This window comes from Cyprinus carpio, chromosome A18 (genome assembly GCF_018340385.1).
Source record: "Cyprinus carpio isolate SPL01 chromosome A18, ASM1834038v1, whole genome shotgun sequence".
NCBI lineage: Eukaryota > Metazoa > Chordata > Actinopteri > Cypriniformes > Cyprinidae > Cyprinus > Cyprinus carpio.
In genome coordinates, this window is record NC_056589.1 from 24,515,406 (window position 1) to 24,587,494 (window position 72,089).

Consider the following 72,089-nt stretch of genomic DNA (forward strand, 5'->3'; position numbering starts at 1 on the left):
TTGTCATCTCAAGGTTTGAGTCTTTACAACACAATTCTGTTTGTCTGTAATTGTTTTCAAAAGAATAAAGGGATGTGACGCAGGAAAGTGATTGGATCGGCTCCAATTGGCTGTCTGAAGCCAAACACAACTGATGTCCTGTCTACAAAGATGATTTGTTTTCATTCTTCATGTTTTATGACATTCCACAAACCTAAAAAATAAAATAGCAACTGGAGAAATAGATAAAAGTGAATGAATTCATAAATGTTCATTGTTTTCAACTTATGAATCGATTCATAGTGGCAAATAAACATAATAGGCATTAAATATTTGTTTGGTAGTCTCTAAAGTGCACTTTGTTTTAGATCCGTTATGGTGCCTTGGAAGCCTGTCTGAAACCAGTGTCCTTAAGAGATACTGTACGTCCAAAACGCTCTCTGTGAAGCAGTTGTATTAATGAATGAAAACTAAATCTAAAATCACTGTCATTGTCATTAACTACACTGTCACTCAAAACTAACTAAATTTATTTATCTTTTTTTTTTTTAAATAACTGTTGTGCATTAACTTTGGCAGCCCCAAAATAAAAATAAAAAACACATTTAAAATAAAACTTAAACTTAACTTAAATTAGAAAATTCTAACAACCTTAAAGCAAATAAATAAATAAATTAATTAATTAATTAATTAAACTGAAAATTCTAATAGAAAAATAAAAAAATAATATAATATTTGAAACTATAATAATTTGGCTGTGAAGTCACTTACTGAATCATAAGACAAAATGTAAAACTAAAAAGCAAAAATTAAGCTAAAAATATAAATAATTGAGTTTTTAAATTAATGTTGTTTGGAAGAATTAAGCTTAAAAAATTAATCTAATGATTTAGAAAGGGCAGTATACCATCACATATAGTGCACAGCATTGGAGATTTTCGTTTGTGTGTGTGTGTGTGTGAGTGTGTGTGTGTGTGTGTGTGTGTGTGTGTGTGTGTGTGTGTGTGTGTGTGAGATTGCTAAGTACATTAGCGTTAAGTGTGTGTAGGTGTTGTGTTCTTGCGAGTGAATGATGTGATAGAATGTCTCCTAGAGCTGCAGTAGTCAATTATCTCGAGCTATCAGCACGTGTTTGTGTGTGCTTAAAAGCAAAGTCCTGTATCCCATCTGCACCTCTTATATAAAGTGGTTGATGGCGTCTTTCAATGACCAGACATGACATGCGATAGACAAACAACCCTGCTGTGTGTTTGTGTGTGTAAGAGAGAGCCAGAGAGTGAGAGGGGTTGATTAATGGACAGGCTCAGGCTCAGATGTCACTCAGGATGCAGGTGTGAGTCTGATAAGTTGACCGCATCCACTGCAAAGCCGTCTCATTATCCTCTTAAAAGAGTGAGATGGAAGATGTGGAGGCAGCTACTTCAATTGAACTGGAAAATATTTATGCCAGTTTCTTAACAATACAGAAATTCAGTTTGGAAAGGAACAGTTCAGCCAAAAATGTTGTCCTCATTTATTCACCATTATGTTGCTCCAAACTGTCTAAAGAGATCTGTCCTCCACTGTACAAAAGAGAATGTTTGAAAAATTGCACTAGTTGCTCTTTTGCATAATTGTAACGAACTGAGACTGAAGCTTCGAAAAGGATGAATAAAAGAATCATAAAATTGTTCATACAGGATTTTCAGTCAAAGTATAGGGAAACTCCAACCAAAAATAAACATTCTGTTATCATTTACTCCTAACCCCTGTTACTCGAAACCTGAATTAATTTCCTTCTTCTGTGAAACATAAAAGAAGATATTTTCAAGAACGATGGGAACCAAACAAAAATTAAAGCCCATTGACTTCTATTGTATGGACAAAAGACATTCCTCTCAAATACATTTCTCCAAATATCATCTTGTATGTTTCACAGAACAAAGCAAGTCATGGGATTTCAATATGACTTCAGTATGAACATATGAGCCACTTTTATTATACTTTCATGCTTTTGTGTCTATTTTGAAGCTTGAAAGGTTTCGGTCCCCAATTACAGTTCATTTTAATAGCATGGAAAAGAGCAACCAGTACAGTATTCAGCATCCTAGAACCACAATGATTTCAAGTTTATAGAGGCAACGAAGATATCATACAGAAGCCATACAATATTCATTTTAGTGATTTTGGTATAAGTTATACTGTATCACTGAAATAAGTCAGAAAAACAGCACTAATGAAAGCTTCATAAATTAAATATACATAGAGTGACAAATAGCCTCAAATTATTTGCATTTATTTTATTTTATTTTATTTTATTTTACAAGTGCTTAATAGAAAAACAAAGATTTAAAAAAAGTTTTGCTCAACAAGAACAAACATTTGTGGGTGAAAGCCAAATCACAAAACAGATCTCTTTAAAAAACAACAATATAATCTCCAACATTTATATTCAAGTCCAAATGATCTAAGCTAGGCCATCCACATTTGTTTTCTTAATGCATGCCAACAACTGAGACAAAGGAGCAACCTCTGAAGGATAAAGTTTTCTTCTGATGAACACTAATTTTAAATTACTCTAAGTTTAGCAGAACAATGGGGTAGAACTTCTTGTTTTTCTCCATTTCGGTCTCACTGTCCTTCAAAACTCACAACATCAGCTTTAACAATAAAAAGACAATTCACTTTTGAGCTTGTCACAATGACCATTTCCTGCCAAGTACATCCTATTGTCTGCTCAGCCAATGAAACGAGACATTAGAAGTCACATTTCAAGGATCAAGCTCCACTGAACCACACAAGTTACATTTCTATGTGATATTCTCAGAACGCTTGACATATGACATCAAGTGAAAGAAAAAAGTGATGACGATTGTGCCGACTAATCGTTTTTTGCATCTTAGCGTAACCATGAAGGGCAGACAAACTGTTTAACACCGTTCATCTGTGAGGTATTTGGCACAGACGTGGACTGGAAAGTCTCTGCCATGCCCGTGATTGTATCCTTCATGCTTTCTAGAGTATGAAATGACACTTTAGCCTCTGTCAGATTAAAGCAAAAGCAGAAGATGGGTTTGATAACCTTTAACTATAATGAAAACTTTGCTCACATTTAATGTTTTTTGCCCTTCTGAATGTCCATTTCCCAATTTATGCAGCAAATGGCCTTTAAATATCCTTTGGATCTGCAATGCTCGACTGGAAGGGCTGCGTTTGGCTTCAGTCCCAGAATGCATAGCGCTCTGCACAGACTGTGCCAAACAGGATGTGTTTGTTTTAAACATCCTAATATCGGAGGTCAACTCTAGACACAAATTTACCATACTCTAAGACTAAAAGAAGTTTTTAATGGAGATGTTCCAGGAAAATGCAGGTTAATGCAGGACTAAAATAACATAGGTCTGGACAAGCTTTCCTGTTATGCTAATATGGCTCTTTTAGTTAGAATAGTGACTTCTGATTATATTAAACACAACCTGTTGGTTATACAGCACGTTAGATCTTTAATCACGGCTGACACACTGGACGGGTTTCTCGACCTGATTAGCGCTCGCAGTTTTGACTCATCCTTCAGAATAAGTAATTTTGGTCATTTTGCACGATAGTAATTTAGCTCTTCTGGCAGGTTAGGCCTCTGTGTGGCGTCTGGATCCCTCACAGCTCAGGTGCTGAAGAGCAGAGCGATGATGACCATCTGCAGGGACTTCAAACAAACTGCCATCTGCTTCAGATTACCACAAATAAAGCGGCCCACCAATAAACCAGCCAGAGAGAGAAAGAGAGAAAGGTGGCATGCGTACAGCTCTCATCAATCACTTTCACTTCTTCTCACAATCTAAACAGATTCCCAAAACTCTCTCCCACCTGTGTTGTGGCCGCAGTTGCTAATTTAATTCTACTTTACTTGTTGGCGCTCAGAGTGGAATAAATGCCCTTAGCTGATTATGCAATTGTTTAAAAGTATGGAAACCACTAAAAGTAATATACTGTACAGTATCTATCAGTCTGTCCCAGTGAAGGTTCTCTGAACACTTACTCAGCAAATCGTTGTTATGGTGCCATTTCAGGTGCGTTAATGCAAATGAAAACATCTGTTCGCTCTCAGACATTCATTAGCGGTGATAAATCAGTGGTTAGAGAGCTCCTCAGAGAAGAGATGTCTCATTCTACCATCTCCACAGTCATCAGAGTCATTGCTTACTGACTATGACACCGGAGCATAATGAGGCCACCAAGTTCATCAAAATTACCCAGTGTGAGGAATGAAACAAGCCCCAAATCACACAAATAACCTCTTCTCTTGCTTCAGTACACTATATTTGCCAGAGATACAAAGTCATAGTATGTCTAAAAAAGATTAAATTAAATTCACCTACTTCTCATTATTTGTTTTACAGCATTATGCATACAGACACATATACAAACATGACATTGAAGAGCTATATTTAAGTCTCATGTCCATGCCTTTCTATAGCTTCGATATTTAAAACTGATACTGCAGTCTACATTAACTGTGACGTTTTGATTAAAATGCAGCTAACAGCACTGACATGTGTGGAGGTGTTTTATATAGAGTGGGCTGGTTTCCTGGACTCAGAAGTGCAAGTTTAAGAGTCTGGGGTTTGGAACTTAAAATAATTGCAGAGATAAGACGTCTGGACAAAAAGTCTTGACCCTTATCAGCTGACTAACTATACATCCAGCGATCAGCCTGCCTTGTGCTGTTTGATTTCATTACACTGACAAAATATGAATGCAACTATTCATGCCTGCCTCATGCACAAATCTGCTGGATTATATCAGCAAACATAATCAGAGTAAATCAGAGCCTCAGAGTAAAAAAAAAAAAAAAATCATGAGATAAAGCTTAAAATAAGATATAATGTTTTTTAAACAAATTGTGAGAAATAAATTGCAATTGTTGGATATAAGATTAAGCTGTGAGATAAAAAGAGATGAAATCGATATTTTTTGTAACTCTGGGATGGAAACAGACTTCCAAAAAATAACCCAAAATCTTGGAATAAAATATTTTTCCAGAGGACAGCCACACTAAGAAGCAATAACAATATTTGAATTATTATACACACATTATATCAAAGTCCTGCATATCAATAACACCACCTAAAATCCCAAATCCACAAAAAATGAATATGGTCCAGACAAACCAGCCACACTAATAAACAATATTTGCATCTTTAATCATATGAGGCCTGTATATCAACCAAAACATAATTCCTTAAAGGAAGAGATTTACCTTCATTTAATGTCACATCAGCTCATTGTCCCATAATGCTTTGGTGTCAGATCCTCTCTAATTCCATTTCAGATCACCAATGTTATGCCATATTCAAATTAAAAGTCATCACCCCATTCCCAAGTCAAGTCAAGTTTTAGGGTTATAAGCAATAAAGGGCTATGAATAAAAGTAAATTAAATGACTGCCACAGTCTCTTGATAGTAACACCCAGGATTAAGGGAAAAATATTGACTTGATCAGTACTTCTGAATCTGTTTTTTAGGTTGGATTTATTGTCAGCTACACCCACCATTGTCCGAGCATAGATAGAGATGGTGAAAGGAAGAAGACTGCATGAAGAGAAGAAGTAATGGATATTGTAAAAGACAATCTGACACCAGTTTTGCGGTGTTCTTCAGAAACTTGCTACCAGTCAATGTGCTTTTAATTCCTGCGCAGGGTGAATCTGATCTCTGTCTTGGCTCTGGCCTCGGCCAACAGTGAGTGAGTGAGAGTGTGGAGAGTGTATCAGTGATCAATAGAGCACACACACTATCACACATGATATTGTGATTGTATTAAATAATCAGCATAGGAAACTGAATGGTTACAATAACTTTTGAATGAAATTATCTCTGACATGCACTGAAAGGTTCGTTGTGGTTTCCAGATCGCGGCTCTGTGAACTCACCAAAATCCTGTCAAACTGCACTTGTCTTCCACAAGCTAACATTCCTGGTTTAATCTGGGACAGAGTTTATACTCGGCACAGCTTTAAATCTTGTTAGTAGTTGATGTAATATTTTTCTCATTATGTTTTTGTGCCTTACATGCTTGCTGAACTGCATCAAATTATAATCTTATGCAATTCTGTCTACGGATGAGTCAGGTCAACTAGACAGGCTAAAATGTCTTAATGAAGGATTTGTTTTATTACAAACACAGTTTTTCACTTCACAAGACATTAAATTATGGACTGGAGTCATGTGGATTACTTGTGGATAATTGTGATGTTTTTACGAGCTATTTGGACTCTCAAATAGCTCATAATTTGGACTCTCATCTCATTTGGACGGCACCCATTCACTGCAGAGGATCCATTGGTGAGTAAGTATTGTAATGTAAAATTTCTCCAAACCTGTTTTGATGAAGAAACAAACTCATGTACATTTTCAGTGGACCTAAGGGTGAGTAAATTTGTATTGAATTTAGATTTTTGGGTGGATTATTCTTTTAAAGCAATGTTGCTACAGGTGCAAGTGGCATTTTTTGTAAAAAAAAAAAAAAAAAAAAGGAGGAGGAAGAAGAAGAAGAATTGTGGTTATGGTCTGAATTTTTTTTTTTTTTTTTTTTTTTTTTTTTTTTTTTTAAGTCTGGTTAGTGTTAGTGTTGTTGTAATTGTTTCTCTGTGTTGAGTGATCCATGAAAATGTTGTGGTGCCCTGCCACAACCTTTCACCCACAAACCCTGGGAGCACAGGGTTAAAGGTCAGGCCGATGGTTTGTGAGTGGAGTTGATTGTCAAGTTATTCAAAATATGTGTTAGGTGAGTAAATTAGTTAAACTTAAAAAAAGAACCCAAATCAGTCACAAAGATAATATACTGTTCAACATTCAACAGATCTTATATCATTTACAAACTTTAAATATTATAGATAATTATTCCCAAACTTACTTCGAAATTGAGTTTTCTTTCATCTTCCAAAATATCTGCATAGCGATGCTCAGCAATGGCAGGTCTCTGCTAAAAGGCACCCTCCGTCATCTTTGATGTCAGTGACACGAGCAGCTTTCCCAGAGCTCCTACTGACCCTTAATCAACGAACATTTATCCATAAAGCATGATCAAGACGGGGCAGAACTGAATGCAGATGAGTCCATGCAGGAGCTGTAACTCAATCCCCAACCATCTGACCCTTGAACTCAAAAAACTCCATCAGCTAAATCAATTCAGCTAATTATCCAATACTGGGAGATTAGTTGCTCTTTATTGATTATTTTACTTTTCAAACACATGTGAATGTCTTACCTAATTTATTTATTCATAATTTTATAACTGTATTTTTCCCCACTGTAATCACATTTTTGAACAGCATCTCTCTATATCCTGTACTGCAAAATGCTGTAAAATGTATGGGGTTTTTTTTAAGTAAAAAAAAGTATTTAAAATGTAAATAATGAGAAAAAAACATGTACTTTTACAGTATTGTTAAAATTATTTTTATTTATGACCCACCTTATAATTTATGTTAACCTGATTATTTTTGGTCTGTTTTGCTGTAATCGTGTTTTTTGAATTTTTCACTATATTTTACTGTAAAATATTAATATAAGTGAAAAGATTTACCACAATGTATGTTTTAAATCTATCATATCATAATCAACAAGAAAATGCATGTACATTTACAGTAGGCCTATATGAGTAACACACACACACACACACACACACACACACACACACATATATATATATGTATACATATATAAAGTAAAAATATAAGCCAACTTATAAGGTAATGATGAAAAACAGTAAAGGGATCTTTCCAAAATCATATGTGATAATATTTTATTTAATCATTTTGTTCATCATTATATTGTAATCAATTAAGTACTTTAGAGTGTTTTGTGTGACATTTAATGTTTTTTGTTTTTTTTATGTCAAGGTTATACATTTTTTGTTAATGTTTATTGCATTATTTTATTGTCATTTTGTTAACCTTAGGGTATCTTTTAAACATTATCATGGTGGAATAACAGGAATTCTCTGTATCTACAGGCCCATATTGTTCTGATCTTAAACCAGCTGCGGCCTGTAATGTCAGAGATGGTGGTACATGGAAAATTAAGATGCTGCCTAAACACACAGACATACGAATGTTTCCTGTGAATGAAGCCATCACTCCACAGGTGTGAGTGTATGTGTGTGTGTTCAGCGTGTCGTGGCAGCGCTCCGGTGAATAGATCCCGGGCATAAATCAGGTGTGAGAAGCACAGGTAATCATTACCCCCTCAGAGGTAACAACTGTTTCTCTCTCCTTCATACATTCCTCCTTTCCTTCTTCCCTCAGGACACTATCAATATTCCTCCCGTGTCACTGGCTTAAAGGAAGCTGCTCTCTCAGTCTTTCTGTCTGTCAGCGCTGCCATACACATCTGGAGCAGCGTAATTGCCCTGTAATATTCTGCCAAACACACCTTCTACTTTCTTGATATCTCAATCCTCTACTTTTTTTTCCAGGACATTGTGTCCTGCATTCAAACATACCTGTATTTTTATAGCTTATCTTTAGATAAATGATTTAAATCAGGCATAGTTCAAAGAATTAGGTCCACTACATAAAAAAGAAAAAAAAAATGTTTTTTCAGTAGTTCTTATGTTCAGTAATGTTAAGCTTGTTCATAATATATGGGCTCTTGTTTTTTTGTTTTTTTGTATTTTTTTTTTTTTTTTTTTTTAAAGGATGGATTATTTTTTTTTGCGAGGGGACATTTTATTTTGAAAAGTGTGAGTGTAGACATGATGTAGGCTGTTTTTTGCTCTTTTGAACTTTCTATTCATCAAATCAAATTTATTGGAGGGAAAATTTCTCAATTTCCAAAAAAAAAAAAAAAAAAAAAATTTAGAATATATATATATAGATATAATATATATATATATATATATATATATATATATATTATATATACACACACATTGTTATTATTTATCATCATCATCACATGATTATATTATATTATTAATTATTATATGGACACATATTGAATGGTTTCTGAAGGATCATGTGACACTGAAGACTGGAGTAATGATGCTGAAAATTGAGCATCACAGGAAGAAATTATATTTTATTTATAAATTTTATTTTATTATTATATTTAAATATTGAAGTTTAAGATTTTATTGTTTCATGATGTTATTGTTTTTTTTTTGTTTTTTTGTTTTAATGTTAATTTTTTTTATGTATTTTTGATAAAATTTTTTTTTTTTTTTAATCTTGCAGACAAACTGTAGTGTATTTATATACACATATTATATTGAATTTCTCTCAATGAATTCCACTTCCTGTCATTCCCATATAACTTCCAATAGGGAAGTATGCCCAGTTAAGATTCATTTTGTTTTTCATGTATCCACTTACATTGATATTTGTTACTTAGATTAGTATGATTGTGTACATCGATTGATAATAGACTTAATATTATTTGAAAAAGACTTAAATTTAGGAGAAAGAATCACAACTGGCATCTAGTTTTTCACTGGTTTCTTGTGATAGGTGCTCCAGTTTGTTTTGGGTATTAAATAAACCATGACGCTTCAAAAACTCTCAAACACATGGTCTGAAATATTCATCAGCTTTGTTAACAAAGAGAGAGCGAAAGAGCAAGCGCTGTTATAAACTCAACAACAGAGCTGAGAATAATAGATAAGAAACCAACACAATGTTTCACTGCTCATTTCTCCGTTTACAACATGCAAAACGCTGAATTAATTCAAGCAGAATATTGTAGACCATCCATTCCGCATGAAGATCATATAATTAGCTATATCTAACTTTTCTGCTCTGCACAGGCTTTTGGAAAACCGCAGGCTTGCCGTAAAGAATGCGTGAACCCTGTGTGCCGGATTCACCGCGGGAGAGAATCACACAAAAACACTGAATCCAATTACTGATGATACAAGCACAAATTCCTCAAATACTCAGATCTCAGCTGGAGCAGAAGCAGCTTTATATCATTATGATAATGCTGCTTGAAATGGTTTGTGGTTTCGCTCCAGGTCTCATAAATCATCTTTTTGTTTTTGTACTGTAGAGGACACTGTCATCGTGTGTCCACTGGGAGAGTGTAAGATACATTAGTTAGTTTGAGTCAGGACATGCTTACACTCATGTCTGCAAACATGTGCACTTTCTGAGATCAAGAATGGACTGCCCTACAGCAGTGTCTGCTCAGACTAGTCGATTAATTCTACCACTATATGATGCTTTAGGTCTGTATCAAACAGTCATGGATCACATAACTTCAGTTGCACTTGTCAGTTGCACATATTAATGTCTACAAAACTGTTCAGCATCATATGCATATACACAATATATGGAATTATACTCAACTTTACATGAAGAAAGTACTGCTAAAGCACTTTAAATTCACTAAGCACATTCCAACTGGTTTTGTGTTAAAGCACCAGCTTATTATTGTGTTTTCACAGAAAATATGATGCTGTAATGATGAAATGAGCAGTAAGCATCCTGAACACAGATAGGAGAGGATTATAAAACATTTCAGATCACAGTCCAACATCTTTATTTTCAGAAGTTGGCAGCCAGCATTTGTAAAATATGCAAAATCAGAGCCAAGTAGCAAAACTGTGACCCAATTTAGTCTTGACAGCTTCCAAAAGAATAGAATGGAACATGAATGACTTAGGCAACCACACAAATTTCTACCAAATTACTTACCCATCAGGTCACACTCGCTCTTTTATGGCCTTCAGGTCATATGGTACATTCAAATCATGTAAGAAAGATTGAATTTAGGAGTTGCATGCAAGTCATAATTATAAGTGGGATTTTCTGAGTTGAGGGTGTCATTGAGAAAACACGTCGGACACAATTGATGCAGTCTGTATCAATGGTAAAACTGTAAAAAAAAATATAATAATAATAATAATAAAAAAAATATATTTTGAAATGAAACTAAGTTACAGTATATATACAAAATCTTTTACAATTACGATACAATTTAATTGTACAATTAATATTGTATAGTTATTGTAAATTTTTTGTATATGCAACTGAGCCTTTATATGCAACAGAACCTTTATAAATTGAATAAAAGCATAAAAAAGCAAAAAAAAAAAGAAAGAAAGAAAAGAAAACACACCAGATTCACATTCTTCAGTCATCATTTTGTAGATGTAGAGTTAAAATGACTTTAAAATAAATATTTTGAATTGAATTAAAAAAAAAAATCATCATCTTGCTCAGACCAAAGTTAATCGCTCAGTATTTTTACGGGATGTATTTGCAAACATTCTCTGTGGCAGTATGTGAATGTTAAAACGCCTGTTACTTTACTTTATGTAAAATAAAATTAAATTAACTAAAATTAAAATTCATTTAAAATTAAATGAAAAAAAGTCTCTATCAAGGAGTCAAAACAAGAGAAATACATATGAAACGTTTGTATTCCAACCAAAATGTACAAGTATCGTAATTTCCCCAAACTCATAAGAAGTATTTAAACATACGTTTATTAGCAAAGATGCTCATTCATATGGACAACACCCAGCTGAGCCTAATCTATCTGATTTGAACCTCTCATGCTCTTTCTGTCTGTTTCTCTCTCGTTCCATCAACCCGCTCCACCTTTGACCTGCCTCAGCTCGAAGCAGAACATCTCTGTTAATACATGCTCTTGTATGGTTAAAGAGCTCCAGTGATTACCACTACAGGAGGGCTTTCTGGAGAGAAAAGATCACTTTCTGCTTGTCTTGGCCATAGCAGGAGGTACAGGAAGAGAGAACGGCATTACTCAAGACTTTACCACTGATAAATGAGTCCAGAAACAGTAATTTCCCCTTCATTGCACTCCACATGTGGTCATCACTGCTGTCTGTGACTGTGCCCCGAATCAGACAGAAAGGCCTTGTTGTTGATCCCAGAGTAAAGACGGATCCCGTGTCGGTTTTCTGGCATGAGGTGGTTCATTTAGGACTTGTTTGCTTGTGTAAAATGATTATTAACTTGGCTTATAAAAGATTTAACTGTTGTGTAAAGAGTTTGTACTTGTGGATTTGTGTGTGCGATTGTGACCTACTGACCTTGACTTCCTCAGCAGGGCACTGCATGCTCTATTGACCAAATGATGGAGGAGATGAGAAATCCTGATGAGAGAGGAGCCCTGACCTTGAAAACACAAGCACACGTGCTTCAGGCAGTGAGGTTATCTGAGGTCACACTCTATTGTAAAGTATCTGTGAAGAGTTCATTCCCTCTCTAACCTGATCTGAGGCAGCTTGACCTCAGAGAAAGGCCGTCTAGCGATGAATCTCTCAGATCAATCATAATAGCAGTGCTATGTGCCTCTCGTTCAGATGTGAAGTCATGGGATATGAGATATAACTGTGCCTTGAGTGTGTACATGTAAACATGCGATTATGAGGCTGAGGCAGAGATATGGGGTCAGGTTGTTTAATCTATATTACATCACATGTCTTGAACTGTTGTGTTTAACCCTTGAATGGCTTTTACATCCTGAGAGATAGATATTGGAGAGCCTTGGTGAGGAACAATAAGTAAGAGAAAACTAATACACTTGGAATATAAACTCTGGTATCAACACTTCATTTAAATATAAAATCACAAGATATAAACTATAATATTAAAAATAAAAAGCAATGTTTTGAAGATTATTTACATCCTATTTGATGCGGTAATAGCAAATAATTTTCTGTGGCATTGCTGCTGCCAGTGCCGTAGCAAATCAATAATTACTTGAAGGGATTGTTCACCAAAAAATTACTGTCACCTACTTACAACATATTCTTTTATGCTATCATATACCTTCAGAAGACTTGAAATATAGTGCATGAGTCATATGGACTCTATTTATGGCACTCTTTTTGGAGTTAAACAAGACCATGGTCAACATAAACTGCCACTGTATGGAAAAGGATCCTGGACGTTCTGCTAAATATCCTTTTGTGTTCACCTGGAGAATAAAAATCATACTTGGTTTGAGCGACATGGATAGAGGAAGACTATTGTGTGAACTATTTCTTTAAATAATAAAGTCATTGTCTTTTCTAGGCTGTACAGTTAAGTAGTAATAAAAACAGTTTATTTCAACATCATGGTAATTTTAAATAACGTCATATGCTGTAAACAAATTACCTACGGTAAGACACGTTGCAAAAATACAAAAATAATGTATTTTACTCAGTGAAACTTAAATGCTTGGTTAAAACTGTAATCTCAAAAGAGAATTCTATGTAAATAATCCTATAGCATGCACAATCTCATGTACAAATAATATAAATATTTACATACATTCAACATGAATGCAATTTTATTCTTGGTTAAAATTAAAGCGTTGTTTTGAAAAACTTCCCCAATCCAGATATTTGTAGACCGAAACAAATCTTTGTTTTGATCATAGTTTATAGATTAACAGGTATATATTTTTTGTATACCATACCTTGCCCAAAAGGCTTTAACAAAACTAATAGATTCTGATGTATTTTCAAGATTAGTCAAGATGACTGGTGTTCAAGTGGGTATTTTTGCAAAAGGTTCATTTTTAAATGAAAGAATCAGTGGGTCACTTTTGAGGGACTGGTCAAAACAAAAACAAGATTAATGTGTAATTTCACCGATATTCCTAAAAGATGTTTTTAGTTGACTGGAGATGATTCATTTTTGTCTTAGTATTTGGTTTAGAGTTCATTTAATCCACATCCAGAGGCTCCATGGGCACTGTGACCCTTCTAACCTCACACTGGAATCCAGGCCTCACTGGCGCCTCTAGTGGTGGCGTCGGTTCCTGCTCTTGCGGAGCTCTTGAACATGCTTCCATTTCCCCTTCTGTTTTTGCTTCTTCTCTTTGTGCCAGAGCGTTTCGCAGTACTCATCCAGAGAGCGCACGGGGCCGCTCAACATGCGCAAGTAGTCCTTATAGTGCTGGCGGGGTTCAGTCATGGATGGATTTTCTGATGGTTCCCGTATAGCAGGTTGGTGTGCGTGGATCTGTCCACGGTCCAGGATGTGAAGAGAGAGGTGGAGGAGGGTACGGGTGAAACTGTGCTCCTGGGAAGTGCAGAAGTACGAACCTGCATCGCTACGCTGGAGCCAACGAATCAGCAAACCTCGCTCGGTTATTAGCACACGCTCGTCTGGTTTGATCTGCAACAAAAACACAATTATTGATTCTTTCATAAAAATCAATCACATCAACAAATACTTTCTTGGACACATGACAACTTAAACACAACCAAACGGTGAATTTATGTGTCACTTCTTGGGTTTATTCTCATAAATCATTCTGCCTAGAAGCCCACAACGAGACTTCCTCAAGGTCAGAGATCAGTCTTTAACCTCAGTGCTCCACTTCCTGCTGACCTCACATTATGCCATCTGATTGATCATTAGAATCTAATTAGACAAGCTGACCACATGTTAATGTTAATGAGACAGAAAGACAGAAGAAAAAGGGGGGCTAAGTAGTGCTATGCCCTTGGTCTTGTGATTCCAGGGTCTACTTTCAACTCAAGGTGTTTGCATGATCTATTGCAGTGTTCTTTTTCCAAGGTGTCCATCTTTCTGGTGACCTCTAACATAGGAAATGCTCTGTGTGTTCAGTTCATACAAACCTGTTTGTGACCATACAGTCTTTCTGGTGACCTCTAACATAGGAAATGCTCTTGTTGATTAATTTGAATGAATCAACTAAAATAATGATTCTTTACTATAATATAATTGATATAATCATATATTTAAATATTTAGAAATCTGATTAATTTGAATGAATCAAAAAATGATTCTTCACTTTGATCGATCATTTATCATTAAAATTTAGATTTCAGAAGTGTCGGGACATTTCACAGGAAATTGTAAATTATTTGCAATGCATCTTATTTGCCCATCTGTGTTACATCATGTTCCTACACAGAGACAAGTAGCTCAGGCTATGGGTTGCGTGAAGCTGAAAGTTTGTTGTCATAACAAACAAGAAAAACTGACCATGGATCATTCAAAATGACAAATTTTCAAAATAATGTTTGTAAAAACAGCAACAAAAAAGACTGGTGCCTCAAACCACATTTATCCGCGCAAAGTTATTCTGTAAGAGGCATGTAGATTTAGTTTTAATTAATAGTGAGCCAAAGTTATATAGTGTAGTACTACTGATTAGAGGTCTACACGGGTCCAAAAATTCGTACACGAACCCGAAGGGACACGTAAATGTGTTACACTGAATCGACCATCTTTGTTATTCCTCTCTTGCCAATTGAAATGCTTAATCCACTCATTATTCCAGCTTCAAAAGTCCACTTGCTGTCACAGTGATGGATGACAAATGCGACTTGGCAATTTTGCATTATTTGTATCTCGAGTCAACTTGCATAATAATTAAGACTGTTTGCTCGTGCAGTGCCATGGCTGCTGACATTAGCTTAACTTATTTGCTATCATCTCTGTGCTCTCTGAGCCGAGTCTGAGCAAAAATTTTAGGTAAAACAACAAGACTGTTCATTCATAATATTATTATAAAAATTGGAGAAACTGCAAAGCGCAGTATAGCTGAATAAGTCCCACCTTCATTGTCATTGCATCGTCATTGTATCTGTATTTTTATTTTTTTTCACCTTATTTCAAATTACCGACTCACACTTTTCTCATCCAAATTTTACAAGTTGAAAGTTACGACACACGCACAATGCTGACTGACTCCGAGTCTGATCGACTCAGGTATTACACACAACGTTAAACAGACCCAGTCCTCCATGTAGACCTCTACTACTGATATCACACTTTTTATTCAATTGCATAAATCAGATTTTAATTGCACTGGTCATATTTATTATAAATTTACGTTCAAGATTAATGTTAAAATAGGATATTTTCACAGATTTTGATTTCAATTTATTCAAATAAATCATATAATAAATCAATTTAGCCGAATCATTTAATTAAAATAACTGATTCAAAATAACAATTTATTCATAAATCAGTCATCTCCACCATCTTGAGTCATGCTAATATTTTCTTTCCCTAATATCAGTTTTCCATCTCTTCACCTTCCTTCCCTTCTGTTCCTGACTCTTATTCTTTCTCTCTCATTTTTTTCTGTTATCTGTGTTTTTGAGCCTGCTGATTTCTCCTGCTAGTCACGCTGTTGTTGTGGAGTAAATCAGTACAGCTGTGCAGCACTGAGAGGAGGGAAAGAAAGCTTCAAAGCATACCGAAACCCTATAAAACACACACAAACCACTCACTGCTATGACTTATGCTAATCTTTGTGCCATCTAAAGGACGCTGCAAGGAAATGCAATAGTCATGACTGCACTAAACAACTCTTTATATTTGCATTTTAAATTTGGAGTATGACTTTTAAGTCATACCTTGCAGAAACGTATCAGGACTGAGAGGAAATAGGGTGGTTTTGCACTGTCTGCAGCACCTGTAACAGATGGAACTAAAATATAAAGGCTAAGGGCACAAGAGTGTCAAGATGAAACGCGTGTGTATGTCATGGAGATGTTCTGGTGTGTGGGTGAGCTGTAAGTGAACATGTGTGTCTGTGTTTCGTATCTTGGCAGTATATCATGGCGTGTAACTCCCGCTGAAGGTTTTACTGGGGGGCAGGAGGAAACTGGCCTCTGATCACAGACGCAGGTTTAAGCACAGCATTGGTCTCAGTGCCGGGTCAAAGGCATTAAAACCACAATATGAGTCCTCTGTCTGTCTGCGGCCCCTCCGCATACCCCTGGTCTGGCTGTGGGTTTTGAGAAAGAGAGAGAGGTCCTGGAACCTTCAGCACAGGATCTGTCTCAGATCTCAAATACGAGCTGGCCTGCCGGTGACCCACAGTTCTATGGGAAATTATTTTTAGTTTTAAAAAGAGGGTAGTGAAGAGTGTGGAGAATTGGGTAGAGGGATGGAGGGAAAAAGAGGGACAGAAAGCATGAAGGAGCGAGTCCTGTTTAGGGTTGGGAATCGATAATAGGTTCTTATTTAGATTTTTAAACAATGCTGGCAAGACTTTGATGATGTTGTCACCATCATTCCACCAACATGTCTGGAGCGTCATAAAATATGATGCATATTAGAAAATAAAACTTTGCTGCTGTGATGTTGGCCTTTTTATCTAATTGATTTCATTTAGATTACATTTTCAAAATGTATTTATTCTAATTTCTTAAAATCAGCATACTGTAAATCTGTTTATTGTGAAAACAATTAAATTGAATTAGTTGAATATGGTTCAAATATGGCTAACTATTGCATACTGCCTTTACACGCCTTTAGACTTTTTTTTTTTAACAACAAAATCAATCCATGGTGTAAGTTTAGGCATGTGCATTTTTTACGAATTACGCAAAAACAAGTTAATTGTTTTAATGGATTTGTTAAGGAACTGAAATCCAAATTGGAACCAGAATAAATACATCCTATAATTCCCAACCCCATAGCTCTTTTACTATGTTCTCAGCTATCTGGAATATGAGGGGTCCATTCTGTTATTGCAACCAGATATCGGTTTACTCTGATTCGATAAATTTTCACACAAACACGCAAGTGCTGTTTTCTCTTATATCAATCATTGTTGTCTTTTACGAGGTAAAGTGTGGGCTGGTATTTTTAAGATTGCACCACACGTGTGAGATTGTGCGTGTGTTGCAGGTGTTTTGGGCAGCTGTGTGGTAGGGAGTTGTTTTGTGCTGTGGGAAAGACAGGAGAAAGAGAGGAGGAGAAGAAAAGCAGGAAGGGAAACTAAAATAAAACAAATGCATCATAGCATGACTAATGTTTGCTTGAGATGTGGGACTGCAGGATATTTCTTAAAACAGGAAACAGCACATTTCTTCTTGAATTGCATCTAGCCTGTGACATGCTGTGAGTTGACCTTCTGCTGTCATCCCTCCTCATACGTGTCTTCAACTCTCTCTCTCACACACACACACATATTCCTGTAGGGATTAATTGTTGTGGAAATGGATCAATAAAAGGATATGCTGATCTACCACTCCAGAGTCAGGTCTTGGCCCCCATCTATTCATCACAGCTAATAAAGACAAGAGACACCCACAACACAAGGTTAAAATGACCTCTGTATCTGCACCATGAACTTTCCACGACACACATAGATCCATTACTACTCACTTGAAAGGACTGCTGTTCACATATACAAATACACTCCCTCAGGCAGTTTAAAGGGACAGAGATATCTGAAAGACAGATATATTTGTATGTGTTTCTAAAGTAAGAAGGGGAAACAGTTAGTATGTATGTCACCCAGGTGCATGACACTTAATCGACAGCAGTGAAGATGAGATTAAATGTGTAGGTGTAAAACACTGAATAAGAGAGATGAATCCACCAGTGAAGGTCACTTCTTGACGGTACTGCTGTGTTCTGTATCTCTGTTTGTGTTCTTTCAGTTTCTGAGCCTCAGGCCATTTTCAAGATTACCAACAGAAATGTTCCAGTTCTCTTTTTCTCTGTTACAACACATTATTTAGTAAGACGATATTCAGAATTATGCAACATCTATTTCATCTAAGCATCAAGAGGTTGAGAGTTACTGTAAATCAGTTTCTAGAGTGTGTCCAACCATAAAAATCCTGTGATGCCAAAAGACATTGTTATGAAAGAGAAACTATGGCTGGAATATGCCCAGGCTATACTTTATACATTTATGGTAATTGACTAATTCACTTCGAAACAAAACAGTACTGCGGTACTTTTTAAACTCCATTTAATGGTACAACCATTCATTTTAGTGAGTTGATTTTGTTTATATGGTTCATGTGATTAAACAATTAATTGATCAAATACAAAAATTCAACAGCTAATATTATCCTTTGCTTTTGGATTCGCATTCTTTGTGAAATAGTTATAAAATATAAATATTAAATACTTATTAAATATTGAATTTTGTAGCATAGCTAACAACTTACCAACTGTCACACAAGACAGACAACACACACACACACACACACACACACATACACAATGAGACAGATGTATGTTGACTATACCTCTTGACGGTGGTCCGCTCCTGGCTTCAGTACGAACCAGCGGACCAAGGCCTGCTGGGATTGTGAAACACACTCAAGAAAAGAGGAGTTACTCTCTACTCCATACAACACCTTCTCCTCGACATTCCACCCTAACACTGCCAAACAGAGAGAGAGAGAGAGTGATCAGCATATCAGAAAGAAAGTAAAGCTATTTTTTGGGTTAGTGTTGAGATCCATTAGGTGAGCCCCACAGGACAATGCAGCATCTTAAAACAAAACAGGCTTTTAGTGCTTTATGCTCCATATGCACACACACACACACCCTCATATGCCTCCTTACCATCCTCTGTGTCCCAACAATGGCTGGATGGGTCTCCATGCTTGATATCTTGCCTTCTGGCCCTCCTGCAAGAACACATGAAAATATTTTTTTGGGATTCAGATTAATTTTGATTACATTTTAGACTCTTTGTTGAAAAACTAAAACATTTAAAGAGCCACTGATCAAATTAAGACAAATCGATCTTTAGTTTTTAATATTGTTTAGCATCCATTCATTTTTCAATCTTGTTGTGTGTAAAAAGAATTTTTTAAAATCCTTATTGAGTAAATCACGAACAACTGGGAGTGGGTCATGGGGTATTTGAATATTGTTGTTGAATATTGTTGAATATTGACAGTGGGGGGGGGGTCAAAAAGGCTGAGAACCACTGGATAAATTAATCATAAATCCAAAATAGCCAGGGCAATTACAAAAAATACCCATCAAAACATAACTGGCTAATCTAAAGTTTAATCTTCAGAGCAAGAAAATATGAATCTTAATGAAGCCACAAAGTGTATTTCAAACAGAGGCCTCTGACAGCAAAATAATCTCCAAAATAAACTAAAATTCCTCTCTCTGTGTGTCTCCCTATCTCTCGCTCTCTCTCTCTGCAGGACTGACCTGGCCTCCTTGCGTCAGTGGTGGACTGGAGAGCCAGGGAGAGAAAGGGCAAGAAAACTTCTCTGGCAGCTCACATACATCATCTCAACAACAAAGCAACTTTAATCAATTTGCCTGTCCAGTCCAGTCCCACTACACCCTATGGCACAGGAAAAATCAAATATTTATCATTTTCTTCTCTGTGCTGAACTCCAGGAAACAACTTACCCTGGAGAAGTAGGTCAGAAAGAGGGCACCACAAAGCCCTCTCTCTCTTTTAACTTTCTGCTATCCCAAAAACCTCAGAGCACCAAACTGCACACGGTGCACATCTCAGGGATATCGTAGGACACATGTGGCTTTGCGCTTTTTGTGTGTGCCGATAAGAAGACCGTTAAACAGAAGTGCTGACTCTGTGAATCAATGTCAAGGCTTTGCATCGACTTGTGTTTGGGACAATGAATTTATCGGTTCGTGTATGTGTATGTGTGTGTGTGTGTGTGTGTGTGTGTGTGTGTGTGTGTGTGTGTGTTACCTCTTGGAAGCTGGAATGTATCTGGAACACTGGGTGCCATCCCAAGCACAGTAGGGGTCTCTAGCCAGGCAGCATTCTGCACAGCCCTGCCCATAAATATGGCACCTGTGTAGGGACACCTGCACCAACCCGTCGCTTCCTCCAACAAACAGCTGCTGCTGCACACACACACACACACATACACACTAAGTACTAAACCAGGTGCAATGACAAAAAAAAATGCTTACTGGAGCAAACTCTCTAACAGAGTTATCAATCAGCATAATTCGTCTTTTTGGGTCTAACATTCTCTAAATAAAGAAAGTGTACATGTGACTCAGTGAAACAAGTTAACCATGAACACAACAACAATAAGCAGAATAAAAGTTACGGTGCCATTGCTTTTCTCTCAGCATGAGTCTGGCAGTCACAGCAAACCTTTCCATATAACACCCTTGTAAAAGCAAATGTTGTTCAGGAACTTATTTGAAACCATTTAGTGATTTCAAGTGGAAGCATTCACCATAGAGAATTAGAGGCAGAAGTAAAATGTTGATGAGATAATGACACAAAGTTTCCATCCAACCCCTGTATTCTCCATATAATTTCTTATCTGTACTATATTATCCTCTGCTATTAAAAAGAAAAAAGGCATTAAAAATAAATAATTATAGAAAGAATTGGCCAAGTGGCCCACTGATGTAACCATAAGGTTCTATCTTTGTGCAGAAGAAAGGAGGACAAAAGCTTTAGGGTGAACTGCAAACCTAACTATAAACTCCAAAATATAACAAGAGATAATTAGACAAATGGGAGTGTAAAGGAAAAAATTAAAGGAATGGCCAATACTCTGATAAAAAAGTACAAAACATTGGAGGCCACAAAAAGTAAATTATGAGACCAAGACCTGAAAACATTTATTTGCTGTTGCTTAAATACTGTATGACAAACAGTCCTGTAGAACCTCTGAAACAAAAACAGCTTGCTGATGAATGTCCTTTAAATAATTTAGACAATTATTTGTTTTCTTTCTTCATTCCAAGCTAAAGATTTAGTTTACTAGAACCAAGTTCTTACCTGCTTTGAGGAGATTTCCATGTTGAGGATTGGTGAGGGACTCTGGATAAATAAATGCACCAATGATGTTAATAGGTGAACTTTTTTGCTTATCATTGTGTTTAGTTTACTAGTGTTTGTTTGTTTATTGTATTTATTATTGTATTGTTTTTATTCATCCTTGCATGTTTGCGACATATACCTTGAACACCTGAAGCTCCTCTAAGATGATCTCCTCTGTGTACCAGTTTTCTTGAGTGATGCTGACAACCTTCAAAACTGATCCCATATCTGTACAGACATACACACAAAATGATGTCTTCTTAGCTCTACTGCCATCTGCTGGCTGATCAAAATGAAAGCTACTTAAATAGCTTATTTACTCTGCAAATATACTGTAATTTTTTTTTTTTTTTTAAGTTAAGTGATTATGTTTTAATAGAAAATACTATTTCAGTTTTTATACCTCAAAATTTCACATTTCATTTAATGTGTTACTTGCAGATTGTTTGTATTTATTTGTGAAATTTGATAGCAATTTATAAATTTTGGACTCCTTGCAGTTTTGGACATTATAGGTATGTAGAACATTTGTATGTTAGGCAAAATGCTGTTTTTTAGGCAGTTCACTAGGTCATTATAGCGTTTTAAAATACCAAAATAAAAATGCATCACATTTTCTAAATTTAGAAATCAATATACAAATCATATCTACTGTAGTTATTACAAATCACTAGTAACATTTGTGTTTTACCTGTGCCCAAGAACATAACAGCATACTGTCCATCTTCAGCTGCCACATGGTCCACTACAATCTGAGTGAGCCGGTACTCTGTATTGATACGAGTGAAAATTGGTCGGCCCGTCATTGGGTGCACAAAATTGTACATTAGCGGGTGCAGCCGTATAAAACTGATGACTTCATCTGGAAAGTCTTTAGTCGTTTTTATATGAGGATCATATGTCCGACTGGGGCACTATGAAAGAAAAATAAGATATTTGGTTATATATGTAGAATATATTTAACCAAAAAGTAATTACAAATATGTACTTACAAAGTGCATCATCATGAATGTTGTGTTTGTGGTAGCCAGAGATGCTCAAACAAGGATATGTATACAGGTCCTTCTCAAAAAATTAGCATATTGTGAAAAAGTTCATTATTTTCCATAATGTAATGATAAAAATTTAACTTTCATATATTTTAGATTCATTGCACACCAACTGAAATATTTCAGGTCTTTTATTGTTTTAATACTGATGATTTTGGCATACAGCTCATGAAAACCCAAAATTCCTATCTCAAAAAATTAGCATATCATGAAAAGGTTCTCTAAACGAGCTATTAACCTAATCATCTGAATCAACTAATTAACTCTAAACACCTGCAAAAGATTCCTGAGGCTTAAAAACTCCCAGCCTGGTTCATTACTCAAAACCGCAATCATGGGTAAGACTGCCGACCTGACTGCTGTCCAGAAGGCCATCATTGACACCCTCAAGCGAGAGGGTAAGACACAGAAAGAAATTTCTGAACGAATAGGCTGTTCCCAGAGTGCTGTATCAAGGCACCTCAGTGGGAAGTCTGTGGGAAGGAAAAAGTGTGGCAAAAAACGCTGCACAACGAGAAGAGGTGACCGGACCCTGAGGAAGATTGTGGAGAAGGACCGATTCCAGACCTTGGGGGACCTGCGGAAGTCTGGAGTAGAAACATCCAGAGCCACCGTGCACAGGCGTGTGCTTTTGAACCAGAAACAGCGGCAGAAGCGCCTGACCTGGGCTACAGAGAAGCAGCACTGGACTGTTGCTCAGTGGTCCAAAGTACTTTTTTTTTTTCGGATGAAAGCAAATTTTGCATGTCATTCGGAAATCAAGGTGCCAGAGTCTGGAAGAAGACTGGGGAGAAGGAAATGCCAAAATGCCTTTAGTCCAGTGTCAAGTACCCACAGTCAGTGATGGTCTGGGGTGCCATGTCAGCTGCTGGTGTTGGTCCACTGTGTTTTATCAAGGGCAGGGTCAATGCAGCTAGCTATCAGGAGATTTTGGAGCACTTCATGCTTCCATCTGCTGAAAAGCTTTATGGAGATGAAGATTTCGTTTTTTCAGCACGACCTGGCACCTGCTTACAGTGCCAAAACCACTGGTAAAATGGTTTACTGACCATGGTATTACTGTGCTCAATTGGCCTGCCAACTCTCCTGACCTGAACCCCATAGAGAATCTGTGGGATATTGTGAAGAGAAAGTTGAGAGACGCAAGACCCAACACTCTGGATGAGCTTAAGGCCGCTATCGAAGCATCCTGGGCCTCCATAACACCTCAGCAGTGCCACAGGCTGATTGCCTTCATGCCACGCCGCATTGAAGCAGTCATTTCTGCAAAAGGATTCCCGACCAAGTATTGAGTGCATAACTGAACATAATTATTTGAAGGTTGACTTTTTTTTTGTATTAAAAACACTTTTATTTTATTGGTCGGATGAAATATGCTAATTTTTTTGAGATAGGAATTTTTGGGTTTTCATGAGCTGTATGCCAAAATCATCAGTATTAAAACAATAAAAGACCTGAAATATTTCAGTTGGTGTGCAATGAATCTAAAATATATGAAAGTTTAATTTTATCATTACATTATGGAAAATAATGAACTTTTATCACAATATGCTAATTTTTTGAGAAGGACCTGTATATGTATTGGTCTAACATTTAACAATTGTGTTATTTTTGCATTGAAATGTAGTGAATAAACATGAATTAAAAAAAAATATTTTTTGGCCTTCATAGTAAAAAGTGTGTGCACCTCTGGTGTAAACAGGATTATGAAGTATGTAAAGTATTAGGTATACAGTACAGTATAATGTTATGTCTCCCTCTAGTGGTTATGTATAAAACTCCTCAAAGTGTCAGTGACTGAAAGGGAGACAAAAAAAAAAAAGCACTGAAACAGTTGTGTTACTAACAGTGCCTGGTCGTGGGTAGGGGATTCTGCCTTCATATTCCACCCAGCGATGGTCTGGTCCCTCTTTATGAGCATATGGTCCATTAAACACCGCACGGATGTCTTCCATGTTATAGACACAAACTGCTGATCCTCTAAAGATAGAACTGAGCCCAAAAATACACACAAAAAACTAAACATCCTCAATGCCACAGTAAAAGAAGGGTCATTACAAGTTGGCAACTTTTTACAAATAACAATGTTTTAAATTGCTATAATAATCTATAAAATACTTTAAACACATTTTGTATCACATCAACAATTACACATTTCAGAATGTATTTCAAGCCACAGTAGCCAGACCAAAATAAATTAAATATTGATATGCTCTCTTGTAGGAGCTGTGCCTCACCTGGTGGTGGTGAACACTCCGTACACCATTGGATTTCTTTCATCTCTTCTAGGGAGGAGAAAGATGTCCTCTGTAACACACACAATGAAAAAAGTGCACAATGAACAATTTTTGAATTCCCAAAAATATGATAAACCTGAAATATGTTTGTGAGAGGAAGCAGGAACAGAAAACACATCACTTACGTAGCTCATCAAAGTGTGTGTCCACTCCATCTGGTCCAGGAATGGAGCATACAAGTCTTGCTTTGAGGAATGTTGTCCACTTGTTTGTAAGACTTCTCAAACCTCCAACATCATTCTGCATGCAAACATAAGGGCATATAGGGTCTGTTAATTATATCATGCTGAAAGCATGTTTATCATTTAAATCCTAAATTTTATAGACTTTATAATAAAAATGAAAAAACAGCATTTGCTTCTGATTATAGCAACTTATCTAATTAAGCATGAGACTGCAGAAAACCCCAAGCCCCTTAGTTACACACAGACTTAAGAGGTACACAGACACACACACAAGAGAGACAAAGAAAGAGAGTTCAAGAAATCGAGAAGAGCGAGTGAGGGAGTTTATAATGGGAAAATAATGATCTTCTCTGTGAATTCACCAAGAGCAGGTTTCTGTCTTTAGATGCACAATAGAGCACTGAAAGGTCTTAAAATGAAAAGACATGTTGAGAACTCTTAAATGAATCCCCTCATTATAGCCAGAAGGGTTTAATCAAAGAACTCCAATGATTTCACCTACACCCACTTAAAGCAGCAAACATATTCCTGCTCTGCCATTATCCCTGTTGAATAACACACACACACTTGAGAAAAAGGGGGGGAAAGACCTAAAAGAGGTTTTGGAGTGGCGATTTCCAAATTCTTTAATCTTCAAAGATTCCCTCTCTAGTGTTAGGCCAGTTATCCAGTGAGGAATCTGGCCTCAGATAGTTTTACAGCTCACTCCTAAAGCTATAAAAACCCACCCGCTTTAGTCGAAGAATTCTGCAATAGAGCTAGGAATTTTTATAGCACACAACCCTGGAGGATGAGTCTCCAGCATTAAGGAAACTGCTTTAAATCACTGACTTTTTATAATTGCAGGCTGACAGGTGACTTGCATGGACAATTACTTAAAGTGACTACAGAGCTCTCTACAATATTTGATTCTAATTGGTCAACTGCAGCATTCTGCATTAAAATACTGTTGCATAACAACAACCGTTTTCAACATACAGTATAAACTACTGTTCAAAGTTTGGGGTCGGTAAGATTTTTTATTGTTTCTGAAAGAACTCTCCTACAGTATGTTTACCAAGGCTGCATTTATTTGATGGAAAATACAGTAAAAACAGTAATATTGTGAAATCTTATTACAATTTAAACTCTATTTTAATATATGTATTTTAATTCATTCCTGCGATGCAAAACTGGATTTTCAGTGGCCATTACACTAGTCTTAAGTGTAAAATAAAATAAAATTAATAAATACATACATACAAATTTTACTAACCCAACTGTACCATTACTAACTGTACCATTTTAAAGGTACTGTACCTGTATCAGTGCTGGTTTTATGTCTTTTGTACTCATGGTCACTCATGGTTGTATTACTATGTTTGGTCTCTCTTCTCACATAATACAATAATTTTAACTCAAAACAATATTTAATAAGCAGTACAATGTACAGTCAGACTAAACTTAACTATAATATTATTTTCTTAATAAGTGAAACAAAAAAACAGAATAAGAAAAGCTGTCTTACCTAATGTTTTTGTTTAAAACACATGGCATTTGTTTATTGCATTGATTATCCATGTGAACACAAGAGCAACTGTGGGTTTCAAAAGTTCAAAACTAGATTAAATGTAGCTAATAATATTAAATTTAAAGGTTTTGGGTGAGTAATCACCACCCAGGATCACAAACGGCAAAATTACTTCCATCTTCTGTGTGCTTTGATGACAGCCTTGTGGAAGAGAACTTTGTGAATGGAAATAATTACTCACTTCTCACAGTGCCCTTCATGGATATAAAGATGATGCTTTTGTGGTCAGTGGGATGTTTGATCTGTTGTTTCCCATAGTTTATCTTGACTTGAGATGAACGCATATCTGACATTTTATGGTTGTTTTTGTGTAATATCCCCAGCCTACATAGTGAACCCTTGTTAGGGGATGGGCAGAACACAATGTGTTAACACAATGGAGTCACTTAGCACACATATTACCCTACACAAGGGACTTCCACTGTCATCATGAACAATGACTTGGGCAGCAATTACATGGCCAGACCTCTGCTATGATTTACCCCACCTGACAACAGTGGTTTGGTCCACTTTCAGCAGATCACATCAATGGGGAACTTACCAGGAAGCCTCCCCTCCCAGGGGAAGCACATTTAATCTTATGTGCTAAGGAAGGATAAGAGAGATGAGGTGAGTTCCTCTCTGATCAGGCAGAGTGAGGACAGGTCTTACCTGGCAGATCCGGGCAACACGAGACAGCACGGTCTTGTCCTTAGTGCTCCCATCACGAGATGCCTCGCGGAAAAAGAAGTAAATCTTATCATCGTCAGGGTTGTAGGTGTCTGCGATGGGATGAGCGGATATAAACTTGCCCTCTGTGGGGACGAAAGAGAGAAAAGCTGGTCAGCTTTAATTTATTTCTGTGATGCTAATCCACCAATCACTTTATAAGGCTTACAAGAAAGTGTGGAGTCCTATTAAAAGAGCTAAGACACACTGTCTGTGTGTGTGACAGAGTATAAAGACAAAACTGTATCCTACTGTTTAGTGTAAATGCTAGGCATTTCCTTTTAGACGCACAGCAGACCGTTAAATGGGTGTTTAGGGTTGGAAAATAGACTGTGTGGGTTTAAACTCCATTAAATTACATCAACGTTCAGCTCTAAAATTCCGAAGAAAACCAAAGGTGGAAGAAAGGCAGTCATTAACTCAATGACTAGACAAAGACTATATTATGTTGGACTCTCTGCAAATGACCCAGATAGAGAGGAGAGAAGATGAAAGTGCCAGCGGTTGGTAACTCAGAGGATGTCTATAAAGGATTGGAGTGTTACTTTCAGAGTTACTCAGAGTCCAAGCAGAAGATAATAATGTTTCACATTTAGTTTTTATATATAGATATTTAAGAGGTTTAAGTCCAAAGATCATATTTATGAGCTATCTGACACTTTTATGGGCATATCAAAAAGCCCTGAGCTGAGTTAATAACAGCAAATGCAAGCTTGAAGACACTGGCAACTCACACAGACCTGACCATCAGTTACATTTTTCTGTGCTGGGTGATTTGACTCATCGTTTCTTATGATTTAAGGATCTTTTCTCCTAATTATGTGAGTTATATGTCATAGACACACAGGCAACATTTCTCTAATGTGGCACCTTTTAATGCCGTAATAACTTTTCCACAGACTGTGAGAATAAATCAGTTTGTGGTATCAGTGTATTAATGACTGTGCCTTTTTATTTTCTGTGGTTTTGGGTTTTCTCAGTCTGTCACTTATGCTTTTTATGTGTGTTAGCATGAGTCTGGGCTTGTGTGTGGCCAAAAAGCTGTTTTTATATGCACTACCATTGAAAAGTTTGGGGTAAGTATTTTAATTTAATCTATTTTTTTTTTTTTTTTTTTTCAGAATGGATGCATTATATTGATCAAAAGCGACAGTAAAGACATTTATAATGTTACAAAAGATCTCTGCTTCAAATAAATGCTCATCCTTTGAACTTTTTATTCAAACAATCCTGATAAAGATATACTATATTACAGTTTCCACAAAAATATTAAGCAGCACAATTGTTTTCAACACTGCTAATAATAAGAAATGTTTCTTGAGCACCAAATCAACATATTAAAATGATTTCTGATGGATTATTTTACAATGAAGACTGGAGTAATGGCTGGTAAAAATTCAGCTTTGCCATTAAAGGAATAAATTACATAAAAAAAAAAAAACATTTAAATAGAAAACAGTTATTTTAAATTGTATTGTATTATTGTATTATTACATAACATTATGCAGCCTAGGAATGGTAGAGTATAATAGTCACAATAAGAAACTACATTCAGGCTGCTCATTAATACAGTACCTATGGCTAAAATGCAACAAGTAAACCCTTACTGCAAAATTCCTTCATTAAACTCCCCCATTAAGAACATGTTATGCACATTAGTATTAGACTGCCCACATTAACAGAGCAACGGTTATTCAACCCTAACCCTAACTTAAAAAAAAATTAAACCTAAAACTCTTTCAGCTCTGCCTAACAGGTTGTATGTCATTCACTGAGTGCTGGTATGAGTGTATTGAACTGGACTTGTGGGGAGCACTGACCGTTGATCCAGTAGTCCTCAGAGATGTCTGTGCGAATGTAATGCTGATCTGGGGGCGGGCCAAGAGAGCGGCTAAACATGCTGTCCTTGCCCAGGAAATCAGACGTTGTGCCAGCATAGAGATAATGATCTGAAAACACAGAAACAGAGCATCTCAGCGTAAACAAACACTGATCAGCATTCTCTTGTTCTCTTTTCCTCACACGTGTAATAAGCAAGCCCAACTGAGATATTAATGTATGTTCCATAAATACTGTCTCCATAATATCCATGGCAGCTAAAATGGGTTTATGGATTATGTTTTTAGAATCACTCAGCGATTTCTATCTGAGTTATCATTTGGTGTTTGGGCCTCCACCCTACCTCGCCCATCTCTCTAAGTATGTGGTTTGGAGCAAATCTCAATGACATCAAGGAGAATATGCTCTGTGTTCTCCCAGAGTAGTTCCCTGTTGCTTATGCCTGTCTGTGTAAATAAACACACTCAACCACACTGGTGAAGGAGGACTTCAACCAAAAATAAAATCTTAGTTGCAATACTTACTTTTAACTTTTGATTATAGTCCATTTGCACACAAGGCTGGATGACTTTTATTAAGATTTGTTTTTCTTTTTTTTTTTTTTTGGAGCTTGTCACAAAATGTTTTCATTGCATTACAAATTGCAATGAAATTGCATTCTTCAAAACTCCTTTTGTGTTTTATACAAGTCAATCTTGGAATGACATGATGATGACAATTTTAACTTTTGTGTATTTATTTTTTAACTTTTCTAATTCAGGTATTTTATGAAGATTACATTTTAGCAATCCAATTTCTGCTAAGAAGGAAGAATCTGTGATGACTAGTGGCCGTAATTAATCAAACTTTGTTCAGCTGGAAAAATTCAGGCTTCAATACAACCGACAAAAATGGAACACAAGAAAAGGAAAAGGAAACTTTGGAAAGTTTACAGCTGCTATTATTGACAGGGTGTGATGTTTCTCTGCAGCCCTCCATTGGAAACATAAGGGGCTGTTTAACTTGGGTGAAAGCCTATCACGTGTAAAGAGTAAAATGCACTTTACATCAGGTTTGTGTCTTTTAGATTCAGGCTCACCTGTGAGTACTGAAGCAAAAGGCTGGTGCGGATCAAAAGGGCATTTCATTCGGCCGGATTCCACAGTGTTGCTGTGAATGTGCAACCAGGTGTCCTGCAATCATTACACAAAACACTCACCATTAATATTTACCATACAGGAAAAATTTCTTAAGAATGCTTTAAAACTCTTTCACGAATACCAGTCAATAAAACAGAAGACCTCGACAAACTCAATATAATCAGTAAGTGTGGAAACAGTCAATACTTGAATTCCTTGCCTCTTTGTGACCTTTGACCTCTAAGAAAGCACAGGTGGGATGGAATGCTCCAGTTCCACAGGTGTAGATATGGGTCCGGTTATAGATGTGCAAAACTCGAATGAAATTAGCACATTCGGTCTGAGGTAGAAAGAGAAAAAGAGAGATTGTGAGCATGTGCAGCAGCCTCGAAAACTGTTTGGACACTTATAACACATTTACTGTATCAATGTCATTGCATTAAATAGCAAAATATCTAACAAATTAGTCTTTATCAAGAAAGATATCATAAGCATACTTTTTAAGTGTTTCACAAAAAGAAGTTTGTAACATTTCAGATGAAAAAATATTCTGTTAAAAAATACCCTGTTTGTTGGAGGGAACTGACTTCATACATTCACTAACAAATCCCCTTGGGATCAAGTGATATAATATACACTACTATTTAAAGGTTGGTAAGAAAACATTTCTTATTATAAATGCTGAAAACAGTTGTGCAGCTTTATATTTTGTGGAAATTGTGATACATGCAGTGAAGTCTGCAATCTTTTACAAGACATGTTTGAGTTAGAGAGGACAGGCTGTGTATTGAAATGTTCATTCAACAGATTTATATGCTGACTGATACTTACGAGAGGGTTTTTGCCAGCCAGTATACATATATCCACCCTATCTCTTGGAGCTGGCCAGCTCAGCTGAAAGCGAGAAATACACACACACACACACAAAGCAAGTAAATTCAAGTAAAAATATGAGTAACAAATACCTACTAATTTAAATAGTCAGCATAAGTGTTTACAATTGTCTCTCGGGGAATTGTTTCAGAAAGGTAATTTAACTATGAAGTGTAAAGAGTACAAAGACTTAGATTTAGACTGAGATCAAGCCGAGACTCAAAGTAAGATTTTAAACAAAGTTTAATACATTGTATATTTAACAGATGAAAAGCTGTACACATGAAATACTGTACAAACATGAGTTCTGGGTTAAGCTCACAAGAGGGAGGATGACGTACAGATAAAGAGTGATGAAGGGGCTGCTGGCCCTGTCTCTGCACACGCTTAAGCGCTTAGCACACACAGGCCTGACCTTTGACCTTGACCTACCAGAGCAGTCTCTACATGTAATAGGCAATCCATAATTACACATGCTCGTGAGACGACTTTTCATGATTATGCTTTGAAGATTGTCATGCCTCCTGCAAACGGGCTCAATCAGTAAAATAACTGAGAACTTCTTGAAAGTGAAAGTATGAAGTGAACTAGAGAAACTCTTGAGGCAGAAACACGCAGAGACACACATAAACACACTTGAACACCCACTACCATGAATGTATTCATAAGCTAAACATATCCAGAGACTCTTACACCTTGCTATCAGGCATTTTTGTGAGATTAGAAAGGTATAAACAGTTTTGATTTGTACTTAGTTTAACCCAGATTACGTTGTCTAAGTATAGGAGTATTACCAGTCGACAAGTAACTTTGCTCTCATAATAAAACATGCACATGTTTGACAAAAGACAGATAAACACATATATTCATAAAATTTATAAAATGAACTGGGGTATAGGCTCTTGGACCATTTTATTTCAGACAATATACAGGATCTAGTTTACATTCAATGTTTCACACAAAACATGCATTTGATATAATTCTACTCACCAAATGACAAAAAAGGAGGTTTATTTGTAATTATAAGAACAATAAGAGAACAAGAAATCTGATTAATAAGTTGAGTTGAACTGTAATTTAATAAGTTGAGGTTCTAAACTGACTGGGCGAAACAACATGGTCAATCAAAAAACAATATCCAATGTAATTCTCGCCTTTTTAAAACTCTTCTAAATTATGGAAAAAATTTGCTGTTTTTCCCCAGACCACACATAAAGTCTTTACGTGCCTTTTCACAGAGACCTGATTCTGCATGTTTGCAGGTGTGAGCCCTTTAATGTGTATTTATTTACCTTTTTGGGGTGTTTATTGATGTTGTCTGGGTCCAGTAGGTAGATGTGGTCTTTGGCTCCCAGCAGTAATCTGCTTTTTTCTTCATCCAATAGGACAGTCTGAAACCGCTGTCCCTCGCTGGAACCCACAAACGGCACCACGCTTCGAGAATGGATCAGCTCTGAAGAAGTCAAATGAGGGTGAATACACATATGAAAGCACATAGCATGTACTATATGCACAAACATGCTAAATAACTGTATCAGAGCAGTGTCTTGTGCAAGCATATAAGAGCTTTATGTGTGAATATAAGAGCTTTATGTGTGAATATGTGCAAATCTCTCACTCTTCTACAGTAACAATAACTTTGGGGCTATCTGTCATCTATGTGTTCAGATTCCATCCTGATAAGATTTCATCCCCTCTTTAACATCAGCCCATCTACTAAACCTCCTTCCGCTAGCCCTTACTTCACCTGCTGAAAATGAACCAAAAGCCTCTGAGCTGTCTGAGAATTCAGCTGGATCTAATTGTTCCACCTATCAATTCTCACGTTGACACAATGGCAGATTAGCTCGATGGTTCATTTGCAGTAGGTTTCATATTTCACTTCTGCTCTCTGAGGGAGCAATGACACATTCTGTTATTCTCACTGAAGAATTGGTACGTACAAGTGGAACTCTCTAGATACATAATTCTTGAGATATTTTTGAAACACGTAATGGCATTTGACTAAAGCACGCAGTCTTAGTAGACTTGGATAGAATCCTAACATTTCTCCACCCAATGTTCTGCTCTCCATGCACACATACATAACCATCTGCCAGCAGCCTCAAAGCAAGAAAATCTGTCAGTGTGCACTTAAACACTATAGAAAGCAGGTCTGTAGATTTGTTTATTTTTTCTGATCCTCTTTTTCTTCTGTTTTGAATTCTGAATTTCACATATACACATCATTCTGTATTCATTCTTTCCATCTCTCAGTTTTCAGCTACCTCCCTACATGTCTGCCATGTACACACATCGGATAAACAACCATGTTAGGTTTGGGTCATGGAGTGTCAGACTTATGAGTCTAGAGCATCAAGAAGCTGAATAAATCCTAGGACTTAACTATTAATTCTCTGGGGTGCAGGGTCGAGGACGGGCCATTTCAGATCAATATTTATAAGACAAAAAATCCTCTCCAAAATAAAACCCCATTCATGCTAATGCCTGACTAGCTGACGCTAATCTACTCTGCAAACAGTTTTAGGTCAGAGGCCTGCTGAAAGATCCCTGCTTTGCAATGAGGTCTAGAGAGATTTATCTAGAGTTCTGGAGCATTATCTGGATCCCTCAGGGGAATAAACTCTCACTTCCTTTCATAGCAGTAGTCTGTAAATTACAGTTAGACAATGTTTGTTTGAGGATATTTAAAATGTGCATTGACAAATCCTTTACAAAAATTGAATGCTCTTTCTTAGTTAATACCAGAGACAATATAATGAGGAGAAAATGGATCTCTTGCCTTAAAAGGGATAATGTTCAAACCTATATGATTTCTTCTACATGGAAGGAGACATTTTGCAGAATGTTTGAGCTGCTTTTTTCCATTCAACAGAACGAGATGGAAACCAAGATTTGTCAAGCTCCAAAAAGGACAAAAAATTAAAAATAGTAAAAATAGTCCAGACAACTCAAATATGTATATTTAAGTTATTATTCACCAAATATTTTTCTTACAGCTGTGGTCACCATTCGCCTTCATTGTATGAACAAGGGAATCTTAAACCCCTTTCACACTGCACGTTGGACCCGGAAAATTGCCAAAACATTGCCACGTCACCTTCTGTGTGAACGCAAACACGTCCCGGGATTGATTCCGGGATCGATCCCGGGTTGGGGACCTAGTAACACTGCCGTGTTCAGTCCCGGAACGAGCTCTGTGTGAACAAAAGCCAGAACTAATGCCGTAAAGGGTGTGTCGTAGTGATGACGCACGTTATCACGCGACTCTTTTACCAGGATTTTTGAAGGCAGATCAGCATTCGCGACAAAAAAAAAAAAAATATGTGCAAACTGTAATGAAGCAGAGATCAGTTATTTCCTCACTTTCTGTGCTGATGCTGAGATTGAGTGAAAGTTAACATGCTTAGTGTTTTCGACTCGTACATTACACATAACATCCTGATGTCACGTGTCTTTACGGGACCTTTACGGGTTGTGTGTGAACGCACGCAAATATTCCTGGGTAATCACTGGCAGTGTGAAAGGGGCAAAATCTAGCAACCCGGGAACAATTGCCGGGAACAATTGCCGGGACACATTGCCTGTGTATTTTCCAGAATCGCACTGTGAAAAGGGCTTTAGATATTTTGGTATAAATAATTTAAATACCCTTATAATTTTTTTTGTTTTGAAATATTTTGAAATGTAAGCTTTGCAAACAGTTTTAGAATATTCCAGTTCAAGTACAAAGAGGCTATACTTCCATGACTAGAAGGGCCATTGCCAAAATAGGAACAGTGAACAGACTCCAACGAGAACTTCTTATAAGTCAAATTTTATAAGCATGCAGCGTAACGCTACACTTCTGTGGTTTGCTGATCGTAGTGGCTTAATAATTATTCTTATAAGAAACGCAGACTTCCTGTGGAAACATAAAGAAAATATTGTCCATTCAGTTCAGTATTTACATAGTGCTGTACAGTTCAGTCTTTACAGTGCAAGCTATTTCAGCCCTACAGGTAGGCTACATCATTTATCTTCAGGCAACAGCAAAACATAAAGGTCGATGAGTGAAATACAAACCTATGAAGCAATGGACAATTTGAGGGGTTGACAAATTAAGGTATACCCAGCTATTTGCCAGAAACTAGCCCACACATTTAAAGCTAATGCCACAGAGCAAGACTTCTTTTAAGATTTCTCAGATGGTAAAGGATTACACTCTTAGGTGTAAATAAATATCCTGCCTGTGGTTTGGGAAGAGAGCCAAACTAGTGGAAACTAGCGTAACTCTGTGTACAGTACATTAGGAAGACGCATGGCCATATTTATGACCTGCTTGTTTTACATCTGTTTAGGGAGCCATACAGTTGTAAATTCATTGTATACTATATTGTGAGTTCTTAAATTGCTGTTTTCCTATTGCAAAACAAGGCTTTGTGTTTGCATGCTTCAAGTTCATGTCTCTGCCATGCATGTCTATACCATCATGCATGTACACTTTATGTCAAACATAAGAATATATACTACTCAAAAAACAATCAATCACCTTCACTCAAGAACCCCGTACCGAAGGCGGCTGTCTTCAATAGAAATATTTACACAACCTGAAGATAATATTTTGATGTTTCACTGGACATTGTAAGCTAAGAGTGATGTTAGCAACAATAAAGAATATTGTTTACTTGACTCCAGAGAACATTATGAGATGTACTATATCTAACACTGATCAGATGTTCCCCTTTAAGAGAAAAACAAGAGAAACGTCTTGCCGATCGGCCTTGAGGTGTGCATGCAGGCCTGCATTCTTCCGTATAATGACACACTCTGTTTTAAAGGAGTGCAGTGATACAGAAACGGTGCTGATGTTTTTATGAGAGCATCTGCTCAGATGATGGATTGTGAAAGACTGTACTTCTGCATCCTCTCCAACAGGACCAAACATGGAGCGGAACAGCAAGTTTTAAGATCAAATAGATCCGCTCAGTGTAGCTTAATGGATTAGAAAATCTTGTAAAAAAGGCCAACAGGAACCAATATATCATACATAAATGTATAGGATATTATAGACGGTTTTAAATGACAATTGCGAAAAAAAAAATATATATATTTTCATTACTTTTGTATTGTTATGTATATGTATATGTATATATATAATATATATATATATATATATATATATATATATATATATATATATATATATATATATATATATATATATATATATATATTAAATTGATATATTATTATAATATATAATTTCTTTTTCTTTTTTTACTAATATTTGTTAAATTTTAGATTTATGCTTTAAAAAAAGGAAAAGAATGGCAATGGGTTAAGAAAAATTAACTAAAGTAAACACTTTTATTTAGTTTTATTTTGATTTATTTTTCTTGTATAGTTGGGCTTCCGAGTAAATTTATCTTGTTTAAAGGATGTTTACTGTTAGATATAGATTAACATATACAATATTTAATCACATTAATCTGTTAAATTTCAGATTTATGGTTAGGAAAGAAAGAGTTATTCAGATTTCCATTGTAGACACTTCAAGAAATTCTCTTCAAGAGCTCAGTCACTGCATGCACAAATCATAATTTAGCACAAGTCAGGCAGCTGTCTGTCTTTCACATAATTCTTGCCAGCACAGCAGCTAAAATATGGCAAACTGACGCACAGCATGTAGGATTTTTATGCTAAAGAAACTGAAAATAAACAGACACCCCTGCACAGTCACTCATATTTTTATTGGAGTTTCCTCATATGGATAAAGGTCTGGTTCAGTAGTGCTGGCATGATGTGGGTCAGTTTTTAAGGAGCTATAACTTTTATTTCCCTCAGTGGCATAAAACAAATACTGCATTCACTTAACTCCACAAATTGAGGCAGGGATTGAACACAGAAGAGAATGAAGAAAAAGACTTTTATCTCTTCTTGTTGGTTAGAAAAAAACATTAATATCTAAGGGATAATTTATCACTTGTCAGCACTATCAAAAACATGTTCTGGAACAACCTGGTATCTAATCAAAGTTGCTACTGATGTTGTAAAGCTCAGTGTAGATTTATCATACGTCTACGTCTTTTAACAATCCATGTGTCAGTGCACGTAAATAAGTAAGGACACGTTGTTACTTTTAACAGTTGTTTCCTTTACGCCTCACTCATTTTATAGCATCATACGTTTATCTTACCCAGAACTCCCACCCTTAATATTCTCAGCACGTGTGTGTGTGTGTGTATGTGTGTGTGTGTTTGAGCATGTACAGTAACACTGCTACGGTGTTGTCAGCATAACTCCAGTGATAAGCTAAAATGTGCTGTGCTTGTGGGATCACTGTTGAGATCAGAGAGTTAACTCCTTATTGACTTATCAAACCTTTGAAGCCACAGCTGCAGTCGAGCGATCACACACAACCACAGGTAGAGGGAGGGAGGGCGCTAACAGCATGAAACAGTGGTTAGCAAATACCGCAAGAGATGCATACAGTTACAGTGAGGTACTGGGTAAAATCCCAGACCTTAGCAGTCATGGCCTTATTTAACCTCTCATTATGAAATGGTCATTTTGTCCTAAAACTTCGGACGCAGCAAAATATACAGCACAAAGCTCATAAACAATCAAATGCAGGTGTACATGCAATGCATATTAACTGAACTAGATTTTTACATGTGAGATGTAGGGGTGGGTGATATGACCTAAATCTTAAATTATGATATGATTAATTTTATCTCATGATAACAATATATATCATGAAATTGTTATTTTAGTTTTAGGTTGTAATGATATGAAAATGCAAAATACAATTAAAATGTTTCAATCCTTGATTTTGATATCACAGCAAAAACTAGAGAGAGAGAGAGAGAGAGAGAGATACAATTAAAATGTTTCAATCCTTACTGGGGAGACTTGGGGAGAATTGAAAAGGCATATTAGATATATATAAAGTGGCAGATTATATGGGGACATTATATATATCAATATATATAAAAAAAATAATAATAATATATATATATACTTTTTTCTCCTTTGGGGAATTTTTTGGTTTATAGTCATTAAAACCAGTAAAGCCAGTAAATACAATGTATGAAACATGCATACTGCTACTGTGATATGCAGCACATCCCTTATATACACTCAATCAGTCACATATGCAGTCTAAATATTGACCTCATACAAGTGAGTTGTAAACCTCTCCGCACACCCCTACATGTACTTCAAAATGTATCCTTTAAAAATGACAAATGCTCCAGCAGATGTTTAAAATAAATACATGGAAATTCAGCAAAACACTAAAGATTTAATAGATCATTTTAGAATGAAATCATCTGCACAGAGCAACATAAAAGCTTTTTGGAATAAACAGAATGTTACATAACATTTAAAAGTCACATAAGGACAAACATTACCTTTGTAGCTGAGTTTAACTCTTGGCATGCTCTCCTTCATAGACTTCACCTCCGGCAGAGAGAAGAAGAGCATCACAAATGTACACCACCAGAAACTGGAGAACCACCCCATCCTGACCCCCATCTGGAGATGTTGATGTCTGCTCCTCTGTCTCTGTTTGTCTGGTTCCTCGGCAGACTTCATGATGGGAGAGGAGCGTTCTGCTGTGGACCTGTGATGGAGTGGACAGTTAGATGGAGTCATCTAAGGGAGTGGCTGGACATCGTTGTGGGAGGTGTGTGTATGTGCGTGTTTGAGGTCTTGTTAAATCCCAAGCTAATGTTCAGCTGCTTTACTGTGGTCTCTTTTAAGCATGTCTATGCGTTTTAGCAGCTCTGCATCAGCTGCTGCTCTATTCAAGTCCTTTCTTTTGTCCACCAACACACATACTTTCCCCCTCTCTTTCTAAATCTGTTTGTCTATAAACAAAAGGTCATCTTGATGAGGGCAGCCACTTTCAGCATTCTTTCAAATGCTTTTCTTTTATTTTCTCACCCCATCTTTCATCTGCTCTGTCTCCGTCTCCCTTTCTCTCTTCTTCAACAAACAGTATTCTAAATACTAGGGTGAAGATCGTGTCTGAATCTCTGCTTCATCAGTCAACAGAGTGGTATGAAATTGTGGGAGAGAGAGAGAAAACTGTAGTAGTCTGTCTTTATTATAGGATGTTTCCTTAGAACAAGGATTCACACTCCAAAGCAGGGGCTCTCAAAACAGTCCTATTATTTTGAATGAAGGAACAAGTGAAAGGATGAATGAAAAGGGGGCATGGAGGGACTTATACTATGTTGTCAAACAACCAACTAGTGAATTTACGTAGATCATTACTAGTGTTGCTTTAAGAGACATGAATCAAGAGACTTCTCAGCAAGGGTTTGAGCGTGTTGACAGTGTGCTGTGCTTTGGCATGCTGACAATAAAATCCTCCCCGAGAAGTTTTGTCTTTAAATTCATCTTTTAAAGCACCATTTTTTTTCCCAAAGCAACAAATTTTCAGTGCTTATTACAGGCTTCCTGTATGTTTGCTAGTGGCACACAAAGCTAGGGCTGCAAAATATATCGAAATTATCGAAATATAGCAAATGTAAATATCGCAATATGCAGATCAAAGGATGTGCGATATCTGAATCATTTTAATAATATGCTACTTAAATCAAAACGTTGCAAAAGGTCAAAGTTTTAGTTTGACACATAGCAGAGAATTGCTTGACGTTAAAAAAAGTTAAGTGCAATAAGTTGCAGAAAACAACTCTTTGCCATCTCGTCTTGCTGTCTGACACACACCTGAAGTGCGCGCACAAGCAGCATCTTGCACAGCATCTCTTCAGTTTTGCCGCACATGTGTAAAGCGCGTGCATGCACACAGAGTTAATCTAGTGTTATTTTGCATTTAATTATTACATTTCTGTACCTGAATACTACTGTTTATTTTATTCTTGTAAATTGTGTATTTCTTTTTTTTCTTTCTTTTTTTTACTTGCCTTTAATCATGTTTGAACTTTCATGTTTGATAGTTTTTGTTGTGGTATATGAAGAAGTACTTAAAGTGTATGGAAAGCAAAGTTACAATGATATAAAATTAATGTCATTAGTTTTCTTTTTTTTTTTTTTTTTTTTTCTTGTTTGTTTTAAAGTGTGTAAAATCAATTTCAATGATATTTTAAAATATTTAAAAATGAAAATTATATAACATTTTTTTCACATTCTTTCTTGGAAAAGAAAGAATCATTATAACTTATGAAAGTGACCAGCAGTTTTTTTTGATTTGGTATATGGTGATGTAATTAATGTGTATGTGAAGTTTTGTTACAATGTTTATCGCATATCGAATATCGCATTTTTTAACAAGGTATCGCATATCGCATTTTTTTTCAATATCGCACAGCCCTACTCAAAGCCTAATGCTTTGGCCATAGGAGGACTATTTTGGTTGGTGGAAGAAAAAATTTGCCAAATAACTGGTCAAATTTAGTCTTAAACCAAGGTATTCAAAATTTATTCAGCAATGTTCACTGATGTCATGAACTCCACAGTGACACAAAGGTTGAAAATCCAAACTCAGTAGTTTATTGAAGGGGTAATTCACAAACGTAACCCAAAGGCAGACAAAGGTCATACACAAACAGGCAATCCAAAGCTACAACAGAGCAAGGGGCTGAGGCAAACAGATTAATCCAGAAAACAGGCAGAGTAACAAGACCAGGAACCAAGACAAGGGAGAACCAGGATACACCATAAACACACATACTCTGTATTTGAAGTGTGTATGCATCTATGTGCTCGTATGTGGTGCAGAAGTACCATTCAATGCAATTTCAATGACCTACTGCAACCCAAACAGATTTACTAAGCTAAACAGTACATAAACAAAGTTTATCTAGTTTTTAGACATCTGTTAAAGACATATATTGTCATTAAGGAATGTTCCTCTAATACTGAACATTTACCAACAGCAGACAGTCCTATCTCTAACTCTAACTTAAAGATAAGTCAGATTTGTCTGTTTATTTAAAGAACAAGGCGACATCACAGATAGCTTTGATTATGATGGATGATACTGCATTCATGAAATGTAGAGCAGATTTAAAGGGGCTGAGAGAGCTATCTCAGAGAGCAAGTGTCACAAGGATATCAGCACAGGGGCTCTTGGGTAATGCCGGAGTCTTGTAAGTTCATATATCAAACAATAGAACTTCTTTCCAAAGTTTTTTTTTTTTCTATGTTTTCTTCCTCCTCCACAAAGACACATTTTTCTTCTCCTTTGACATTTCAGCAAACATCTCCTGGACGGCTTCCTACACCTACCACAGACATTTTTACAAAAGGTCAGTCCAAGTTCATTATTATGAGCTCAGGTTATATATTTGTGTATTTGTGTTATTCTTGGCAGGGGTCAGTCTTTTCGCTGTGGTCGTAGTGTGGAGTAAGGGTTACCCCTTGCTCTGTGTAAATAATGTTCATAACATAAGCACACACAGACACCAAGGCCATATTATGTTTTCATAATCATAACATACAATGAAAATTTGTCGTCGTTGCATTATGAGTAATTCGTATCGCGTTCAATGTGGTGGTTGTACTCTGTAAGCCTAAAATTGTTTTTTAGAGAAAATAAACAATATCCTATCATTTGACCCACATATTTTTCTGGCTTTTATTTTATATATCCCAGTCACATTATATCACACCTACCTCACATGTATCTTAGAATTTCAGCTCCCATGACTGCAAGCTGTACAGCTACTGTTTTGTTCAATAAAACAGAACAATTCGAAAGCTAAATATTGTTATAAGAAACAGAAATATAGTGTTGTTGCTGCCAGAGAAAAAAAGGTATGATTGAACTGAAATGAAACTAAATTAGTTTGGCAGCATTCTTTTATTATTTTACATGACTCTAATTGTACTCTAATGACTTAAGTTGAATTCAAAATAAAGCAAAGGCTATTTATACTAAGTGTAACGCTGAATGTCTAAGTAGTAGATGCTGTTTGCACCAAGTATAAGTAAAAAAAAACAGCATTTCTTTACAAGATTGTAAGTGCAAATAGTGAGAGATGTTACTCACACAAAGTGTAAATGCTTTTGTTTGAGTTTGATGGGGCTTATTTGTCCCAGTGGTCTTGGACTTCATACTGACACCTAATGGTGTAAAAGTAAATGTTTTACTATTCATATTTCTATTATGATCGGAAACAGTAGTAGTAGTAACAGCTGTGATCATGTGATCTCAACATTGCACTAGTCCCACAAAGAAGCTTATTCTAGAAGACTGACTGGAAAAATAATTTCAAAGTATAACAATGTTAAGTATTTTTAGTGAATAAATAAACATAATGACATTTCCACGTTATGCATTTACTCACTCAGACTGATATAAAAAGTTGTTCGTTTACAAAAAACACCATTTATTCCAGTTATAACTCCACTAAAATCTGTGTATACATGATTCTGTGACCCGGTAATGTGTATATAACCCATCTCAATACCTATAATGAAAACTATTGTTAAATTTGATTTCCCTCATTAGTTGTGAATACATTGTATTTGCCTCAGGGCATTACTGAACGACTGACAGCTTAAATGTGCAGTGAAAGGAAAAGCAGACCTATACTTGAACTTGCTGAATAGTTTTCATGTGACAGTTTGGAAAGTTCTCCGGCCTCTACCTAAACGCCCAATCACACAGCACGAAAGCAGACACATAGTCGGTGTCATTACGATTCAATCAAAAATTTCATTTCTAATCCTCAACAACTGTTTCCTACAGTCTGTAAATTTGACTTAAGGCAGGTTTTTTTTTTTTTTTATATATATCCACAGCCGCTCATGAATGTTATCATCATCATCCATGGATCATTGCACTCTGTCTGTTATGGTAAAGGCAACTGAAAAAGATATCAAATATCACCGCATTGTTAGATAGGGGTAAAAGTACAGTAAAAAAAAATTGTGTTCTGCAAACTTTTAAAAGGGTGAAACTCTGTATTTAGTCCTGTTTGTTTGAGCCAAGTCCATGTTTAATGATATGTTTTTAATCCCCCTTCTCATCTTTAAAGGAGGAAATGTTTTAGCTGTCATACCTGCACTTAGCTCAGAGAGAGCCAGGTGCATATCTAATGACAGAGAGCAAAAAGAGAGCGGTGAAGAAATTCCTCTCTGTCAGCATTCCCAATCCTCATTATGTGCCTGGAATACCTGACACTCTGTCCGTCTGTCTGTGAGTGACAGGTTTAGGGAATTATGGGTAATTCAATACATCCTGAGAGGAACCTCCATAGCCGTAATGGAGAGCAGACAAAGTGCTCAGCTAATGTCTCCTGTCGATTAGCTGTGTTTGGAGTGAGCAGATTAAAAACCGTACTGTTACCCACACACTGGTGAAGAGGGGGCAGATGGTGTAAGCTTTAGGCCGTGTGAAGGAAGGATAAAGATGAGGTGTTTGACATTGTTCTGTGTTTTTATCAAGGTTGTTCAAGTGTGTACGGCCACTGACAGGAGCCCTTTGAGGGAGACAAGGCTGAACGCAACATGTCAGTCAATCATTTTAAGATACAAAAATCCACACACTTAAAACAGTATCCATGAAAAACAGGAACTTAGGTAACACCAGTTAGGGGTGTGGTGTGAACAAAGGTCTGCTTTTCCTCTGGAACAGAACTGTGCCAAAACCTATGGCTTTCTTCAAAAAGCCAGTTTTAGTGGCTCTACCCACATAGGTTTGAATTTAGTTTGAGCAAACTCAGCTTTTCTGTGTCCAAGAAGATGGATTGGTTTTTAGCGGTAACTTGTAAACCATAGCCATACCATAATTTGTAAGTAACTTGCACTGCATGGCTAACCTGCTCAGGAGCAGGTATTATTCTGGGTAAGAGATTGCAAAACCAAAACTGGACTGATCAGCTGTGAGCAAAGTGACACATATATGATGCAATACAGCTGCTCATCGTGTATCTCTTGTTCTAAATTCAAGAATTTGTCTGCCTTTTGGTGCTAAATGTATATTATATTTATTTTACATGAAATAAATATAATATATCCATAAAATACAGAAAAGTACTTATATTTTGAAAATATAATTTATAATTTATCATTTTTAACTTTTAAATTAAAATTAATATAAACACAAACATATAAATACAAGCTTTAGAATATATAATGCTTTCACAACTGCTAAACTATCATTTTCTTTAAAGTTTTATAAACCTTAATTAATTAATTAATTAACTTAAATTATTTAAATAAATTCTGTTGATTCACCTGCGTTAATATAATCAGATATTTTCTTTCAGCTGCTGCTTAAAATGTACATGGAAGTTTTCCCTTGTAAATTTGTTTCAGTTCATGATATTTTTCACCAAAGAAGTAACCTCTAAACTTACTCTAAAACTGAGCTCTGAGTTCTGAGTTTCTTCAACTAGCTTTGTGTAAAAGGCCACTACTGAAGTGGCTCACTAAATGATACTTTAAATTGTGAGGTGTGCAATTCATTTTCTAAACAATCGGATGATTTTCATATGGTGTATGATTAAAAAAAGAGATTTACACTGAAGAAACCAAAATATAATAGATATGGGTCAACCACACCCTAGCAACCACTTAGATTTACACTGAAGAAACCAAACACTGCCAACAGAAACCACTCCTACAGACGGGATACACTGCATCAAGCACCACTTATCAACCACGTGGCAATAATCCTATCATGACGGGATACTTCTGCATATATATATACTTTCTAAATGAGTCAAGAAAACTGTGATTTAAAAAAATCAAGGTTGGTTTGTCTTACTGGCTCATATACTGCTGATGTAGTGAGGAGAGACAGTGAGGTGAGACAGACGGAGAGAAAATGTATGAGAGAGACATAAGACTAAGAAATCAGTCTCACTTCTGTACTAGAACGTTTTAACACCAAAGTGGCACTATGCTCCATGGACATTAAACACACTTAGACAAGGACTCTCTCTCTCACACACACACACACACACACACACACTAACACACACAGCAACTAGAATCCATCACTCTTAAAAATCCAGCCCCCCACCCTCTCTGGTATCATGTTTTCCTCTCCAAATATATGTCAGAGGTCCAGCTTGCTGAATTAAGCAATGCAAAACATTATATTGAGAACACAGGTACAACTATACTTTACGGCATGTGTGTCTATGCATACAAATTAAATAAAAACAACTACACTCATGTTTTACCATTAAAAAACGGAAACATTTTTCAATGTAGATAAATTAACTGCTAATGTTGATTTGAATCGATATTTAATAAGAAACACATACTCATATAGTGTGTAAAGTGTGTACAGTATATGACATCTGTGGCGTATGACTGAGACTTTCTCTTGGTCTCACCCCATAAAACCACGGGGTGTGAGAGCGAGAGTTTCCATAAAGTCTGCGTGCATCACAGAGAGGTATTATCCTGCCCATTAACACAGGGCAAATGCCGCTGGGAGAGAAAGAGCCCCCTCTTTTCCACTCAAGTACTATGTTCTGGCTTGCTTTCGTCCTCTTACTCTTCTGAAGAAGCACAGAGTCAACTGTTAATGCCAGTTGGAGCTCAGCTGTTGGCGCAGACGTGTGAGGAGGACCAGAGGCAGACTGAGTATCTCCCATCTTTCATTTCCTTGACAGACACCACAGACACACTTTACTCACATTAAACATTCCACACCAGCAAATCTGGCCAGCCGTTTGAAAATAAACCTTATCTGCTTTCATAACCTTATTAATCTTTTCCTTAATTTAAAGTCACACATCAGATCAGAATGGGAGTTTAATGGCTTAAATCTATATTTTGAGGCCTTCAGTATGCTAGAAAGCTGATACAAATGAGCAGATTTATACACGTCTAGACTTTGCAATATTTACACATCTAGACTTTGCAATATTTGCCCACTCTTCTTTTTCTTTGCAGAACAGTTCAGTTAAATTTGATGGTGACCATTTGTGGACTGCAGTCTTAAAGTCATTCCACAGATTTTCAATGGGGTTTAAGTCTTGGGTCTGACTTGGCCATGCAAGGTATGCTTTTATTTTTACTACTTCAATCACTCTGTGGTCAGTTTTGCTGCGTGCTGTGGGTCATTGTCATGTTGGAAGGTAAACCTTTTTCACATTGACAACTTTTTGGCAGAGGGCAGCAGATTTTCCTCAGGAATTTGATGGTATTTTGCCCCATCCATTTTTCCTTCTATCCTGACAAGTGCTCCAGTGCAACGGCTGATCACAGTTGAAAGTCGAATGGATTTTTGTGCCACTGAGAAGGTGATTAGCTACACCTGATTGAGTTTACAAGTCATTTTTGGGGGGCTTTTTCCAACTCAGTGATTCTGTTTTTTATTAATTTTTTTTCTGTCATGTTGGTGTTATATCTTTCACTTGGATGTTATAAGTTGCACTGAGTATCCTAAATACAGCTGGATAAATCAAATACTCTGTCCCTCTTTATTTCAGGCTGCAAAGCAACAAAAAATTCTTATTTTAAAGGGGAGTGGTCCTTTTCTATACCCACTGTTTGTGTGTGTGTGTGTGTGTGTGTGTGTGTGTGTGTGTGTGTGTGTGTGTGTGTGTGTGTTTGTGTGTGTAAATTAAAATATGTAAAAAAAAAAAAAATACTTTATTTATAATAATGTACATAAAATATTATAAATTGAATTCAAAATAAAATAAGCTGTGCTAACAAGGATGTGTGCTTTTGTAAAGATGACGTTATACGATGACTTCATGTTCTTGTTAAAGTCAAATATTTGCTTAAAACTAACTTGCCAGTATAAGATCATGTTTAATAAAGCGCAGCTGCAATTTAAATCTTTTGAAATTTCGTAGCACCTAAAAATCCCAGGAGAAGAAGAAAGAAAAGTGGAGAGCCATGCATGATCAATTACCTCAAACAACATCTCTGCAAATATTTATCCTCGTGAGAGCAGCAATTACTTTTACGCACTGAAGTCTGTATTACTCACAACACATGCATCCGTTTTAAAACGCCGGTGTATCTTCTTTATTATAAATGTGATAATAATATAGGTTAATATTATGATACTATATAACATAACTATCGATGGTCTGTTGCTATCGATTATAGACCGTAATAATTAAAAGATACAAAACTGTCATTTATCCTCAGCTATGCACCCAAAAACTTACTCAAAATATTTGAACTGCTGAAAGTTGTCACTGAACACGTTTTAAACTTGTCTGATCAATATCCACCAATGAAATGCAATAAAATAATGAAATATTAATAATAAACGGGTACCTGTGAGAGCTGGTGTCTGTCTTATTTTCTGGAAGTCGGAAGCGCAGTTTGATACTTCAAGATCCGTTATTATCCAAAGTCATGCTTGAAATGACTTCAAGTGTCCACTGTTCCTAAACTAAGCTCTCTTCAACTTAATGAGGGGAGACACATAAAACGAAAACAAATAAAAAGACTAAAGAACGGTTCTCTGAGTGGGACTGGACTGTGAATTTGGCTGAGGTCTCCGCGTCTGTGGCGCTCGTGGCTGCTGGCTCGAGCTGAGAGCGCCAATTAGCGCCGCGTGCAGTGAGGGAGGGGAGCGCGAGAGAGCAGCGCACGCTTCGACCTATTCACACATTTTTTCCATGAGTTGGAGATACTGTCCAGAATTTGAATCAATTTTATTTTGGAAGCTATGAACTATTTCTATTGTGAAATAATTATAATAAACCATTTCTATAATGAAGAAATTATTTGATTTTAATAGAATGCTGAATGAAGGAGATATTTTTTCCTTATGTGAAAATAATAATAAGGATGGCACTCACTCGAAGTCGAATAACCGAGTAATGCAGTCGGATTAAATCGATGAATCTCGACCACTATGAGAAGCCTCGACTGATGTAGGCTTTAAAGGAGCACCGCTCTACATTAAGTTTATAATGTTTAATATTTATTATAATGTATATACTATGAGGATACTTTATTTTTTTTTTATTTGGTTGGGTGTCAGTTAATGGCTATATCACTGTTTGGTTATCAACATGATCTTCAGAATATCATCTTTTGCGCCCAACAGACAAAAGAAACTCATATGTTTGTAAGAACTTGAGTTGAATAAATAATGACAGAATTATAATTTTTGGGTGAGTAACATATTTTACCTTTTAGAATTCTTTACTGATTTAGAAAATGAATGGGAAAAATGATTCTGGATCCAGTGCCATCGAAAAAGTGGTCTCTACTGTGCTGTACTGTATATTCAAAGTTTGGTTGAGGTCTCAATATGAGTAATTTCTCTCTGGCTGCCAACGTCATTAATGATAATTAATGTCATTCATTTTTGCAGTGACTTGCATAGTTCTTTATGAATGCTGACATATACAATAAATTCAGAAGCCTGTTACTGTACAAAATGTGGTGTACAATTCAGTCATTGTATGAGCCTTTGGCCGGCAAGACTGCAAGAGTGGGAGAGAGAGAGAGAGCACTGAGAAATGACATCCTTCAATTGATGTGATTTTTCACTTCCACATTTGGAGTAGCATTACATACATGAGGTTGAAACTGAGCACTGCTATACTTTCCCCTTCCCATAAATTCATCAAGACATACTGCACTCAAAGAGCTTCAGAATGTGAATCTAAACTCAGCTGCCCTTCTGGGTATATTAATCAAATCATAAGTATTCTTGCTGGGGATTGTAACATGCAGTTGTATTATTTGGCAAAATATAGTGTAAGCAGCTGAAATATTGTGATTAATCTGGAAACTCCTAAAAACAAAGGGCAGTGCTGAATGATTACTGACCTTTTTGGGATGTGTTTTGGATAAAATGCAGGACAGTCTGTGTAAAAACAACTGGGTGTTGTTGAGAAAAGTGGCTTGCTGTCCCACAATGCTGCCAAAGATGCAAGAAGTGGAATATTTCCCTGGAAAGAACTTTTGAGTGTTGTCTAAAAGTGTATATCTGGGTGTGAGTGTGTGGGTGTTAGGCCAGAAACATACTTCATGCAAATGTACAAACCCAGATGCAAATGCATGGCCAATGAATGTGTGGGTGCTATGGTAACAGACCTTAGAACTCAGGGAGACAGTATTATTTTAGTGATTAATATATTTATCCTTTTCTCTTTTTTTTTTATTTTCAATCTAATTTTAGTTAGAATTTAGACAAATGTTGTCTAAAATGCTGTCTTTTTAAAGTTTTTGTTCATTTTTAAATATGACCATAAAGTTTTAATACATCAATTTAAATTTAAAAAAAAATGGAGAAATGTTTAAGGTGTTTTATATTCAATTTCAATTTTGTATTTTTTATGGCTTTAGTTTTAGTTAATAACCCTTAAAAGGGATATTAATTACCTTCAAATGTCTGTGTCAGTAAACTATATCTTGGAAATGTTCATTGCTCAGGAGGCTAAGTGGAGCTCTCTGTTATATTTCTTTACACTATCAATCTCATTTGAGGTGGTCTTATAAAATTCTATCGAAGAAATAAAAACAAACACAAACGAGACAATTGATGATATGGAGTAATAGCACAGCACTATAACAATAATGTGGACTAAAGCACAAATATTTGAAATCTCCAAAATTTGACTGCTGATTGGGGTATCTTGGCAAATCTTTTTTAGCCATTGTTGAGGCTTTTTTGTCTCAAGAGAAAATTCTGAGAATTGGGAGTCTCAATTTGTACATAATTTAATCTAACTGACATCTAAGAGAAACAACTGTGTGGTCTCATTTGTGATTTTATTTTGGGTTGCAATGCAATCAACACGTAATTGACCTGACACATTTCCAAAGGCAACAATGCATAAATCTGAGCTTGTAAAGGTTCTTTATTGGCATTAATGGTTCAATAAATAACTTTTAACATCCAACATTCCATTGGTCAAAAGGTTCTTCAGAATCTTACAATGTTCTTAACTCCAAGTAAAAAATATTTTCTGTGAAAACCCCCTTTTTGAAGAGTGTAAACAGAAATGTTCATGTTCACATTTGTATATTGGCATAGAATATGATTTGAGTCTTAGTCTTTAAATGTGTAATCTGGGAAGAGCAGTAATTATTTTTCGAATTCAGATATAAAACAGTATTCCTTTACCAACAGCAAGGCAATTCAGCTTCCATCTATCCCTGTCATAGCTGTAAACCAAAATGCGGAGAGAAATCTGTGAGTAATTTCTGCAGTAATCTGTAGTAGAGATCTACTGCGTTGAGGGCACAGAGCCAACACACTACACCAAGGGACCTTTTAGTTCCCGTTCCCCACACAGAACAACTTATTAGTGCAAAGAGAAAGAAAGAGTGATTAGACAATCATGCCATTAGTGCAGTCTATGAGCCAGGCCTCTGGCTGAGCACTACCACAATTCAACAGGCTTATCAATGATTAGGATAAGTATTATGTTATTCAGGCTTATCAATGATTAGGATAAGTATCAATAATGAAATCACAGCCGTCACATGAGAAATTGTGGGGGGTTTATCAACCATGAAGGTCCACTGGGGGTTTGGGAATGGGTGGCGAAACATGCCACACATGGATATTCTGTATATAACACAACTAAACACAGACATGTCCCTTAAAAGAGAGTGGAAATTATAATATGGTTTGATGCAAAATTAATAATAGAAGATATAATAATGCAACTAGTAATGTAAATCTAGTAATGTCTAAATAATGCAAAAAAGCATGTTGTGATTTTAAGCAGGGTGACCGTATGTAAAAAAAGATGTTCACCTTATCAGCAAAACTGCATAAATTAAATTTGATTTGAATTGTTTAAAACAATTTTAATACTATTTGGCCAGTGGAAAAGAATGAGATCAACTCTATTCTAAAATATTTATCTGAGAACTATGGTAAACAGTTTTGTTTTTATGGATTTTGATATATTTATGCTAAAACATAACAAGAATTTTGGATGATTTTTAGCAATAAAAATTATGTATGGCACAAATGGCATTTATACTCCGTATCTCATATTTCCTTGATGTCTTGTACCTGTAATGGTGTTAAATATGGTGTCACGTGGATGGGAATATGCATGGAAATGATATGCAGATGAGGTTATGCATAGTAAAACTAGGCATTGTAAGCTCCATATATGATGATTTCAGGGAGTCGCACATCTTCCCCTGACTGAGATTTATAAAGCAATTTTTGTTCAGGTTCTAGCGTACACATGGTTTTATAAATATGAAAACTACACAAACTACGTACGCAAAATCTAGCTTTTGTGCATACGTGCACTTTTAGGATAATATCTACGGAGAGTTTTATAAATGAGACCCCTGGTCATTGTTTTGTACTGTTACATCACAAGGAGGATTGTGAATATATATTTTGCACATTGCACCTCAAACCATACAACATGCCTTATTATTTGCATACTATATATGCATGTCTTTTCCCCCTCGGTAAATACTGTCTTTTTTATATGTAAACTCCCTTCTAAGTATCTGGATGTATTACAAGGAATTTCTTTGTACTGTGAATAAAGAACCTGACTTGACTCAAGCCTTTTGTCTGTATGACACTAAGATGGAAATGCAGATTAGTTTGGAATGTGAGTGAATTTATCAGCATTATACTGTAGAAGTCATTATTCTAAATTATTATAACATATTAATAACTTTCCTGCATTCTGAACATTTGAAAGGTTTTTTTTCCCCTGAAAGTACATGTGAATGATGTTTGTGTACTTGTGCATATGAGTGGGGGGGGGGGTCATTTCACAGTGTAAACAAAGACATTTTGATGTGAAACTGAGACTAGCATAAGCATTACTCCCTCTCATTTCACATCACACAGACTTAGGGTGACTGTATGTGCTCTTTTTCCCGGACATGTCGTGGCCGGGATTTCTAAATTGCCTAAAATGTCTGGGTTGTGACTGTTTTCCTATTGTTTTCATCCTTGCTGAAAGTAATGGCTGAAAAGGAGTTGATCAATAGCATGCAGGCATTGTACTTAATCGACCAATTGTTGGTGTGAGAAGGTGGGATCTACAGAAAACAGTTATAGCAAAGAAAAACATGTACATAAAATGTATGAGGACTGTACAGAACCGGTTAATAGGAAAACAAAGTCCAAACCCAGACATTTTAGGCAATTTAAAAATCTCGGCCAGGATGTGTCCTGGAAAAAGAAACTGTATGGACACATATTTTACAGTATGAGTCCTTCAGAAATACATGGGCATACATTAGTACACATTTCACCACCACTAAATTACTGAAAGAGTTGTTACCTGTAGCAGAAGAACCGCTTCTCAATATTGTTAACTCGTCGTTATCTTTAGGTCACGTCCCAAAACCATTCAAGCTGGTGGTTATTAAGCCTCTTTTTAAGAAACCACAACTAGATCCTAGTGAACTGGCAAATTACAGACCCATTTCAAATCTTCTATTTATGTCTAAAATTTTAGAAAAAGTTATGTCTGCTCAATTGTGCTCCTTCCTGCAAAACAATGATCTCTATGAAGAATTTCAGTCAGGTTTCAGGCCCCACCATAGCACAGAAATTGCACTTGTTAAAATTACAAATGACTTGCTTCTTGTCAGACCAAGGCTGCATCTCATTGTTAGTTTTACTTGATCTTACTGGTGCGTTCGACACCATAGATCATGACATATTCATTGATAGATTACAATACTATACAGGTATTCAAGGGCAGGCTTTAAGATGATTTAGTCCACTAAAGTGGTAGAGCTTTTTCACATTTGACTCCCAAACTCTGGAATAGCCTTCCTGATAATGTTTGGGGTTCAGACACACTCTCTCTGTTTAAATCTAGATTAAAGACACATCTCTTTGGCCAAGGATTCAAATAATGCATCTCATAATCTTGGACTGCAGTTATATCTGATCAAATGTGCATTATTATTCTTTAGCTTGGGTTAAACTAAATAATTTTACTTGGTTGGAACAGCAGCTATGCTATTTATGTCTGTATTTGTTTCTCTGTTTTTGTAACTAGGATTTACAAAAATTAAAAGCACTCCATCCATCCAGAAGCAAAATGTATGTCCTGCACTAATTCTCACTGACAACCATCAGAACAATTTCACATCTTGATCAGAACATTAAAGTTTCTTTGTTTAATTTTCATCTGTGACCGTTGCACTATAAATAATCAAGTTTTGACAAAGCATGCAGAAAGATGCCCTGATATCTGCTGTTCGTGTTTTTTTCCGATGTACAGTATGCAACTGAGCACAGGTTGTTTTCCAACCAGGCCCGAGTGAATTCGCTGTAAATAAACAGTGTGGCAGTCTACATAGTCTTACTCTTCCATAGGTAAACACTTAACGGGAAAAATCCATTTAACCACAATTGCACTGAAAACATGTAATCAGCCAAGCAAAGTTCTCTTTCATTCTGTAATGTGTTTATTTACCCCTCACTTTTTCACGATTGGCAAGCGTCCGTGCATAGGATTATTTATTATTTTTCTTCTTGACCAGACAGCTGGATTCTTTGGTGCGGCCGAGGTGTTTTGTTGTCCCCAGCGGAAGATCTGAAACATATGAGACAAATAAAAACACCCATATATATAGTACAGTGACATTCAAAGGTGTGTCTGCTCTGGTTGACATCATGCTAGAAAAGATAAACAACTGAAATACATCTATGTGTGAGTGTTTATCTTTGAACAGATGATGACGCACGAAAGTAATGCATATGTGTTTTGACACCAACTTAAGATGAGCTCTGGCGAAAATATAAATCTGAATTCCACATACCAACTATGTTTATTTGTTTACAGTGTGTCATACAGTATTATCCACATACCTCACCAATGACATGTCGACATCTGGCAGGAAACCAGTTCGCTCTGAGCTTCCATTCCTCCATAATCTAAACGTAAACACTGTGAACATTTCAATATGAACACAAAGTCTTCCAAAATCAAATAATCTGAACTTATTATCCACACTGATTTTACAATATAGCTCTATATTCATACTCTATGCCAACAACTGTCTCATTTGTTCCAATCTTTATTTCACCTAAGGAATATTAAATCTAAGACAAAGCTGATGAAACATAACTGTGAACTCCTGAGCTATGAGAGAACAACATGTAAGCAAAAAAATAAAATAAAAATTCCTTTCTATCTATTTGCAGCTTTGAAAAAAATCTAATGTTAAAATGGTTGAGAGATTTTTATAAAGACCCCAGTGTGTGATGTCTGTGCATGTGGAGCAAAACTGATATGAATTTTTAGGGGGGGGGGGGACAGAAAAGGAGAACTGAGGAGGACGGAATGGAGAAAACAGGACAGCAGAAGGGAGATTACATGCTTCTGACCTGCAGGGGATGTTTGGGAAATAGTTTCAGAGAAAATTTGTTTAAAGTGTAATGTCAGCCAGCTGGTGGACACACTCTTGTTTGTGCCTCGATAATGGGGGAAGCATTTCTATGTGTTCATATATGTGTTTAAGCCACTAAAAGATGTAAGGTGTTCTGATTAATGGTGCAAGTGTTAAAAATGTGTTTGGCTTTACATCACTATGACCTACAACAACCATACATCAGCTTTCATGTGAATCATGTGTAAAAGCTCAAAACGAATGCCTTCATTAATAACAGTATGTTAACAAGAAGGGAGATGAGCTGCATGCAATATATCATATATGGGCAAACTATTCCATGTTTCACATGGAAAGGATTAACCAGATCCTGTAAGTAAAATGTTGGCTTTGATACTTTACATATGTGCTTGGGATGTTTAGAAAGATCGTAAAATAATCTGACAGGAACTGCCCACTGGTTTAGACTAAAGACATTCAGCTTAAGGTCAGTGTCTCTTCCATTGGTTGAGCTAAAGTTGCAGTTTTGGACTTGCTTTACACTTGTTTACTTTTACGGAATGTTACGTTATGCATGTTTGCAAAAAAATAATCCAGTAGGACATTTTTAGCCTTAAAACTGTTGCTTCCGGATAAAACAAAACAAAACAAAACAAAAAGTTCTCTATACATAATATTACTTTCAACAGTGAAAAAGTCATCTTGTCTAAATCAGGAGAGAAATATGCACACATCAAGCAAAGTTTACAAGTGAAAACAATCCAAAACAGTTCCAAACAGATATGTTGGCGAGTTTTAATGTGAGATGACAAAAGGGGATGGACTTTTTCACTGGAGGATGGATTATGGACTATTATGGATTATTTTGGCCAGTAGGAAGTTAAAATCCATTAATAATGGATTTGTTTCTTACAGACATGCAGCTTTTCACTTTACAAGACGTTAATTGACAGACTGGAGTGGTGTGGATTATGCTGCAGACTATGCTGCACCCATTCACTGCAGAGGATCAATTGGTGAGCAAGTGATGTAATGCTAAATTTCTCCAAATCTGTTTCGAACACATCAAACACATCTACATCTTGTATAGGCGTGCGATAGGCTTATTGTATCATAACATAAATGAAACACTTAATCTTTAAAAACACACATTTCAACTCAAAGTGCCCTCACCTTAAACTAAACTCTTCAGCCCTTTAAATAAACCACAAAGATGGACATTTCTTGCCACATTGTTTTCACAGTCACAATCCACACACTTAATCCACACAGGGTGTTCACCTTTCCTTCCCATCTTTTCCTCTCTCTCTCAAGCTCTGATTCCACCCATGCCTTGGGCCTTTCCACTTTGGCATGAAACCCAGTGGACACTTTTCCTTGTGAATCATATCAAAGTCATTTGCTATGATTCAATTACCCTGTCAGCTGAGGGTATCCATTTTCATTTGCACAAAACCTAAGGTGATATTCCACTGAAAATAACACACTTAACTCTGTCTTCTTACTATTTTAATGTGTTAGTGTAACTCATAATGTCAATCAAATTAAGTCTGCACCTCCATTTAATTAGTTTGAATATCCCCAGCTTCTTCAAATCAGAATAATGAGACAACTCCTGGGTCATTCCTACATTATGCAGTACCTTTTGAACTCTTTCATCTTTCATAATGTAACACTGTGTGTTTGTGCTTTAATTTAGGGAGGCATTTCTATAAGCCTTTCAGAAATATGCTCTGGTCAAGATCAGACACTTAAAATGTATTAATTACAATTTGATTATTTACACAATGGCAAGACAAATAGCACACAAACCTAGCAGGATAAAAAATAATGTTAGTCATTCTAAGTTATGATTATTAGCTAAAATGGGGATGTCAGCTTAAACCATCTTTTGATTCCATCATATCAAATGTATGTAAATTTTAAACATGAAGAAATGTTTTTGAGCAAGACAAACTAGTTTATACCACTACATCTACTACATCTACAGAATCCATTAAATCCACTGAAAACACTTACTAATGTTTGTGCTGTTGTTTTCTCACCGAAATGATGTCACTTGTCACTTGATTGATGAAGTCATTAAGGAACTGGAATACTGAAAAAACAACAACATTTGTTTATTTAAAGAATGCAAAAAGAAAGGATGGGATTGATGTGATGGGATGGAATGGACTGGAAAATATTATAATTTTTTTTTATAAATTTTAATATTATTTTCATGTGAAAACATGTTCTGTTTTAAGCAATGACATTAGAGATAATTAAATTAAAAGATTATATCTAAAAAAAGATTAGTGATATTTCTAGTTCTGTTAATTGATATTGTGACAAAAAATTTTATATATTTCCATCTTTTTGGTTTGGTGATAAAGCCGTTTGGATGATGGTTTGGATGAATCATGAAAATGTACTGCACAATATTGTCCTTTTCTGTCCTTCAGTCTATTCTCTTGTTTTACTGGCAGCTGTGCAGAGGCAGTGAGACTGCAGTGGCAGTAGGTCAAAGTCCCACAGCTTGTGACAGAGAGGAAACGAGGGTGAGAAGCATGGGATCGGCACTTCCTGCCTAGTGACTGACAAACACCACTGGGCTTTGTCCTCCTCCCAATGGTACTTACTGTCTGCTGGCCTTTCTGTGGCCTGGGCGTTGCTATGATGGACAGATAGCCATTTAACAGAGAGGAAGCTAAAGCAAAGATGACAAATCTAAGTCAAAGAATTCTGGACAGTAAAACTGAAACCAGTCTAAAGTGGTCTGATGTCTGGCCAGGCTTGTGTTCAGCTGGTTTAGCTGATAATATAGCTGTTCTTCAGTGCTGTCCAGCTGACAAATGCCCAAAACTGAAAAACAAGGCAGAAAACAATACTCTTCCAGTCAAAAAGATGTCATGTTTTTCTGCCTCTTAATAATCCTCAGTGATCTACAGGATGAGAGTTGCACCCTACATTTAAAAACTATGGATCTTTTCACGTCAAAATGTATTGTATTGGCAAGGATTTGGAGTACACATTAATTTTTCATTGCAAACACAGTTTTTGCCTAAATCAAGCTGTTATTGGCCGGTATTTTGCTGTGGAGTGATTTCAGCATTGAGACTTCATAACATAGTCAACTCTGCTAATAATTTAGCAAGATAAGAACATTCTGACTCAGCCCACTGACCAATCTCTCTCTCTCTTTCTTTCCTTGGAATACGTGTCTATACTATACTCTTCCGTCCGCAGAGATTGGCATCAATGGGAATGACAGGGAGTTTGAAGCATACTGTAGTATGTATATTAAGGGTTTGTACGCAATGCCTATGGGGCAGTCTGACAGCTTTATGCTTCTCCTGCCTTATCGGACATCTGCACTCTAGAGAGAAACTGCACAGGACCCCACAGGCCGTCGATACTGCTGCCTGCCGGTAAAATACATTTGAGTACCTATCAGATCTGTAACCAGATCTGTAAGTAGAGTGCGATAATCCACTCGCTGTGTTTTCTTTCTTAAAATAATATCAAAATGTCATTAATCCGGCAGGAAAATATCAGGCGTTTATTTATGTATGAAGCAAGAACATTAATGAAATACAGATGAGATTTCTAAGTAACAAATCTGTGAAACAGAACCAGTTTCATATGACCAGTTGATAATGCATACACTGAAAAAATGGTGTAGATTAAGTACTTGATCAGAAAAAAGAATGTGGAAACATTAAGTACTTGATCAGAATTAAGTATGTGGGTTGGAAAAAATTTTTGATATGGAATTTTTTTTTTTAATGTTATCCAATAATCTGTTTATTTACAACTTCAAGCAATATTTTTTATACAGTAAAGGGTACTGTTAGATGTATTATTTACTTATTTATTTAAATCAAATGTTATTTTTATCACTTTATAAAATATTAATTGCATTTTTAACTGATTTTTTTAATCAGATATTTGTATTTTTAATTTATTGTGTATTTAAATCAAATTTTAATTAAATAAATTATTTATTTATGTATTTATATAATTATATTTATAGTGTATGCTTGACATGAATACAAATGACTGTGTGGGTTTGTGCATGCCGATTGCATGTGTGTGTGTTCCACATTCCTCACATGAATCAGTTGGACTTGTAGCTGTATCCTGTGAGAGGCTCTAATGACGGTAGTTTGTAATTGTGCTCAGTGGAGTGGGGAGAACTGTTCAGCGATAAACTGTCTGTCCCTGGTTAAGTAAACTCAACAGGTCAGGGGGGAATTGTTTTAGGGATGACCCTTTCTATTCTGTCTGACCGGAAAATGCCATTAAAGACTGAAATAGTTGTGCACGTCGGTCTATGTGTGCATGTAAATATATGCGTAAGTATGCAGCCGTGCAATTATGTGGCTCGTGTCCAATTTAGTATTTTTACAACCCCAGTTTCGCCAGATTTTATAGTGACTGACAGTCAGCCAAGTGACTTATGCTGAGCTTTAGACCTTCAGGTCCTTATTTAGCTGAATAATTAATGGAATTTGTCAAATTAATTACATTTGTCTACATTTATTCCAAATTATGGCGGAAAATATGTTGTTTAACATTACATTCACTGATTATTTCTTGCTATATGTATAATAATACTGTCAAATTTTCCTAGACCCTTTGTTTTTGTGATTTTACCCTGTTTACACTTCATTTGATAAATGCGATTGAAATTGTAGGCACATGTTCAAATAGTGTTGTTTTAAAGCAGTGGTGGCCCATATATTTTAAAGAAATAATTCACCCAAAAATAAAAATTTGCTGAAAACTTACTCACCCTCAGGCCAACCGAGATCTAGATGAATTTGTTTCTTTAACGGAATGGATTTGGAGAAATTTAGCATTACATCACATGCTAACCAGTGAATCCTCTGCAGTGAATGAGTGCTGTCAGAATAAGAGTCCAAACAGCTGATTAAAATATCACAATAATTCACAAGAAATCCACTCCAGTCCATCAATTAATGTCATCTGGAGTGAAAATCTGCATGTTTGTAAGTAACAAATTCATAATTAGGGTGCTTTGAAATTACAAATTGCTTTAACAAACAGTATAATATCCATAATTTTGTTTTCTCTAGTAAAAAAGTACTCTACACTCTTATAAAAAAAGATATAAAAGCTTTAAATCTTTGTACCTTATTTACCCCTAAAGGATGCATATTAGGAAGTATCAGTTACTTAGGTGCATATGTACTTATATGAGACCTGTTTTACCTGTTGAGTCAATTAAATGTTAAAATGTAAACATATGATAAACCAAAATTGGATATACTTTAGCACAGGGGTCGGCAACCTACGGCATGCATGTCAACAGTGGCACGCAGAGGAATAATCGCTGGCACGCAAGCAATAGGGAAAACTGCATACTGACGTACATTTTGAGGTAATAACTTATCAATATGAATATGACTTAACCTGATGGAGGACGCACTCAGTCATTCAGGCAGTCTCTCTCTCTCCCTCTCTCTCATGCGCGTGACGCGCTGTTAGGCATGTTTTGTGCTGCTGATTGTCCTCGTCATCATCTTCCTCAATAAATAAAACATCTCTTCATGCTAGGGTGTCGCTGGTGAATCCAGTGGAGAGAAATCCCCTCACAACTAACTACAAACTGTCATTCAGATCTGCCTCAATTTCGTTAGCAACAACCCAACTTCCAACGATCGAATCAATTCCCGAGGGACGAAATCAAGCCCCACCCTCTCATTTCAAATGCCGTTTCACTCGGATAGACGTCACAGTACAGAAAAAAAAGACAATCGCTACATCTGTTTCATGCCGACTTAAAAAGCAGCGATTTTACCCCCCTCCTTGCTGAGAAATAATGTAGCGATTCAGTATCGATTAATAAACGTTGTAGCGCTGACAACAAGTTTATGAGCTTCTGAATGAGCTTCTGAATGCGCACGCATCAATTAAAGCAGCGCATTGATATTGCACGGTGATTAAACTGAACGGTTTTAATGCGTTGGACTTATCACCCACACACAGTGATGTTCAGTACGGTCACACTGTATATCTTTTTTTCAAGAAATTTTTGAGAAGTTTAAAAAACAGTTTATGAAAAAACTATTTGCATGAAAATCAAAGAGGCCTATTGTTTTTTTGTTGTTGTATCATTTAAAATGTGTATGTACTGTACAAAGCATTAATGCATTCTGTATAATGGGGGGGGGTGCTGTTGGCACAGTGGTTAACCAGAAAAATTTAAAATGGCACATCATGCCGAAAAGGTTGCCGACCCCTGCTTTAGCATTTAGCTGCTGTACTGAAAAGATACAAAACAAAGTACTATTTCCAGCATTTATAGATATTTTTAACATCCTTCCATAAACTCTGCACCATAAAAAATAATTCCATTAATCATGTGACTGCTTTGCTCCAGAAACCATCCACAGGATGCAGTCATTTGAAAAGCAAACTTTATGGGAAAAATAAATATGAACAATTCAAAGTCTTCAGCAGTGTGGGAGCGGACTGGATGTGTGTGTGTTTGTGTGTCTCCAAGGAGATCATTACTGAAAGGCTGGTTTAGTAAAGGTGTGTGTTAACACTCTCATTGCCATACATTTGGAGGACTGGCTGATTACAGGCACAGAAGGTGCGGTGTATGTCAGGCCTACTGACTGCTAACACACATAAAACACTTTTCAACATCACTTAAGAAATAATACATTCATTGTGATGTGGGTAGCACATTCTGCATCTGTGAAAAATAAAACAATTAAAAAGTGGCTCAATAATGGCATTTCCAGGCAAATACAATGAAAAGGTCTCTAGTACTGTGTGTGTGTAAAGATCATGTGGTTTAAATTGGTGCCACATTTAGTCTTGTTAAAGTCACAGTGCAGGTATTGCAATGCTCTGGCACAAACACAACATTGTTATCTGCCTCGTTACAGAAAGATATTACCACCGTTAAAGTTTCCTGTACACATGCAGGGCTCTAATCACCACAGCTTTCACATTTAACATCTCTCTTGCTAAGTTCATTGTATGTGCTGTTGAGAGTCACTAACAAGTATACAAAGGCACCATTTTTTCTGTTTGCTGTTTGCAAAAATTTCTGTCCACATTTATAATTCAGTAATACTGTAGTTCAGCGATTCATTTAATCTTTGGCTTTTAAAGCATAAAAATGTAACTACAGGTGCCAATGGAGGATGGATAGATAGACTGCATAAAGAACTGGGAGTGTAAACTTATGAAAGGATGATGATGAGTAAATTTTTCTTATTTTATTTAAATATTTTTTTTTTATTTAGTTCTCATAAGCTATAAAAAATATACACGGAAACAAAATATGTTCAATTTACCCTGATCAATCATTCAATTAAAAAAGTTTACACCCTCTGGATCTTAATGCATCATGTTGCCATCTGGAAAATCAGTAAATGTTTTTACCTTTTGTAATAGCTGCGAATGAGTCCGCCAGTTGTCCTTGGTGTGAAAAGATGGATCTCAAAATCATACAGTCACTGCTAGAAAGGGTTCAAATATGCAGAAGATGCTGGAAAAACCAAAGAATGTGCAGGAGCTGGAGGATTTTCTGAAGAACAGCAGGCAGCTGACCTGCTCAGGACAAACAAAAAACTCATGATCAACTAACAGTCATCCAGGTAAGAAATCACACTATTAAGATTCAATGGTACGTAAACTTTTGAACGGGGTCTTTTTTATATATTCACTTATTATTTTGTTTTGTGAAGTATTTGTAAACCTATGTGAAATTGATTATTTAGAAAACTGCTACATAAAAAATAACTTACAAATTGTTTAAGTGTGTGTGTGCGTGTGTGTGTGTGTGTGTGTCACACATTGGAGGAAAGTATATGAAAGATCTAAAACAGTCCGGCCTCATTAGAAATGGGGAACGTTATAAACACTGCGCACCCAGAGCACCCTGGGAAGAAAGGGCCACACGGTTTTATGACTTACTGACACCAATAATAACACCAGCAGTCCCACAGTAAATCTCCCCAAACTAATCAGACCAGTACTCCCAACTAACCCACATTTAATGCCTCTCTCTGTGGCACCAGTCATAATTTAATCCTTTTTGAAATTGAAAACTGTTGAAATTCCACATGCTGTTGAGACTAAGTAGAAAGAAACTGATATTCCTGCTTGATTTTGAATTGATTTAAATGTATATTTGTTTAAAAGACAGACAGACAGAAAGATAGACAGACAGACAGATATAGAGACATAGAAGGAATGATGAAATGATAGAATGATGAACAGACAGAGAGAGAGACAGATAATTAATAAAACGAGAGATACAGTATGACAGATAGATAGAACACTAGATAGAAAAATAGATAGATAGAGTTAAAGTTTATCCCCTCAAAAAATGTATCCTGCTGTAATCCAAGTGAAAATATCTCAGTCAATCAATCAGTGTTTCCATCCATTTCCACCGTCTTTTGGAACATCTCATTGGCCACATCACACACACTTCCTGTCTTGCTGTTTTCAAGCTATTGTATCCTCAAGGCTCTTTATGGTAATGTCCGCTGTGTGTGTGCAGAAAGAGAAAGAGGTTAAAGAGAGAGGTGAGAGGTCACAGGAAGCCCCAGAGTGCTTCATTAAGAGGGCCAGAGTGGGTTAAGCTCAGTGCACCTGTGAAGAGTGAACCAAGGGGAGAGAGAGCTCAGAGAAGACACACACACACACACACAGAGTCCAGCGCATCCTGAGGCGCTTCCCTAGAAAACAGCAATTATACCACCATTATTACTCTTTGCTTTGATTAAATGTTAAATGCATGCTTCTACTATGTGAACACTATGATTATTTCTATATCAAAGATTCAGGATGAAGAAAAGATGTAAATACTTTAATGTGTGAAATGTGTATTCTGCACGTATAAAGGATCAAATTAGTACCAAAAAGGCTATTACAGCCTTTATAAGAATGTTATAAAGAACTTTTCATTCTCAAAACCTAAAATCTTTATGAGGTCAAATTTAAATGATATATTTCATAGTTTAAGTCGGAAATATTCAAGGTTACGCCAATAAAACTACATTTAAGGGTTAAATCAATTAGAAAAGAAACAATTCCAGTTTACCACTTTTTGTGCCGCAAAGTAGTACAAACATTTATTTTAAGTGCATGTGATCAGCATACACTATAGTCTAATTACACTAGTGAAAATATTTAGCGATTTAATGTTTTCAATAATGTTTCAATAAAAATGATTATCAGCATAACTATTTTGAGTGAAAACTGAAAATTAAACAAGAATAAGACATTTATATAAAAATCGAATTAACATAAATTTTAACAAGCAATTGTGCTTCAATTTTGCTTATCTGATTAGCAACCTAGAAACAATGCAGAATCTGATTAGCAACCTAGAAACAATGCAGAATCTTACATGTTTTCTTATTCGTCTTAGACAAGATTGTTTCACTTTGAATTTTTGGAAATCCTAAAACTTTATTTACTTAAGATTTTAGATTTTCAATTTTCAGTGTGATCTCAGAGTTTCATATCTCACTCTATATTAATTTAAAAAATAAAAAATAAAAAAAATACCACACAGAATTTCATGAAAGCCGTAAAGGCAGGACATGACATCCAGTGACCAATACTGACATTAATATTGTAATTCGTTAAGAGAGCCTCTTTGTAGAATGACCCCTCGTTGCTGTGGGTTACCCAAGGGCATCCACTACTTACCTTCAGGCAAGATCTGACAGGTCAACAGTCTAATTGGTCAATATTTCTTCCATGCCCCATTAAAACCAGCATCAGCTGCCCAGAGCAGTACAGAGTCTGCTGTCATCCTCAGTTCGTCACAGCTGTATGAACCTAAACTAGATCACATTCTCAAAGGACCACCACCATAAAGTACCACCATAACCATTATAAAGAAAAGGATGAAAAGATAAACTTTAAGACAATGCAGTTAAGTTTTAAACTGCCCGGTAAATTGTCAAGTGATTGATAAATAATTAAAATATCTTTCAAATATCAAACTGATAATATGCCCAATACAAACACACACACACACATATATATGTATGTATATATAATTCATAAAGATTAAAAAGAAAACACTTATTTAATTATAATTAAGAATAAATACATTTAATATTTAAAATCCTACTCATACTACAATGATAAGTGAAAAAATTAAATTAATTTAATCAATTTAAGAAAGAAAGAAAAAAAGAAATGTATTTATTAAGAAACCAAATTAATAATTTATTTACAAATAAATCATTGTTTTATTTTTAAACTTAATTATAATTATTCATAAATGCATTTAATGTTTAAAGTTCTACTGTCATACTAAAATGATTAGTAAATAAACAAATACATACATACGTAAACTGACTGTGTAAATTATGATAATGAATATAGAAATGGACAAACATTCAAGTTTATTTAACAGATTTTATTTAAAAATTATAATAATAAAAATAGTTCATGGTAAAGTTTGCTAAAGTTTTGCATTTGTGTGTGTGTTTGTGTGTGTGTGTGTGTGTGTGTGATACAAGTTTTGATACAAGTTTTGTGTGTGTTGTTTTTTTGTGACATATCAGGACACAACTTTGTATAATGACATGGGTATGAAACAGGTATTACAAGGAGAGGGTGACTTATGAGGACATAACCCATGTCCCCATTTTTCAAAACGCTTATAAACCATACAGTATTAGTTTTTTTGAGAAAGTAAAAATGCACAAAGTTTCCTGTAAGGGGTAGGGTTAGGTGTAGGGTTGGTGTAGGGCGATAGAATATACAGTTCGTACAGTATAAAATCCATTACGCCTATGGGATGTCCCCACTTTTCACAAAAACAAACATGTGTGTGTGTGTGTGTGTGTGTGTGTCCTGACCGATTGTTCCACATAAGAAAGAAAATATGGGTTTCAGTTGACATGAGGGTGGAAAACAATTTTTGGTGAACTATTCTTTTAAAAGTGTCTGCAGATTTTATTGCTTAGGCATGTTTTTTATGATTCTGCGCTTGTGTTTGAGGAATGTTGGTTTGTTAGCAGTCATCCAGATCACGCCTGTCCACATCATCTCAGAACATCATAACTGGCAAAAGTCCTCTCCCCAAGCAGTCCGTCACTACGCTCAGACTGCATGACCTAATGTCTGCACTTCTGTTTGTAATGGTTGCCAAGCATATTTCACTCTACCAAAGGGATACTTTACACCCAATCATCCATCCTCCTCAAGAGAAAACCTTGTGTCTGTAGCTCCCAGCAGACATCAGAAGGAAACCTATGTCACTGCCCAAAAGGACAAATGCTTCCCATTCTAGCACTGATGGGACACTTCCGCAAGGCAAATTAAATTCCCCTCCCTGTCACTGGAGATCTGCTCTACCGGTTTCATAATCAATCATATTTGGATGATCTATCCTTTTTCATCTGATTAACTTCCTGTGAGTGTTGCACTGGTCTCTGGAACCGATTACAATAATTATGCATACGCAGAGGAGTCAGGTGTGATATAATAACATAACATTAAATGTAAATACCACCTCTTTAGTCTCTGGAGATTAAAACATGTTTTTAAGAGATAGACCTGGCCAACATTTACAGCTTAAAACAATACATCAATACAATTATGAACAATTAAGAATTAAGATGAATGTGTTAAAAAGGAAACTAAGCAGCAAAGGGTCAATGTCTTAACATCTGGCGTAAGACAATTAGCCCCTGCTGGCAGATGCTGTAACATTTTGAAAAAGTTTCTTATGCTCACCAAAGCAGCATTTATTTGATCAAAAATACAATAAAAACACAAAAATTGTAAAATATGATTACAATTTAAAACAGCTGTTCTCTATTTGTATATATTTTAAAATGCGATTTATTTCTGTGATGCAAAGCTGAATTTTCAGCATCATTACTCCAGTCTTCAGTGTCACATGATCCTTCAGAAATCATTCTAATATGCTAATAATTTGCTGCTCAAGAAACATTTCTTAAGAAACATATCAATAAGCATTGATAAGAAACATATAAATGCTGAAAACAGTTGTGCTGCTTAATATTTTTGTGAAAAAGTTTTTTGATTAATAGAAAGTTCAGAATTGATTTGAAATAGATATATTTTAAAACATTAAATGTCTTTACTGTCACCTTTGATTAATTAAATGCATCCTTGCCAAATAGCAATTTACTGTATCAAAAAAAAACTAATCCCAAACTTTTGAACGGTAATGCACATTAGTATATACTTTACTTATACTTTCTATGCCTAAAATAAAAACTGAAACGACTGTAAACCTCACTCTCAATTTCTTGACCTAATTATCTAACTATTGTTTTCTTGACTTTATTTTTATTGTGGTGATTTAAAGAAACTCAATTTAATTTTTTTATGGTTTTGATTTTGTGTGTGTTGTCATTCTTTTCCATGCAACAATTAATCAACAATACTTTCCTGGAGCTACAGTATCAATACACAATAATAATATGCTATCACTGCCTGTAGAAAATAAGCAGTGAACAGAAGTTTGCTTTTGTACAATTTTATCGATCAAGGCAGATGTTATTCATCAAATTATGAAGAAGAACATTACAACAGGGCATATACTGTATCCAGACACAAACACATTTGGTCTGAGCTGATTCAGATACCAAAATGGACAGTCTCAGTAAATTACACACTAGATCACAGTAATTTGCTCCATCCTCTACAATCTATCCATCTGAAATGACTATGCAGAACAAAATCTACTCATGCTATGCCGCTAAACAAAATGTATAGTTGGTGACTAGTCAACTGTCTCTCTTATTTCTGCAGTCCTCAGTGGAACTCGTCATTATGACTGAACAGTCACGCACATGTCTCATTGCTGAAGTCCTCACAAATCCTTCCTGTTTGAAATATTCATAGGAAACACACCTCCGGTTTTCCCTTACACACATATCCATACTGGAGCAATCTTGTAAAGCAAGAGCAGCAAAGTAAATGAAAGCATGTGTGCGGTCACCTCCTGCTGATATTGTGCAATTGTTTTTAATGTGAGCTTTTTTTTTAAAACTGTGTCTAAGAGGGGAGAAAAACCAACTGCCAGCCACTCAGAGTGAAACAGACGGAGAGAGACGGAGAGAGTGTGGCAGGTTTGGCGTTTGAAGTGTTGATGCAGTTGTTACAGCTCTGGTGGTCTTAGACTGGCTGACTGGATGGTTAGACAGATAAACACACCTTTGTGAATACAGGAAGTGACTGAAGACTTTCCACCAAGCGTGCAGGCCTCTTTCCTTCTCATGACTTCAGCTTCTTGTTGTCCAGGTGGCAGCTTTTTAGCCACACTCTAAAGGTGGTGGCTAGCGAAAGCAAAGTTCTGACCAATAACATATCCAAATAAATAAGATTGGGGGGGTGGGGATGTAGAAATTTAAGAACTGGTCACTGTAAAACAATATTAATTGACCACTAATCTGAGTTTTGTGATTATGGCCATATTTATGAAAAACTTTAAGATATTGGTGCACTGTTGCATCCAAATCAATTTGGGAAGTAAAAAAAAAAAAAAAAAAAAAAAAAAAAAAAAAAAAACAGTTATTATCACCAAAGACAGAACTATTTAGACACCCTAAATAGGATACAAATCTTGTAATCATGCATATCAAACAACAAATTTCAAAATTCTTTCAATTTTAATTTTTTAACCCCCTTAACTGTCACTCATATTTTTGAACATTCTTTTTATATTGGTTTGTGTCTTATTTTTCTGATTGCATAATTTTTGTATGGTTGTGTGTTTATGTGTCATTTTGAGTCTGTTTTGTGTTTTGTGGGTGTCAAGAGTGATTTTTATTATGTTTCATCCAACACACACACTTTCGGTGGGTGTTCTCCTGTTGCTTTTCTCATAGCTTGCCCTGTTGGAGGGCACGGTTCATTGAGATGACACATTGTGGCTCCAGTGGCCATGCTGATTGGATGCAAACTACCGCCAGATCAAACAAGGTATATTTGCTCTCTTTCACACACACAATCCAGCTGTCAGTAGGAAAACATGGTCCATCTGCGTCACCAAAGGTAAAGCGGCTTCCTCCACTTTCCCGTTAACCTCTGTGTTTTCATACGCCAGCACTGACATAATGATAAAACATAGGAGAAAAACAAACACCGTGAGGTCTTTCATAAATAATAAAAACTTGGATGTGAGCAGCCATACTTTGTTTCCCTGCCAGGTCGGTGAGGGTAAAGGAGCCTCTGTGAGGTACGACAGTCTCAGCTTTCCTCACACATTCATCACCGCCAAACCAAAGTACAGCCAAATCTCAGATAGCATCATTCTAAAATGACCCATGCTCTACCATCCTTTTAACACTAGTCCTATTCAACTAGTTAAATTTGAGTTTGAGATGTGCATGTGTCAGATAACCCATCCAATAATTCAATGCTTCAGCCATGCAAAACCTGCTGCAATAATGTTAGGCTGTTATTGGTGGTTGCTATTGTTATTGGGTTTTCTGCATGGTTTCAAGGGCACTCTGGGTGGTTAGTACAGCAGTGTGTACTGGATACTAGATAGGGAGTGCTATGTGGTTGCTAGGTGCTTTTAGTGAAGGTGAAAGTGAAGTGATGTGTGGCCAAGTATGGTGTCCCATACTCGGAAGGTGTGATGGGTGGTTCCTAGGGTGTTTTAGGGTGTTGTGGGTGGTTGCTAGGGTGTTTTAGGGTGGTTGCTTGCTAAGTCTGTTCTAGATGGTGACTAGGGTATTTTGAGTCATTGCTAGGGTGTACTAGGAGGTACTTAGGGCATTCTGGGTGGTTGCTAGGGTGCACTAGGTGCTAGAAAGTGAGTGCTAAGTGGTTGCTAGAGTGTTTTAGTTTATTTTTGGTGGTTGCTAAGGTGTGCTGGGTGCTAGAAAGGGAGTGCTAAGTGGTTGCTAGAGTGTTTTAGGGTATTCTGGGTGGTTGCTGGGGTGTTTTAAGGTGGTTGCTAGAACATTCTGAGTGGTTACTATGGTGTCCTGTAAGGTTGCTAGGGCACTCTGGGTAGTTGCTAAGGTGTGCTAGGAGGTTTCAAGGGCAGTTGGTTACTAAGGTGTTCCACAAGGTTGTGAAGGAATTCTGGATGGTTGGTTCTAGATAGTTTCTATGGTGTTCTGTCATTAGGCCATTTCAATGTGATGTGTTGATGTTTCATGTAAAGGGAACCATACAAGCTGAAATGTACCACCAACAAGAGAATTCAACATCATGTCACATGAAAAAAAACATAATTATACAGTATATACATATATATATATATATATATATATATATATACATATATATATATATATATATATATATATATATATATATACACACACACACACACACACACACACATTTACACTTACACACTTACACTGCAAGTTTATGAGTTGATTTATCCAATATGCTTTGTCATAGAGCTTTTTAGATGATGCCGAGGCTTTTTAGGTCAGGTAGAATCTGCAGTCTCTGACCCAGTTTGTTTTCTGGCTCCCATGGCTGCAATCCGCTGTGTTTTCCCCCAACTGACAACCCAGGGTGTGGAAATACTATTGGGTAAAATGGCAGTGGGCAGAATCACACAGGCCAAAACAAAAACAGACATTCTGACATGGATCAAAGTAGAATAACTGGCTGTAAGAATGTGTTTCAGAGAAACAAGTATGCAAACTTTCGTGAAAATAATGTGGTATGTTACAGTCAATAAATGCATTTCTTATTAGCAAATCTCAAGTAATACCAACTTATGTTCAGTGCCGAAGGCTCCCGTTAAGGAGCTCCATTAAACGAAAAACTGAATATAACTGTTACAACCTCAGTCCCTGACAAAACATTCTAGATTTCTAAGCCACAAAAGTCCAACTGAACTATTTAAAGTTTATAACCGTGCTCTACTCATTATGATAAAAGACAAAAGGTTTTGTTTTAGGGGCCGATAAAAACCACAGCTGGGGAAAGTGTTTGTGTGTGTGCGTCTGTGTGTTTGGCATAAAGCCTACAAAAAGGAAAATCTCTTTGACAGTAAAGCAGCAGGGTTTCAAGCAGTAACACAGCACCGTCCCAATTACTCAAACACACTCGCCAAATCATCTCCACAACTCAAAACATAACATTAGAACACCATTAAAGAGTAAATATTCTTTCACTGCATTATCACTGTCCAAAGATTTCACTTTCTATTTAATCACGACATGATCAACTATCAACAAAAATGTGCACATATTGTGACAAATTACTTGAATAATAAAACAACAAGGTTTATGTTTTCGTACATGGAAATCTTTGTCTATGTCTTTCTCATTGAGCATGTTTTTACATTTAGATCTTTACTGATAATTTGCACTTTCGCCAATATAAACTCCAAGATTCTTCAAAGGATGACGGGTCATTTTAGGGGCCATTTAGCCATTGAAGCAACAACATAAACTGGACTATGTTGGCTTGAAATTTCTCATTATTAACCAGAAACAGGTGTGCTTGGCAAGAACCGAGGCAATAATTACTGTATGTTACTGATTTAATACAAGCATAGCCTAAAAATAATTTGGAATAAGTTTAAAGAGGGAGAGACAGACTGTAGTCTGCACCTTTTCAAAGTTTCAAAACATGATTCTCCATTTATAGAGATGTTTCAACAGCTTGCTAATGAATCAAGCCATGGTGGATGTATTGGGGGAAAAGATTAAATGTGAGTTGTATCTTTTATAACTTACTTTGAAAGTGTGCATCGTAAGGCCTACTAAATAAGTAGATTTAATCTAAATATTATGAAGTTGGTGACCCAGGTGTACAGTGGCTGAATCGTTTCTAACCAGAATGACTGACTTACAAGTTATTTTTAAAATGAAACTATATTGTCACAGATCTTAACTGTAAATTGTGCACATTGAAAGTCAAACTTTAAAGAAAAAGAAAAAAGTCATCGAGAGAGTGTGTGAGAGTGAATGAGAGAAAGGAGGGGGAAAGAGAAAAACTGGACATCAAAAGGAACTGTGAATGGTATCCAGAGGGATATGAATCTCCTACGTGTGTTTGATATTGAACTTTAAGATGAACTACAGGTGTGGAAGAGTTCACATGCTTTAAATTTACTCTACAACCCCCTCTTTATTACAGTATTCAATAAAATACAGTATGCAGTAACATGCACTACCGACTCAAGAGAGGATAGTGGACACATCAGCCATTAATATGATAACCATTCGCCTTTATCAGCGATCTCATCACCGTTTTACGACATCCGCACCTGGGGGCAGCCACACAGGCATCTATAAACTTGCAGGGGAAGTGCGGACTTGCAAAGTGAGGCTTTAATGATGCTAGCAGGCCTGAATGCCAAGGAGAGGGTTAAAATATCAGAAGTAGTATGGTAAATTTATAGACGGGAGCACCATCCCATTCATCTTCCCATGCGATGATGACACCAGACACGCTGCAGTCGGCATTCACCAGCTCTTTGAGGATTTTAAAAACAAAAGAGCTTACAAATCTCCCAAAGCATCAGTGCGTCGGGGGAACAAGGCAGGTGTGAGTGAATGTGTGTGTGTGTGTGTGTGTGTGTGTGTGTGTGTGTGTGTGTGTGTGTGTGTGTGTGTGTGTGTGTGTGTGTGTGTGTGTGTGTGTGTGTGTGTGTGTGTGTGTGTGTGTGTGTGTATTAGCCGGAAGCAGATATTCACAGCTGCCTCATCACAAGACCAGAGAAAGCACTCCAGTCAGAGTGAGACTATTCTCAGAGA

The 72,089-nt window shown here is 36.3% G+C and overlaps 1 protein-coding gene across 4 annotated transcripts; it reads right to left on the reverse strand.

Moving 5' to 3' along the window:
• Nucleotides 1–11,386: 11,386 nt before the first annotated feature.
• Nucleotides 11,387–47,630, reverse strand: LOC109109615 (semaphorin-3D-like). 4 transcript variants are annotated; one of them, XR_006162501.1, is made up of 20 exons: nt 47,347–47,630; nt 38,529–38,740; nt 32,427–32,587; nt 31,093–31,155; nt 30,482–30,601; nt 30,222–30,315; nt 29,125–29,253; nt 27,248–27,390; nt 24,967–25,081; nt 24,782–24,851; nt 24,392–24,536; nt 22,187–22,409; nt 21,635–21,723; nt 21,454–21,495; nt 20,398–20,555; nt 19,278–19,342; nt 18,956–19,092; nt 13,687–14,096; nt 12,017–12,101; nt 11,388–11,884 (listed from the first exon to the last, which is right to left on the reverse strand). XR_006162501.1 is itself a non-coding variant. In XM_042775571.1 (19 exons), the coding sequence occupies exons 2-18, from the start codon at nt 38,710–38,712 to the stop codon at nt 13,719–13,721; spliced, it is 2,316 nt and encodes a 771-aa protein (XP_042631505.1). In that variant the 5' UTR covers nt 38,713–38,740; nt 47,347–47,630; the 3' UTR covers nt 11,387–12,101; nt 13,687–13,718. The 4 variants fall into 4 exon arrangements, 3 of the variants coding, with proteins under 3 accessions (XP_042631505.1, XP_042631506.1, XP_042631503.1); XM_042775571.1 differs by having other exon boundaries at nt 11,387–12,101; XM_042775572.1 differs by lacking the exons at nt 11,388–11,884; nt 12,017–12,101 and having other exon boundaries at nt 13,014–14,096; nt 20,398–20,552.
• Nucleotides 47,631–72,089: the final 24,459 nt, after the last annotated feature.

Bases quoted from the DNA above. Each gene is read 5' to 3' on its own strand.
- LOC109109615 (XM_042775571.1), bottom strand. From the start codon at position 38,712: ATGAAGTCTGCCGAGGAACCAGACAAACAGAGACAGAGGAGCAGACAT. The intron at 21,724-22,186 runs GTAAAACACAAA...ATGTCTGTACAG, and splicing joins TGTTATGTTCTTGGGCACAG to ATATGGGATCAGTTTTGAAG. The intron at 20,556-21,453 runs GTAAGAACTTGG...GTGTGTGTGCAG, and splicing joins TGGAAATCTCCTCAAAGCAG to CAGCAGCTGTTTGTTGGAGG.